Source organism: Cornus florida, unplaced genomic scaffold (genome assembly GCF_030987335.1).
Source record: "Cornus florida cultivar Cherokee Brave unplaced genomic scaffold, ASM3098733v1 CherokeeBrave_3.0.0_Hap2_Chr08, whole genome shotgun sequence".
Classification (NCBI taxonomy): Eukaryota; Viridiplantae; Streptophyta; class Magnoliopsida; order Cornales; family Cornaceae; genus Cornus; species Cornus florida.
The window spans coordinates 28016166-28088254 of NW_026775578.1; the positions used below are offsets into that span (position 1 = coordinate 28016166).

Consider the following 72089-nt stretch of genomic DNA (forward strand, 5'->3'; position numbering starts at 1 on the left):
CGACGTGAATCTGGGAAGGGAGTGAAAGAGAGAAAAAAAATAAATAGGGTTTGAATACAACCACCCAATTGAAGCGGGTCAATTCAGCTTTATTCTCTTTTTTATTACATTTTTTATTTTGTCATTAAAGCTGATGTGTTCACTTATTAGTGGAACACATAATCGGTCAGTAGAATAAACATACTCACCAGTGAGTAGGCAAGTATTATCCATATATATACACACACATATAAATATACATACAAACTTTAACATCACCACCACCACAACACTGACACTAACACCACCAAACCAAAGCTTATGATCGAACCGTGATTTCCCAACGATGGTGACAACTAGTGGAAGCTCCAACGAAGGCTACCACCAAACCAGACAATGGTGATAGCTAGAGAAATTCTCGATGGCTACGCGATGTTGAGGCTTCGACGAGAAGAAGAACAGATTTCACGATCCAAGGCTATATTTTTCCAATTACCCTACTAAAAACTGCCCGGCCTCTTGAACTATTGTTTTGTTGCAATTCAGAACAAATCCATCGCAAAAGACTATTTTACCCTTTCTCATTAATTTTTTATTTTTTTATTAAATTACTTTTATTATCTTTTATCTTATCTAAATGTTAATTATACTATTTATCTTAATTTTATTATTAATATCAATTTATCTTAAAAATAAAAAAATAAATAAATAGATTTTGTAAATACCATTTTCTAAAATGATTAACTTATTGTTAAAATGTTATTATTTATAATAAAACTTATTATACCCAATTTAAACTTTTTTACCTTGGAAAATACCTTCTTTTATATAATATATTGATGAAAAATTAATAAATTACTTAAATAAAAAATACCTCATTTTTCATATAATATATTCATGACAAATTAAGAAATTTATTAAATTGTTTTAAAATTTTCTACTTAATTTTTTTTAAAACAATTAATTTAAAAAATTAAAGGTAAATTTATGCAAATTTAATATGGAATATGTTATCAAATTAGTATGATTTTTTTTAATAATTTATTTCAATATGAAAAATAGATTAAGTATAATTCAATCAGAAACAGAGCATTGTGGTCATTTAATGAAATATAATTTAGGCATTGGGGCATTTTGCAATAAAATGTGATAGTTCAGAAGGTATTATGCACAAAATATAGTTCAGAGGGGGTTATTTGCAAATTCAAACATAATTCAGGGGTTACAAAATGTGATAGTTCAGAGGGAGTTATTTGCAAATTCAAACATAGTTTAAGAGTTACAAAATGTGATAGTTCAGAGGGTATTATGCACAAAATATAATTCAGAGGGAGTTATTTGCAAATTCAAACATAGTTTAGGGGTTTTTTTTTTTTTTTTTGCACTTTACCCTAAATGTTAATATTGTAATTTAATGATTTAAATTGGTCAATTCAGAAGTTAAATGACAATTACGTACTTTTATCATGGTTGGGGGTGGTGTTGTTCATATTTGCAAACTTGGGGAGGGCATTATCTCATTATGTTCTCTTCCATCGAACCAAACAAAAAGTGGGAATGACGCAATATTGTCCCTAGTGATGTTTCCCTCTTCTCTTTTTCTTTCTCCCATTTTCATTCAATTTTCTTATTTTCTTCTAAATGTAGCAAATTGTGTTAACACATTTGAAAATTATGAGTGTGCAAATATGGTGTAAGAGTCAAAATGTAATACCCCCTAATTTCGGAACACGGGTTGATCAAGTCTGCGCACAAAATTAGGGAATATCAAAACAATTAAAGTATTTAAACAAGCACAGATTACAAAATGAAATAAAGAATAAAATAAAACGCTGAAGAAATCTAATTAATAGTAAATCCATTAATAACTTCCAAATGGTTACAGTTCGGGAATCCCGTAACTCAAGGACCCCTTAACCAAAAGTTACTATGTAGAATTCCAACCAAATAAATACTAATCTAAACTGTAACAATAATAATATCCTACTTGTAAATAAATAGAAAGAATGGATAAGTCCTCCAGCTGCGGATCCTCAACCTTGAGACTTGACCTTCTAACAACCTGAAAAATAAATCGCGGGTTAAACCCTACGAACAAGTTCCCTCTACCAAACCTCTGAAAGCCAATAAACAAATCATCTATATCAAAACAAACCCTGATAAAGTTTAAACTTTAATAAACCATGCTATAAATATATATAAATACTTTTATACAATACAATAATCCTATCTATTAATAGGTGCAATTAAATTGTTAAATCCATTTACCAACGATTAATTAATAATCAGACCTAGACCAAAACCATCATTTATAAGTTTCCTATAAAATAAACTCCACTCACCTTAATTCCAACCTAACCAGTAATTTAACATTTTAGCTATAAATTACATTTAAATGAATAATCCACTAAAATCCAAAACCTAGTAATACTTTTGATTGTTTAAATTACATGTTCAGAAATTTAAACTTTCACAAATCATTCATGTCTCCACCCACAATATTTTATTAATATATACCAAGTAATACACTAATATGTAACCACTAGATTATTCTAATTTAAGAATATCTAACTTAAATCCAACTCATACCTACCGTACACATAGATGAATTTAATCATCTAACATACATAGCAATTTAATTTTGCTATAGCAATTCAACCATGCTATTATGAATATATTTATCTATATATTGGCAACTCAACCATGCCTCCTCAAGTATATATATTTATACTTTTAATTAGCAATTCATCCATGCTTTCCACGTATGTATTTTATCTATACGAATAATAAGGCAATATATTTAAGCCTTTGGCAACTCATCCATGCCTACAATTCAACCATGTACCAACCTTAAACTTAACTAATAAGCTAAATCACACATACACATCTCATGCATATAATAAGCATGTCAATAATTAATAACCCACATATTCAGATACACCAAATAAGACTTATAATAATAATTATCTTAAATGATATCCATATACAAATATATTATGTAATATATACGTATATAATATCTTCCATACTATATATACATATACAGATGTATATATATATAACTACTTCCTTCCATCCTAATCGCAAGTTAAATAAACCATATACTCATGTACGATTATAGATAAATAACTAAATAAATAAATATATATATATATATATTCATTTCCTTCTATAATAATCATTAATTTATTCTGTTACACACGCTAAAGGCTACCACATATCTTAGCAACACTCTACAGCCTTTAGAAAAACTAGAACACATCGAGACTTATTCTAGAACCTCTCCGGACTTTACCGGACCTTTTTGAGACACCAAATACCTTACCACGCGCCTCTACACTCTCCGAAGCACCTTGTACGCGCTTCCACACATCTTTCCACGCACGCACGCGCTCACACGCGCCCTCACACGCGCTAGAGAGTGAGCGCACGCTCACACGCGCTGCCACGAGCGCGCACGCGCGGCCACGCGCTGCCACGCACGCTGGCTATTCCTCTTGCTGACGCGGCACGCTCCTATTGGTTAGTTGTACCGCGTCCCTGCTGGTGCGCTGCAGCGAATCAATCCACCATCATCCACCTCATCCAACGGTCTAGATCAGTGTAGCCATCAACATATTATACACCCTAATGCACTGAATCAATCTATTATGTATTTCAAAATTCAATGCCCCAGATTCACATGCACATACTTTTAGCATAGGCCGCACCACACTGGAATATCGCCTTTCTAAACTACCATCAGTGCATAAACATATACAGTATATATATATATATAATTAATTTGCACATATATAATTATATATATATAATTCTAAATATCCGAATTTTTCTAAAAAAATATCAAATCAGTCCAGAAAATTCTAGGAAAAATCCACAAGCTTAATTTATTAATTTTGGCCATAACTAAATATATGTAATTATATTTTGGTCCATTTAATTTAATTAATCACGCTACATAAAGTTAAAACAAACTATAAGAAAATTTCAGAAATAATATTTAATTAACCTTCCCTCACATACAATATTTAAACTATCCGAACAATTCAAACATATATTCACATGTTTAAATCTATAAAAAAAAATTTCAAAAAAATAAACATGCTCATCTAATTCGATTAATAATTTAATTCAATACAATACAATTATTATTTCAATAATCAAGGTGATAAGTTTATGAGTTCTAAGAGGAGAAGTAGAGAAGAACTCGCCTTTTCTTTTCCAGATCCGGTCTCCTCTTACGTTCTTTGATCCGGCCTCCTCCTCGTTAGCCCTTCTTCTTCTCTCTCTAATTCTCGTATTTTTCTAACGTATAAAAACTCCTAACCCTAAAGTCTTATATGTCTATTTATACACATCCAAAAACCTAAATCCTTTTCCCATTAGGATTATCATATAAAATAAATAATATTTATCTTTTAAATAATATATATACATACATATATTTTAATATAAATATATATATATTACCTTCCACATATAACCATTAGTTAAATAAATTATATATACCTATATATATCACTATATAATTATATTGACATATATGCCCCTACACATGATTTAATAATGAATTAATATACATATGTAATTATATAGGTATAATTATGCAAAGATAATTGTTAAATATCCTCCCAACCACGGGCCTTTACCAATTAACCCAACAAGGCTTCCTTCAAGCCCAATACCACATCCGTTGATCCAACTTCCTTTAATCCCAATCCAAATAACTTAAATACCTAAAATAATGAAATTAAATTTAATAGCTACCAATAATTAACAATAAAGTTACACCAACATAAAATCACGCAAATCAAATAAACACTTCACTAACTAGCATTCCACAAATCAAACACCATATAAATTTAACAATTAAAATTACAAAATATATAATCTAATTAAAACAATACAATTTACCTACGCACTTAATTAAATAAAACAAATCACAACTATCAAGCACCTAATTAAATAAAACAAATCACTTAAAAATAATAATAATAATATAATATAAATTAATTACACAAAACTCCCGAAAATGAAAGGAACGTGAACCTGCAAGAATGCTAAATTCTAAGAAGGGATGATTGTGACGTCCCACATCGCGTATCCTAACCATGTGAAAACATGTTTTAAAAACTGTAAATATGAAATAGGGTGGACGGTGCAGGGTCGGCACTCATGACATAGACGTGTGATTCGGGTTGTTATAGAATAATAGAAGCCACAGTACATGCAACCAAACCAAATATCTCTCTCTTTCTCTATCACACATACACACACAGTTTCTTTGAACCTCACATACCATGCATAGCATATTAACCGGGCCAGATGGTCTTTCCCAATAATGAAACTAATTCGAACTATATATATATATATATATAAACATATATGTATGTATATAAAATCCAAGGCAGTTTCCACACAGAAAGAGATTGAGAGAGACTCTAAAGAACAATTCATCAGTTGGGAAGTCTAAAAAACAGATCCTCCAAAGTCATAATGTAATTTGCCATTATTGGAGCTATCAAGTTAATGGTCCTGTCAGTAGTTGCATAGCTCTTACACTGCTAGAAGAGTGTCTTTGACTTTAAAAGGAATAGACATTGGACCAATACTCACATAACCCCACTTGATTTGTGAAAGGCCACATTTGAACCAACTTTAACTTCCAACATATCATATTCATTTTACAAGACCTAATTGTTTGTTTTCCTTTCTAAAAAGCTTTTCAACTTTGTTTTCCTAATTAAATAAAGGCAAATGATATTTACACCGAAGTTGTACATCGAATTATTAGGCAGAATGATATGGCAGTCCAGTTGATAGATAACGTCATTTTTTTTATTAATCTGCTTATTCACTTTTACTTTTACTCTTTACCATCCCTAATTTCAGAAACCTCTCCGCCGTCCCCAATTTCTAATTTCTCATGACGAAGTTTCTCTCGTCATCCTCAATTTCTCTCTCTCTTGTACACATTAGAAACCCTTTCGTTTTTTTTTTTTTTTTCCTCTGATTCGACACAAATAAAGAGCAACCTCCTCCCCTCGCCTAACCCGCTTTCCCCTTGCCTAATTGCTATCTTAGATCGAGAAGCGTTAGACTGGTTTAGCCTTTCCATTAAGCAAATACGTATGGCTGCGTACCGTGTGTGAGTACTCCTTCTAGGACCTTTCCATCGTTTGTGAGTACTCTTTCTAGGACCTTTCTTCTCTTATGCGCCGCTTGTATATCCATGAATATCTACTAGTCTTTTCTATTTATGGTTGTTATTTTCTTGGTTGTATCCATGAATATCGTCTTGTCGTCATTTTTTTAATCACTCAAGTGCATTTTATTTATAATATTTCATTCATTATACAATACATAGCTTTATTGATAAGACTGATAAAAATAATTTAAGAGTAATATTTACTTATCCCATATTGGGATTTGAATACATATGCTTTTGCACAAAATTTTAGAGTTTGGCTTTTGCTTTAGAATTATAAAGAAAGAGTTACTGTATATTTTGTTCATTGTTTTTATATTTACTTCTAACATTTATTTTTCTCAAACATTTTCTTCTCTAACAGCATGTTCTCATGATTCATGTTGAAGTATTGTCTTATATAAAAGCAGGGAATGAAAAAAATAAAAATAGTGATAATGTAACCAATTTTGACTGGAATGAGACTTCAATAATTATTTCATAATACTTAAATTTGTTAATACCTTTACTTTGTTGTTTTACTTTATTGATCAGTACTTGCATGTTTTTAATTTGATTAGAAATGGAAGAAGATCAAGTACAAGATGTTGAAATGCATTATGATCATGAGATTGGTAGTGATGACAAAGGAACTGAGCAAGAGTCAGAAAGAATGCTAGGTGAAGATGAAGAGTTAGAAGGAATGCTAATTGAGGATGAAGTGGAAATGCCCAAGGCTGGGATGATTTTTCAGTCTAAAGAAGAAATTCGTAATTGTTATAACAGTTATGCCAAGTATCAAGGTTTTAGTGTTGCAAAAACTAGCGTAAAGAACGGAAGTAAAAGTAAGTCAATACATTTTTCACTTGCATGCTCTCGGAATGGCAAGTCAAGATCAATTGCAAAAAACTCTTTTAACCTAAGGCCTTTAACTAAGACAAATTGCAAGGCAAAAATCAATGTTACAGGTAAAGAGGATGGGAGTTTCACTATCACTGGTGTTTTTCTTGATCACAGTCATGCATTAAGTCCAAGTTAGTTACGACACTTTAGATGTAACAAGGCACTAGATTCTCATGTTAAGAGAAGATTGGAATTAAATAACTTAGCAGGAATAAAGTTGAATAAAAATTTTTATGCACTTACTGTTGAAGTTGGTAGCTGTGAAAATTTATCATTTAATGAGAGGGATTGTAGAAATTACATAGCAAAAGCAAGATAATTGATCGAGACTTGGGATTGGAGATGCAGAAGCCCTTCAGAAGTATTTTTGTCGAATGCAAAATAGGAATTCAAACTTCTTTTACACGATTGATATAGATGATGAAAAGCGGTTAAAGAATGTATTTTGGGCGGATGCACGATGTAGAGCCACATATTAGTCATTTGGAGATATTATTGCCTTTGATTCTACATATCTTACAAATAGGTATGACATGCCATTTGCTCCTTTTGTCAGGGTAAACCATCATGGGTAGTCAATATTACTTGGTTGGGGTTTATTATCCACTGATACTTATATTTGGTTATTTGTGATACCCCCGGATTTTCGAATGCGGGTTGGCCAGGCCCACGCCCGAATACCCGATGATATCAAAAATAAATCGGCAATAAACGAACACAGTGTACAAAAGAATAAAGAAGAATAAATAAAATACTGACAAGAAACTAAAATGATAATCTAATAATAAACCTCATAATATATTTCCATTAATTAATAAACTCTTCTGATACAACTGATCCTCCAAAATACAACTCGGGAATCCATACTGTGTGGACCCCTAGAAAATCCAAACTAAACAAATGACAGCAATAACTGTCTAAATCAGGAAACTGAATCATAAAGGAACTCCTATGTAGCATCGGAAGAATGAAGTAGACTGATCCCCGCTCAGCACGAACAAAACCTCTACTCCTTACGAACACCTGAAAAATAATGGTGGGTCAGACCCACAAACAAGTTCTACTCTACTATAGTCCAAGCAGAGATCCGACACACTTATACATCCTAGTCAATCCAACAGTAACTAGCAGTCCGTATATATATATATACACACACTAAAGGAACTTCACTAGACTATAGGGTTGTCTCAACCTGAATAGTAGGCAACATGCAAAACGCACATATAGTGGACATGAGTATCTAGACCTACCAGGGTACACAACTACACTATATCTAGCTACACATCCCTAGCGATATACGCGCCCTAACCACTGATCCTGAGACTCAAGATCATATCATGGCACCATACTTATATATATATAATCTATAAACCATCTTATCCAGTATAAATTAATCCTCCATAAGTTATTCAACTTGTTCAGCTGACCTAACTTAAATATAAGTAGGACTTAACATTTTAGTTAATCTATTCCCTTAAATAATAAATTAATCCTCCATAAGTCATTCAACTTGTTCAGCTAACCTCACTTGAATATAAGTAGGACTTAACATTTTAGTTAATCCATTCCCTTATATAAAATAGGTAGGACTTAACTGATAATTTAATCCGTCCCTAGAATGCCACTGTCCCATACCGGTGCATTAAACCACACAATCCAATAATTGATGTAACGATTAAGGAAATACATCAAACAATCCAGAAATAACTATAATGATATGATATCAAGTTATCACAAAATATGAATGACTTATTATTTATTTAAGCTTCCTATATCATATGTCCTACACAAACTGAATCTTATACATGATGATATTTTATTATACCGTCAAATAAGCATTCTCCATATCCAATTCATCGTACACATTTAATCTCAATTGCTAAAACATTTTAAAAGATTAAATCCATTCGTTTGTTTAAAACATTCAAATAACAAACATCATTATGGTTGAGTCTATTTAAATTTATTTAAACCCAAACCTAGTTCCTATTTAATGTTCAGGAATCCTAGGCATGTTTCTATGTTCCATCATTCCACATATATGAAAAATACATAATTTAAACATGTAAAAATTCACACCGAAAATCAAATCAAAATCATGCATTTATCAATTTATAACATAAGAACAGATATGAACCAATTTCATAAAACCTATGTTCTAATTCAATTAAACATGCATAATTATTTAATTTTATGTGTTTAATAAATCCTGAAATTTCCTATGCATGTACAGAAACACGAATCAAAGGGAAAGAGATAGAAGAAGAACTTACCTTAAACTTTCGAATCGAAAGTTAAACTTCTTCTTCCTTGATCTTCTCTCTACAGGGTTTTTCTCCTCCTTCCTTCCTTAGTTTTCCTCCTTCCCTCTCTAACTCTCTCTATCTAGAATATATCAAATGAATATTTCTAACCCCCTTTTACAACCTATAGCTATATATTTATAGGCTAAATAAACTAGCCATAACCCTTTTTCCCAATCCAAGTCAACTTAAAAAAATAAAAATAAAAATATTAAAAAGGTAAGTAAAATATGTTACATATATAATTTATGTATATCTTTATTAAATAAATAAATTATACACATCCCATTATTTATTAATGGATTATCCAATAGTACCTAAGTTACCATAATATTATAAAGTAACTTAAAACATAAAACGTAAAAAATCTATGTATATTTTTATTATTTAAATACAAAACATATACATCAGATTAAATATTACTACCCAAGTTACCAAAAAAGTAATTAATAAATTACCCATTATTTATTAATGGATTATCCAATAATACTTAAGTTACCATAATATTATAAAGTAACTTAAAACGTAACACGTATCAAATCTATGTATATTTTTATTATTTAAATATAAAACATATACATCAGATTAAATATTACTACCCAAGTTACCATAAAAGTAATTGATAAATTACTTTCCCTTTTATATATGTATATAATACATATATATATATATATATATATATATATATATATATATATATATATGTGTGTGTGTGTGTGTGTGTGTGTGTGTGTATACACAACTATCCATGGGTAATAATCCATACCAATTCAACCTCCCATCAAAGTAATCCATGAGACCTAATTGGTTAGCCCATTACTACTAATCATAACCATAAAATAATAATAATAATAATAATAATAAAAGAAAAGAAAACATTTAATTTACAATTAATCAAAACACCATTTAAGCACATAATCTAATTAAACAATTAATACATAGACAAATACAAATAACACATAAACACATAATCAAATACTCAAATAATACTCAATTCAATTCAACCCATAAGTAATTAGTTAAATAATCAATTAAATAATTAAAAATATAATTAAAATAAATAAATAAATACCGAGACTATCCTTTTAAAATTATGGGTACTACATTATTTAAGGCATGGTTGGAATGTATGTTAGGAAATGCTCCCATAGCTATTGTAACAGATTAATGCAACGCCATTCAAGCAGCAATCTTAAAGGTATTTCCAAATTCTCATCATCGTTTATGCCTTTGGCACATCACGAAAAAGATTCCTGTGAAGTTGAGGGTACTTGCTCAATACAAATCAATTAAAAAGATATTAAAAAATATTATGTATGAATCACTTAAGCCTGATGAGTTTGAAAAAAGTTGGGTAAAAATGATTAATAAGTACAATCTTGAGAATAATGAATGGTTGAAGTCATTGTATGCGGATCGTGATCATTGGGTTCTAGTGCTTTTGAAATTCACTTTTTGGGTTGGAATGTCAACGACCCAACGAAGTGAAAGCATGAATGTATTTTTTGATGGGTATGTTCACTCAAAAACTACATTGAGACAATTTTTTGAACAATATGACAATGCCTTAAAAAGTAAGGTTAAGAAATAAAGTATGGTAGATTTTGTATCTTTTAGTACTACCATTTCGACAATAACTATTTTTGTTATTGAAAGTCAGTTACAGAACGTGTACACCCATAACATTTTTAAACAATTTCAAGATGACTTGAAGGGTTTGATGTGCTGTAATGTCTCTTTTGTTAAGAAAGAAGGATTAATTTTTACATTTGAAGTGACAGAAAGTGTTACAAGAAAACATGGCATATGTTGGAAAGAGGTGGATTATCAAGTTTTTTACAACAAGACTAAGTATAAAGTACAATGCACATGCCATGTATTTGAATTTAAGGGCATTTTGTGTAGGCATGCAGTATCGGTGATGATCAAAGAAAAGGTGAATGAGGTTCCATCTCATTATATTCTTAAATGTTGGCGGAAGGATATTAAGCGTGTGTACACTTTTGTCAAAAATACTTATGATGATTTTACCAATAATGAACAGAAACACCGCAATAATAAGTCGAATCCACTATTTCATGAACTTCAAGAGCTTGGAACATAGTCCAATGATAGATGTGAGCTTTTAGTTGAATTATTGAATGAGGTGAAGGAGACGCTCCTTATAACTGGCTCAAATTCTGAAAGTAAAAAAGCACAAGAAGTTGAATGTAACAATAATCTCCTTGAAATTCCTAGTACTAGCAGCAAGTTGCTTACTCCACTAAAAGTGCACACCAAAGGTTGCCCACCTTCAAAAAGAAAAGAATTATTAGTTGACAAAATAACAAGGAAAGAAGGTATTTTTACAATATATGCCATATTATATTATATTATATTATATATATATATATATATATATATATATATATATATTCATATGTTAAATTACCTTTTGTTTCTATACTTTGTTGGTAGGTCTCTCAGGCAAAACAAAAGAACAAACTTGGTGAAAACAGCATACAACTACAGAAAAGGAAAAAGGTAACATAGTAAAAAATTTCAACCTACATTGTTGTTTTCCTTTTAGTTTTATAACCTGAAAGTTTCATGTTTATAGGTTCAAAAATTTTCACCTATAATGAATGAAGTTGCAACACAAGAAAGTCATATGGTAATTTAAGTGTCCATGTCAAAGTTATATATTTCATATATTTATTTTAAGATAATGCATACTGCATAATCTTTTTTATTTTATTTCATTTTATTTTTTATTTTTGTTAACAAACTACTTCAACTCATCTATGTAATGACATGCATGATGGGATGACTTCAACTTACATACCCATGAACAATCCATCTTGATTATATTTTTTGCGCATTTCTTTAGTCATGTTAATTATATTTTTGTATATTTATGTCATATTTTTTAAAAGACTGTTCATTGTGCATTGTGTATATGTTATAGCAGAATTATGGAAGGTCAGAGTCCAACATTTCAATGAATGGTTCGTCTTTTACCAATGAATACAACCTTGATCCTAAGATTAATTTTAAAGGTAAATTTTAGTACTAATTAAGAAAAAGTAAGTGTTAATGAAAGCTTGAGATGTATCTAATGTTGGATTATTTTTCATGATTTTGCAGGTTCTCCTTGGGATGCATCCCATCACACAAACTTTAATTTTCAAGACTAGAGATTGAATTCCTCTATCATCGTTTTTTTTCAATGAAAGAGTATAATTTTTGGAGTGCATATATGACTTGGAGATCAATTCATGGAGCAATGACTTGTTCAATGATGTTTTGCTAATTGTATTGGTGATATCTTTCATAATTTTTTCATTGCATCATCAAATATATCCGATGAATGTTTACAACTTAATTAACAAGTTCTAGATTTGTTTCATTCAACAATGTCCATCATTTGTTTCAATATGTGTTATGATGACTTGTTCGCATTTCCTTTTTGAACTTCAATTCTCCTTTTTGAACTTCCAAACACAAACCCAGCCTTTCAACAAAAAAACTAGTTCATGAAATTATAAACGTACCTATTTTCTAAGTATCAAAACATAATTGCCCAACCCCCCACCCCACCCCCCCCCCCCCCCCAAAAAAAAAAAAAAGAAGCACTATGAAAATGATTGAGAATAAAAAAAAATGAAATAGAAGGCTTCATGAAAGTAAACAGCTTTCGATTGAATCCAAATACAATCCAAAACCACTAGCCAAATAATCCAGATACTAGAACAAAACACAGAGGTCGCCAAAATATACAAAGCAAAATTTAAGAACCAAAACAAAATAATAAATAAATAAATAGAATTGACCTGAACAACTCTCAATCGGAAGTTTTTAAGCCTTTCTACGGCCGTACAATTCATTCGGAATGGAGTAAGCGATTTGGACTACCCAAACATTAAAAAATGATGAAAGCACCTATTCGACAGCTTTCACAAGGGGCCATGGAGCGAATGGAGACTTTTACAGTATCTATTATTGCAATGAGACTTTTACAGTATCTATTATTGCAAGGGGATGAGCAATCAGACTCTTCCAATTTAGCTGGGCCTCCCATCACAACATATCCAACCACGGAACTTAATGGAAAGGCTAAACCAGTCCAATGCTTCCCGATCTGAGATAGCAATTAGGCAAGGGGAAAGCGGGTTAGGCGAGGGGAGGAGGTTGATCTTCATTTGCGTCGAATCAGAGGAAAAAAAAAAAGGCCGTTGTTTGCTTAATGGAAATGCTAAACACCAGTCCAACGCTTCCCAATCTAAGATAGCAATTAGGCAAGGGGAAAGCGAGTTAGGCGATGGGAGGAGGTTGATCTTCATTCGCGTCGAATCAGAGGAAAAAAAAAAAAAAAAAACGCCATTGAAAAATTGGGTTCTAGTCAGCTTTTCCCGCTGATGATTAAGAAAAAGTAGCTCGCACTGACCATAGAAATCGAATTGCTTGCCATCAAATTCACCACAGAGGCCGGTAGGATTGATTCTCTTTTTAATATGCTTAACGACGTTAGATTATAAAGGGAGGAAAAAGGTAAGATCCAAACCCCCCGCCCCCCCCGCGCTAGGGCTTTTCTTTGCTGTACGCTATAGAACCCTTCCTAAAGCCTCCTTTTGAATTGCTCGGCAAATTCATAATATGAGGGAAGGCGATTTCGTTGTGTTGACTACGATATCCCCTATATAGGGAGAGATCACTCCGTCCCTTCAAAACTCGTCAACGAGTAGGCAAAGAATGAATAGCTTCTATTAAGGGACATGGAACACTGACTTTAGATTGTCTAGCCTTTTGTGCAAGAGAGAGAAATGACGTTATCTGCCAACTGGCCAACTGGACTGCCACATCCTTCTGCCTAATAATTCGGTGTAAGTATCATTTCCCTTAAACAAATATCCTGGTTCAAGTTTTAAGTTTGGTTGAGGCCACATTTCAAACTACTTGGTCCCACATGAAGACATTTTTGTCATCATGCTGTGAATACTTCTGGGTGTTCCTTTTATTTCATTTCCCAAAGTGCAGTGTACTTGATTAAAAAAAATTATATTTATCATGACAAATATATAAATTGTTCAAATAAATAAGCTAATAAGAAAAAAGAAAAATTTACTACAAAATATATGCTAATTAAGGAAGAGTTTTAGAAAAATAAATACTTGACAAATATAAAAGATAACATATCAATTTAGCAATGCATGATAGTCTCAATAAAAACAGTGATGAAGCCAAAAATCTATTTCAGGAGATGCATATTGAACATGATAAAAAATATATATATATAAATTGTTCAAATAAATAAGCTAATAAGAAAAAAGGAAAAATTTACTACAAAATATTAATATGCTAATTAAGGAAGAGTATAAGAAAAATAAATACTTTACAAATATAAAAATTAACATATGGATGAATACATTGAATAGTATTTTCGTTGAATACAATTATTATTGTCCTGCGTCGGTCTTTATAATTTAAAAGTAATGCATGATAGCTTTATTTTTTATGTCACATTTGACAGTTGCCCTATGTTTTTCACTTATTTAATTAGCTTTAACCAATTTAGGAATGTATGATAGTCTCAATAATTCTATTTCAAGAGAGGCATATTGAACATGATAATATTATCTCACATCAAATACTTGCAGTGAATTATTTAACGGAATAATTTTTAATTGGCTTTTTATATAAAATATAACTAAGTGGAGTGTTCTTTTTCCTTATTTGTTGCACAATTGACCAATTAAAAAAGTAGGTCTAACAATTCACCGCAGATATTCGATGCAAGAATTATTTTTCTATTTTTTTTTCCCCTATTAGTGTAGCAAGACACCCTATTAGTGTAGCAAGACAGTAATCCAAAAAAATAGAACCGCAATAACAACGCATTAATCAAGACTCAGATGTATGTCATTATTTTGTAGAAAAAAATACAGTAAAGAAAAATTCAAAAAAATATAATACACATGTTGAGTTCATAAAGTTATAGTAAAAATTTTAAATAAGAAGAGGAGAAAAAAAGATTACAACATTATACATAAGTGCAAAAAAAAGAATTTTTAAGAGGGGAAAAAAACACAAAACAAGAAGAAAAATCAGAGAACTATGAAGAAAAATAAATTAGGATTTGATTGAAGAAAAAGAAAGTAAACTTTTTATTTTTTAGAGGAGAATTAAAGAAATTTGAAGATAAAAGAGGAAAAAAGAAAAAAATTAAGTTAAAAAATTAAAAATTTTAAGGAGGCATTTATAAAGTTTCTCATGTATATTTTATATATATATATATATGGAGGAGCCGGGCCACGTGGGGTAACTGCTCCCCTCGAGAGTTAAGCCTATACTTGGCTCGTCCCTGCCTTTTATCAAATTGTAGACTTGAGGGTATTAAAAGAAAATGTTTTCTTATTATGTCTCCTAGTCAATACGTTACATCATTTCTTCTAAAAGTCCGAATTAAGCTGTCATGCATGATAGAACATGGACGTAGATATATGTAATGTATTCAGCACATTTAACCAGGAAATTTATTCTGTAAATTTGTCTGAAAATTCAAATTACTATGTAATCATACAAATAATTTTCTTATTGTCTTCCTTTCCTAAGAACCCTAACCATGCTCTGTTATTCATTCACGACTAAGACTAAAACCATGGAGAACTATCTAATTTTAGGATAAATCATAAATTACACTAACTTTCTCTGAAGTTTGAGCAAATTTTACACAAGTAGAGCGTTTCAAATTTATTGTTTTGACCTCTCTTGACGTTTGGATATATGTTCAACAACCCCCTCTCTATCAAAACTCATAAAAAAAAAAATTATAAATTGACCAAGTTGCTGTTACACTTATTTTTTATTTATTTGCAATATTTTTTTATGAGGGGGTAACGGTGGTGGACAGGAGAGAGAAAGTAATAAGAGATATGAGATAGAAAATTAATTTTTTTTAGATTTTATAATATATTTTGTATTATAAAAATATATTACGTATAAGAGTATAATTTATTTTTTATAATCTTGACTCTTAAGGGAAATCAGAGTAATAAACCTCAAACGCTCTACCTATGTGAGATTTGTCCAAACTTCAAGGAAGGTAAGTGCAATTTACCTTTAATTTTATGTCATTACCCTGGAATCTTTTTTTAATTTTTAAATTTTGAGAGAGAGAGAGAGAGAGAGAGAGAGAGGCTTTTATTCAATGTTTATGAGCCCAAGTTGACAAAATAAAAAAGCAGCCCACAGGCAATCTGTGTAAAGAAAGAGTCGATATGAAAGATCGCTTTGAAGTATTCATAGAAGGTTCTCTAATCATTAAGATGTCAAATTGATTGCCGCAACCTCCAAGTTGTTTTGAACTTAAAATCCAACAATAGGTTTTGAAAAATTCAATATAATTTTCACAAGTTCAATTGTCTCTCAATCAAATATTAATTGAAAAATTAATTGTCATACTGTCGTGCTAATTAGAATTCTTTCAATCAATGTAAGATACTGGCTAATGCAAAATATTACTTGGATATCAGCTTTATTTACTTATACAATATATAGGCCCAACTATGGGTGGGCTCAGTATCAGATACTGAAGTGCTCAAATCAACTGGAATTTATCTCTTGAAGTCATTTCTATAGTTCTTTTGTTCTAGTTTAAAAATTAATTATTGTGATGATTCATGCTACTTATAATTTTTCTAGCTCTAATCAATGTGAAGTAAGCAGAGATTTATATGAATGGTCTAAATCATCTTGTTCACACATAGCTTGTGGAGAAGTTGACACTTATAAGGGGTATGCCCCTTGCACGTGGATATGCATTGTGAAAATCGTGAGCACAAAGAATATGCAAAGCGAACAACATCTGAATAAATAGCGTGGGATAAATGGCGCCAAAGCCAACAACTATGTCAGCACTATGCACACTTATCTTAGGAACTACCAATGGAGAACCTCAAGACAGGCTTCATCATGCCTAGCGCACGCACAGCAAAATGCCAGTAGCTAAAACACATAATATTCTTACAGCAAGTGTGGATCACTTCTGTATACAAACGCGTGCACACAATTCAAACAAATTGCTAAGAACAAGCTAGGATCACTAAATAGGATGTAGGTTTATTTATTTATTTATTGTTTACCATTATTTTCATACCAACCATACAGAGCATTAGGAATTCATGTACAAAGAAACTAAGAACATGAAAAATTAGAATGTCACAAAAAAATGGAAGATACCAAAGTGAATTATATGTGCAAAATCAACACGATATACAGGAAGAAATCAACTAATTTACATAAAGATGAATTTGACTTATATCTTCACCAAGTACAGATTAAACCTAACTAATGCCCTCATCGACATCATTCCAAGAATACCCAATGACATTGTATGTAATGCATTAACCAAAGAAAATATATATGCCTAGAATAGGATTTTGAGGTAATGTACCAGTAATTTCAATATTTCATGGAGCAGTCATCCCATCATCAACCCATGGACTGGGGTTGTGATGGCAATAAAGTGAGGGTCCCTATTTGCTCAACCTTCTTTACCTTGTTCTTCCTTCTCTTTAACCCTCTTAACCCAAAATTTGAAACCTCTTCTATGTAGTGACGGTCGAGTACACTGTGCACATGGGAGAGTGAAGATCATCAAGAGAGTGGACTCGACACAGAGTGGAGCACATTGCCTCTTGGATGATCTCTCACGCACAGAGTGGTCTTTTGCTACAGAAAAAAATAATAATAAATAAATAAATAGAAAAATGATTTACAAGCAAACTGAATAATAGTTATAATATCATAGACAACAAGAGAAGGAGCTAATAATTGCCTGCACTTGAGCAAAATTGAAGAACAAATCTTTCAATAGAAGGCAAGAATCCAATGGCTTGTGGGGGATCAGAATACAAGCTTTTTTCATAAAAACATTTTGAATAGGCTTAACAAGAAGAAGATAACTAAGGTGTGCACTGAAGATGGAACCACTAACAGTGATTCTGACATCATCAAACACACATTCACATCCTATTTTGAAAATCTGTTAGGTAGCGATCCTCAATGCTACCCATGTAAAGACTTTCTTGCTCAATTTACTTCAAAAACAGTGCATGAGGATTATTTTGAAAACTTAAGCTCAATTCCCTCTGCTCAAGATATCAAGTGTTGCTTACTCTCCATTAAATCCAATAAATCTCCAGGGCCAGATGGATATAACTCATGTGTTTTTTTTTAAGAAATCATGGAGTATAATTGGAGAAAAAGTGACACGTGCAATCAAATAGGTTTTCAATCAGGGAAAATCCTCAAGCAAGTTAATGCAACTGATCTTGCTTTGAAACCTAAGATCCTTAATCCTGCTTCTCAATCTGTTTACAGACCTATATCATGTTGCAGTGTGTTGTGTAAATGTTTTTATAAATTACCGGCCAAGTTAAAGCCCATATTATCTACCCTTATTGACAAGGCTCAAAATACCTTTGTTAAAGGTAGGAAATCAGGGGACAATATCATATTGGCTCAAGAACTTTTGAGAGGGTACCATAGGGACTAGTTCTCTCCTAGGTGCACTATAAAGATTGATCTTAACAAAGCTTATGATAACATCCATTGGCTACTTGACCTCATGAACTGTCCTCTTTGTTTATATTTGGATCAAAACATGCATCTCTACAGCTTTCCTTTCAGTGTCAGTGAATGGAGAACTTTAGAATTAAGGGATTGAGGCAAGGGGATCCTATATCCCCCTACCTAATTGTAGTTGCAATGGATGCTCTGTGTTCAATTACTAACCATATGACTTCATCTAATCCGAGTTTCATATACCATTGGAGATGCAAGGCTTTACAAATCTCCCACATCTCCTTGCTGATGATGTTCTTATATTTTGCAATGGGGGCATCAATTCAGCAAGAATCCTCAAAACTGCCCTGGATACTTTCTCCCACCTCTTTGGTCTTGTTCCTAACCGCTCAAGTCTCACTTATACTTTTGTACTGTCACAGAACCTACTAGGCATACCATATGCAATCTGTTTCACTTTCCTTGTGGTACTCTTCTCTTCAAGTATTTAGGAATGCCCCACATTACTAGCAGGTTGCATGCAACTAATTGCCAAGTTCTTGCTGACAATTTGCTCTTAAGGATTACTAGTTGGATAGCAAGAGATTTATCCTTTGCTGGGAGGTTGCAACTCATCAAAGCAACTCTTCTAAGCATGCATATCTACTCGACAAATCTCCTAATTCTTCCCGCTGAAATATGTACTAGAATTAATCAGATTCTCTTGAGATTTCTTTGGACAGGGCCTGCAATGAACAAGTTTAGAGCTAAAGTGGCATGGGATGAAGTTTGTAGGCCAAAAGAAAGCGGTGGTCTTGGAATTCCTGATTTACAAGAATGGAACAAAGCCTCCATTTTGAAACACATTTGGACTCTATGCTCTCAAGACTCAAAACAGTTTACGGAAAATGTGGACCTTCAAGCATTTGATCAAGCACAATAGTTTGTGGGAGCTGGGTATACCAAGCAACTGTACCTGGTCTTGGAGGAAGCTGCTGCAACATAAGTATCTTGGCTCAACCACTCATTCTACACAAGATTAACAATGTTGCATCTACTATGGTCATAGAAGACAACTGTCTTTCCTGTCGTCCACTTTACAAGGTAGTGAATTCTAACTCTAGACAGGGCTGGAACATCAACAAATACATCAGAATGTCTTCACTTATGTACAATGAGCAGTGGTTATCACCTAGACACGTCTCCAACATGGTTTCTCCCCTAAATGACATTACAAACCTACCACAAATGACCTCATCCAATGGAACCCATCACGATCCAAAACATACTCATTGAAACACACCCTTAGAGCCATTACCCAACCTCCTCCAAATGCTCACTGGTTTAAAATTGTTTGGTTTAGTCACTCTGTACCTAAACACTCATTTTGCCTGTGGCTGGCTATTCAAGACAAACTGTTAATACAAGACAAGCCATCACTCCACTTCACTATGCAACAGAATGTATGCTTTTGATGTCTAAGTGCAGCTGAATGTCATGAACATCTATTTCACCAGTGGCCTTATTCTAAAGTCATACGGAACAGATTGCAAGATAAATGTGGGTTTTATACAAACCCTAATTCATGGAATGAGTCTTAATTTGGGTGTCTTCGAATTGGAAACAAAAGTAAAAATATAGCAGGGTGTTGATATGGAAACTTACACTTGAAAGCTTTGTTTATCACATTTGGAAGGAGATAAATAACAGGATATTCAGGAACAAGCCTGCTCCTCCAATGGTGACTCTGAATTTGATCATTGTTGCTGTTCGTCCCCGGTTGTTTTCTGTCAAGTGCTGCAAATGTTCATATGCTGAAACTGTTGCTGCCGAATGGAATTTACCATCGTCCTTCTATGAAACCTCACCGAACAACCCTTTCTTCTCCTTTGTATGATCTACGAATTTCTCTGTTTGGAGAATGTGTGTGTGGATGTTCCCACCATTGTTGACTGTTGAGAGTTTACTTTCCCATTAATTAAATAAGGATGGACCTCGCAAGTCTCCTTTGGACTTGTGGCTTTGGGCCGTGGATGTAATTATTTTTCTATTTATTCATTTAAAACTAAAAAACAAAATCATTCTTGTATCTATTTTAATAATAATAATAATAAGTCTCTTTTTTAATATTTTTTTAGTTTGAACAATGGAGTATAACACGCATAAACTGAATCTGTCACAAGAAGATAGAGAAATTTGTCACCCATAGACTCGACCTACCCATTGATTTGATATGTTGGAGTATTGTGCTGCAAATGAAACCCTATTTGAAGTTGAAGTATTTCAAATTGTATTATTAAATGAGTTGAAATAAAACCTTATTTGAAATCCAAGTATTTCAATTAGTCTAGATAATAGATTGTTATTGTAATTCTTACCTTTTAACTTAAGTGATAAGATAATTTGTAATTGTGTGTGCATATGCGTTAATTAGTAAATAAATAGGACTGTAAGATATAAAAATATTTAAACATCACTTGTATATATATTTCAAATCGGAAGTAAAACAGAAACTGGAAGGATTTGTTTTTCTAATCTCTGTGATTTCCAATTAAATATCACTTCTGAAAACAAAAATTAAATATCACTTCATTTATATTCCTCATTTCATTCACCATTACTCAAAATTTTTGTTCATTTGTTAATAAAACAAATAGATACCAAATAATTTTGAATGGATGAAAGCAATTTGCAGTGTTTGATCTCATCCAACTCTTCTCTCACTCTTAAAATTGGTTTAGAAATGAGACTCGTAGTCTTTATATAGCATGCACCTCCTAAAACTATTCTCTATTTTTGTAGATTTTTTTTAGTAGTTTTTTTTTTTTGTTTTTTTTTTTTTTTTTTTTAATATACAAACTTCTACAAGTCTTAATCTCATTCACCTATCAACATTCCACAATTCACTATACTAATGTGAAAAACTCTAAATTCAACTCTCCATAATAGATGTTTTTTCATTATTTTTCAAAATTTTGTATAGTTTCTTTCTCTTATTATACATAAAAAATTTAATATTTTATAACACTAATAAACTATTGAAAAATAAAAGAAAGACACTATACAAATTTATTATGTATTAGAATGGGAGCTTAATGCACTGCTCTAAAAAAAAAAAAAAAAAAAAAAAAAAAAAAAAAAAAATGGGAGCTTAATGTTTGGTCCTGTCCATAATATTCTTCTGCATGGGTTTGGTTCTTGGGTTTGGTGGTTCTCGGGCTGGGTCAGTTTACAACTGGTCTCATTATCCTAGTTCTGAGAACTGATTTATGTTTAAGATTACTGTTTCCCATTATCTGGGCTATCTCATTCCCAACCCAATAAAACTTTGGATCATCCGGCCCAATTATAGACTAATTTGTTGTTGACAATTGGACCCTGATAGTCCAGAAGATCTAAAGTCTCCCTATAGTATTGGCCCATCATTACTTTTCTCCAACCCTCTATGTAAACTTCAGGAATATAATGGTGCTAAAAAAAATAAAATAAATAAAAATCTTTATCAGTATTATTTATTTTATGCCTTTCTTCGAAATTTAACACAAGCCATGCTTGTAGTTTGGAATTCCATATTGGAAAAAAATTTCTTGAGTATGTGAAAATTTGTATCTTTTTAGAGTTGATAGAGTCATTAGAACAAAATTTCTTAGTTTGTGAAAATTTGTATTTTTTAGCGTAAGCCTATCAAAAGAGTTATTAGGACAATAATCGTGAACAGGTATCATTTTATCATTATGCTACACAATGGTGTGAAGGTAAGTGTTCATCTATTTAGTAGATCAAAACATTTTTGTCAAATATTATAATATCAACTTTATTAATTTTATAATTTGATATCACACGTTTCTTTGCGAACCTACCTCGATTGTATCATTAACCAACGAGAGTGAACCGTCATTAAATGAGTCCCACTATTTCTTGAGAGGGAGTAAATATTAGGTGCGTCAGGCATGTTACGTCATAAGTGTACCTACCCAGTCAAACACAATGTGAAATACAATTTTTAAAGTGAACAAATATTATGTGATGGAGTGAGTATATTTGATTGGGTATGTACACTTATAATGTGACCATTGAGTCACAATTTTCAAAATGAACCAATATCATGAAAAGAGGGAATAAAATATTATATGGTTATTAGTAATTTTATAAATAGATAGACTAATTTTTTTTTAAAAAAAGATACATTATCATGGGTCGAAATATCTAGTGCACTCAATATCCGACATCCAAGTCCATAGTCTTCCTTCATGATCCCCCAGTCCTAACCCTTGATTGACTCACAATCATTGACCGGAACCGAACCACAACTGATCAACTTCATCAACGCTTGGGAAGCCTTCATTCTCCCACTCGGATGCATATTCTCAGCCGTCCGATCGCAAACACGGCCCGATAGATCAGCGCCTCTTGATCCACTCACACCCTCCATGCCTTCTACACTAGAAATCGAAACTGGTGGAGATATATCTCCTCTGCTCAGCTCTGTAATGCTCTCCCCACACTCTTTATTCATACCCTTTTCACATTCTTCCCTCACCTCTCTAACACTTCTTCTTCGTTGCCGGCTATCCTCCGTCTGCGTCGACACGTCCGCGGCTTTTCCAGTAAGTTCTCTGCCGGATTTCACCTTGTAGACTCTGTATTCCTGAGGGTCGAATGAGCTCCATGACTGATTTCTTCTCCTCATAGTCGCCGGAAAATCGCAATCTTCGCTGGAAAGTTTTATCTCCGGCAGGTTTTTCAATGATGCTGTTGTTTCATGGTACCTTAAGCTCACAGAGCTCTGAAGAAGTTCAGATCCTTTGAGGACGTATTCACGGCCCTGTGTTGGACATATCAAGTCATTCTCAGATAAATCTTGCCACACAAATCCATTCCGGTAGACCCTGAATTCACAATCAAATCATATGAATTATATATATACACATGTATATATCATATGAATGTATTGTGAAATTGAAATTTTTAACTCAAGCTCTGTTTAGTTAGTGAGAAACAGTAAGAAAAATACAACACAATATAATATTAGATATTCAATTTTCATGTAGTATGAATGTATTGTCAATAAAAAGTTGAGATTCCTAACTCAAACTCTGTTTGGTTGGTGAGAAACCGTGAGAAAATACAACCAAAGTCTTAAAATTTTGGATATTTAATTGTTTCGGAGTTCATGAATTTTGCAATTTTTATAATCAATAAAAGAGAAGCAACAAAAATCATTAGATTAAAAAATAAAAATCCATGCTTTTCCTCAGTTTTCTCAGCAGCCAAACACAATGCAAAAAGTTTTACCGTTTAGAAGACCAAGAGTACATGCTTGCCATGCCTTTTCCTCTGAGAGAGTTCAATCTATTGATCACATCTGCAGAACAGAGACATTAAGACACATATTGCCTGATAGTGAAAATTCAAAGTCTACAAAGCCATTATATATATATATATATATATATACACCTTATATGTATATGTTTATATATTACCTCTGAGATAAAGTCCTTTGGAGGAAGAGAGAGGAACCTCTGTAAAATGAGGATGGTCGAGTTGGCCATTCCTTGAGAGATAGTATATAAGAGGGACTTTGTTGTCTGTCTTCAATTTGGGTTCGATCCAAATCTTGGTTCTTTCAGGACTAGTTTCTCTGTCTTGCCATTTCTTTTTTTGGACTGAAAGCTCCGTTTTCGATCTTGAATTGACCGCCATCAATCACCACAGAAAAGAGAAGCTAACTAACCTAAGTTACAATCTCATTTACTTAAGATGTATAACATTTGCCCAAGAAGAATTTTTGTAGAAATTTGGAGCTAAAAAGGAGAGATCTGGGATGTTTTGTTTGATGAAATGAAACAGCAAATTAAAGACAAAAATGGGTGTGTGTGTGTGCTGGACCTCTCCTGCGCTGGAGAGGATCCTTGTCCGTGTGTGTATATATATATTTATATGTGTGCTTATATATATACTATATATATATATAGGGAGACGAGAGCTTGGGAAGTAGTAGAGGTGTGGACCGTGGCGGGTAGATTCAGTTATTTGAGGTAGGACAAACAGGTACACCTGCTAACCAAACAAACTTAGGGAGAGTAAAAGTGACACCCTGTTCCGAACCACATCTTAATTACCATGTAAATGCATGCTAACTTCAATTTTACTGTTGGAAGATTTAATTGATTCATAGTCATCATCGTTTTTGCTCTTAGTGCCACATGGAGATTCTTTAAATGTAGACAGAGAGCTCTTAAAATTGTGGTCAAGTTTGTTTGCTTTAACTTTCAAAAAAAAAAAAAAATTACTTAAAATAGAAAATCAATCATTCCATTCCCTGCTGAATGGGTTGGCTTACTTAAAATAAAAAGTAAGAAACCACCTTAATTATTTAATTATATTTTAAGATATGATATATAGGGCTATAAAGAAAATACAGAAACATTATACACATGCATTTATGAGAGAGAGGATCCGGTCCGGTGTGCAGCACGTTGGTGGTGTGCAAAAGTGAAGGATGTGGATCACCCCATGGGTGTGGACTCCACCCTTGGGATGATCTCCAACCTTTCTTGCACACTGAAGATGATTTAGGTTCATGCATTTACAAAGCTAAATAGACTCCAATATACGATATATATATATATATATATATATATATATATATATATATATATACTCCAAAGCAGAATACATCTGGTATTCTTGTGAGATGCAGCCTACAGAATGCGGATTTTATTCATGTCACTTGCTCCTGTGTTGGGGAAAGTACCAGCAATTTCCTGAAATAAATTGGATGTGATATATAGGCAACTAAAAGCTCACGGACCAAAGCAAGTATAGTACGAAATTCCAATTTCCAACTTCAAAAGTCCCGTGAAAACATGACACAAAAAACCGGATTTAGAAAATGACTACTTATTTAGCATCCAATTCAGTAAATCTAGTTTTCCACGTACAAGTCACATGTGCCGTGACTTTTAAGGCATTCTCTTTACCCTGCCTTCTGTTTCTATCTTTTGGGGTTGGTGACAACAAAATTATGCACAAATTTTCGGCTTCTCATGTAAACAAAATGCATTCTAGCACCTACTGAAGAACCAACACAAAAAATTTATACAAATTGCAGCTCATGGTGCAAAAGCAACAAAAAAATTCAGCATCTTTTTAAACTTCAAATGGACACTGGTAATGCATTCATACCATAGCAAGCAAACCATGAACAACACCATCTACTCAATACAGAAAATACAGGAAATAAGATATAAATTGTGAATTACTGAGGAAAAAAAAAAAAAGTTGTTGCATTAACTGGGGTAATTTGAAGGTGTAAAAGCTACCATATATGGCATTGCATCTGTTCAAATGACAGGTAACAATCCCGAGGCTCCTGAAACAATGATAAAGAAAAATTTCAAGTATTCAACTCTGATATATTAGAACAACAAATGAAATAACAAATTTCCTACTTCATTAGCTGGAATACGTTAGATCAGTGGTTTGCTTCTTTGGGCAAGATGATGAAAGATGGCCCTTTTCACCACACTCATAGCATGTCCGCCTTCTTATCTTCCCAGTAAGAGTGCTAGCCTCACCACTATCAGCTACATTACTTGTTGGCGCAGATTTTGAATTGCTTTCTGGTACTTTCCTCGGAACTGCACAACTTATTCTCACAGGTCTCCCAAAGACAATCTTTTGATCCAATTTTAATGCCATATTTAGAGAGAGACTATCAGCAAAGTCCACGTGGGCGTAACCCCGGAATTCCCCTGTTTCCTTGTCTTCACCAAATTTAATGGAAGATATACTGCAACCTGAGAAGAATTTCCTCAGTTCATCCTCAGTAATATCCCATGATAAATTACCAATGTAGATCCTATTGTAACCCTCCACAATTGCAGGGGCAAAATCAGATACTTTGCTAACTCTAGTTGACTTAATTCTAGTTGACTCATAAGGCTGGATTTTAAGGAAAAGTCCACCCCTGCAACAAATAAAGAAGCCTTCATGAGCATGAGAAAGGGGGGAAAACGATAAATTGCAACTGGAGAAATGTTATTTATAGGAAACTTACATGTCAGCTCCATCAAGGGCCAAAGCTCTCTTAGCTGCAGCTTCTGTCTGCAGAAGAAATAAAATAATAAAATCAATATGACAGCAGTGACTCCTTTCTTCACCAAAATATATATACTTTGCCATGCGCATTCCACATTTCAACAGATCCTTTTTGGACTTTTGAATGCTTTTGGTCTTTTGTGAAACAAAGATCCATTTTCCCCCCAAAAAAATTCTATTCAATTTCAACCAATTCTTATAACAATTTTGAGGCAATTTGATGTAGAAATCATCTTTGAAACAATAAACACATTTAGAAGAAATTGAGACTTTCAATCCAATCTATATCAGGACAACAGTTGATGAAGAACCAAAATCTAGAATCTTGCTTGCTTCAGCCATCGTCGTTGCCAATCAAATAAGATGGTGTCCCATAACTTCATGCGATAGCTAGGATGAACAATAAGTTTGTCCATAAAATGTGCCAATTTCTTCACCTGTCTTTCAAGTTTTAGCAATATTTGTTTTTTTTTTTTTTTTTTTTTTTTGCTAGATTAGTCAATTTACCCACATCAAATTTTTTTTTTTCCTAGTTGGTACTCACACACACTTGTCTCTTCTGAGACTTGAACCTCTGATCTCCCTTTAGGAGGTAAGAGGCTGATACCGCTAGACCACATCAATTTAGAAAATTATGCGAACCTTATATTATCTCTAGAAGTTTCACATATGTGGGCCAAGAGTAAATTTTAGATAACATCAAAATTAAAGAATGTTATGGGTTGGAGCTTAGAGAGGATAAGTTGCAAAAACTTAAGGACACTAGCATGCCAAGGGACGTGTACCATGAGAGGACCAAGACCATCATCTTCTTGCTGTGTGCTTGGAGAAGTTCTAAATTCCAAGAGGCACTAATACTTGGCAGTGCCACACATCTTAAGCTTTGCAGAAGCCATGAGAAGCATGAATCCTTAAGACCTGCGTCTTGAGGCAAGGCAATTAAGTTTATAAAGGGAGGATAGGACTACATAGTATTATTAGAGTTGCAGACCCTTCAAACATGGTGTTCTAGAGAGATAGAGACTAGCGGTTCATTAGGTGGTGGGGGGGGGTGATGGAATATAAATTTTATTTTAGGTTATAAACTAAACAAATATAAAATTAATATTTTGAAAAAATATTTATTTTATTTATGTGTTAATCTTCTATTGGGATCACTACAATTATTATTGTATTTTCTTTGTAATAATATTTCGAAAAAATATTAAATTTATTTTTGTGTTAATCTTTGATTGAGGTCACTACTATTATTATGCATTTTCTTTGTAGGTGGGTCTGATTGTTTTTGCAGCTTCTTTCACAGCAATAATTATTTCCATTGAATCATACATATAGGTGAATTTAGGATTGCAAATAACTTGATTTATTAATCAACAATTTGTGTTTGGTGTAAGTCAAAGCTTGAAGTCCAGTTTGTGGAACTCGATTATTACACAAATTCGACTCACAACCTTTGGCTCGAAAATTTGAATGGCCTCTAGTCCAACGGTATGATCTTTTCCTACTCAAAGAAGGAGCTTGAGAGTTTTGAGTTCCACTAGGGACATTGTGGATAATTGGTCTGTGTTTAGTTTAACTTCCAAAAAAAAAAAACACTTCGGTTTGAAACTTCTAATAAATAAGCAAAATTTAGTATGATGGGGTTTTCTCCTTAGATAGAGAGGAACCATTGAACTATTTAAGTTCCTTCACCAAAAAGAGGTAGAACAATACCAAATCAACTTCATAAGATATATATATATATATAAGTAACTTCATAAGAGATATAGGACCGAGATTATCTAAGTTCAAATAATTTTTCCTATGAAGTATTTTTTTCTTACTACAGAGGAAAAGAGATTCATACATATTTGCTCCCTTTGGAACCCTCAACCCATGAAAATATGCATCCACGAAAAACGAAACGCCTTTAGGCTTTGTTTGGTTAGGTGGAAACAACTAGAAAAGAAAGGAAACTGAAAGTTTTTAAATTTTTTTAGAGTTTGGATAGATAGATAGATAGCGAAAACTAATGGAAAATTTAGTTTCCCTTATTTAGTATTTTCCCTCAAAAAATTTCCCGCAAAAAACACGCGAAAATTTTATTTTCACGTGAAAAATAGCACTTATTTATTTGCAGTTCCTATTTTATCCAGTAACTTAATCGTGCAAAGTTCTCTCCAAAACAACTTCCATTCTGAGGTAAACTTCCATTCTGATGTAAGTTCGCAAGACAAATTATACAATTATATATATAGAATGTCAATGATAATTTGGGTACGCAAGGCAAATTATACAATTATATATACAGAATATCAATGATAATTTGGGTAAAATTGCTCAAAATAGATCCTGCTTCTAAATAGAATTTTTTTATTTTTTTAATCGTCTGTTCTATGTTGCAATTCTAGCCACTCATAATCCGGTATGGATATATATATATATATATATATATATATATATATATATATATTATATGGTGAAATATTTGATTTTTCTCCCAAACAGTATTATTGCCTCTTCATCTCTATTTTTTTTTTTAATTTGTTTATCTTAAACTAATAATTAGTTTTACCTAAGAAAATATTATGAAGCCTTATTCTAAATATAAATAATAAAAATGAATATAAACAATTATATATTTGAATTGAATAATCCATCATTTTACTTCATAAGGGTAGTTTTGGTATGCATAATCACTTTCTTTCCACTTTCATGCTATCCAAACTAACAAACTAATATTTTTCTACAATTTTCTTGGATAAATTTTTATGCTAACCAAATACATGCTAGAAAATCTCTTTTCTTTTCATTCACTTCATTTTTCTTTCACTTTCTATTTCTTTTCTTTTCTAGCTTATTTCCATATAATCAAATGGAGCCTTAAGGGCTAAAACAAAAGAATCCGCTGACCAAACAAGTCCATTCATCAAGAAGTGGCAGAAGAAAACCAGGTTACTTTAAAAAATGAAACATGATCAAGGTACTTACCTTTTTCTGAAGAAGAAAATTTACACTAACGAGAGAATTACAGCATAGAAGTATAACTTGGTTGGGTGCAAATAGTGTGAAAATTTAAGAATGATCAGTTGGAAATCCTCCTTCACAAGAATTTTGCTATTGTTGATTTTATTTTATTTTATTTTGTTAGTTTCGGGGAGGGGGTTTACAAGTATATGAGGCATCAAACCTTCATAACTAGATAGGTTATGTAACTACTAATCGTCACTTTGCTTTTACACTCCTAAGCAACAAAAACAATGATATTGGAGGATATTGTGGAGTAATTGACCTAAAGCTTGAAAGAGTATGAAACTCTTGTACTGCTTATTTATAGTTTCCCTATGGGCTTAAGAGTGATAGGTATCATTTTCCCAAGAAACTGTGTTTGCAAAACTTAAAATTTAAGGTTTCTGTCATATCAAGCCTTTTCAAGATCCACATAGAAGTATAACGAAAGAGTGATTTCCTTAATTTCATGCCAAATCTATGACAGTCATCCAGACTTTCCTGAATTGCAGCACACTAACGGATGGTCGACATGAAAAATAAACTTTTCCTCACCAACCCAAGTCCACACACCATACTCTCACACGCGCACACATGCAACAAATCCTTAGCTTAAATTTATTAGGCTGATAATGAAATCAAAATCCTACTAAAAAGAATTGTGAATAGATTAAGCAATATAAATTTAATGTTACATCCATCATGAATTGAAATGGACAGAAAAAAGGGGAAAAACCAATTTTTTTTCTTAGTAAGTTGAGACAAACTAACAGATATAAATACAGAAACTGATATGTGTAAGTTTACCTTGAAATTGATTATGGCAATCCCTCTGAACTTCCCACTATCGGGAAACCTCATACAATCAACTTCAGTAATGGTGCCACAACCATCAAAGAAGCTCCGAATATCATCCTCAGTTGAGTAGTATGGAATACCTCCAACATAAACTTTTGTAACAGCATCCTCATTTTCTTGACTAAGAACATAATGCAACACATGGAATCAGTGAAAAGCTCCAAACCCTAATAATACCATAAGGAAATAAGGCATCTTCATTTTTATCTAAAATCATCCATAGATTAATTGTAACACATTTTTACCCCCATTTAGTTCTTGAGAAAGTTGAGGGAAAAATAAGTCTTATATATATTGCCTTTTTAATTTCTTAACCATGAAAAACTTTTAGTCAGCTAAGCCAATTATCTGTATAAGTCTCAGTTTACTAGAGCCTTTATTTTCTTAGGTTCTCATAAAAACAGGAACTCTAAATCCAATGTTCTAGTTTCTTCTCTGGTCCTGCATACTTTCAACAACCCAAAAAGACCCTGATGAGAAACTAAAAGAATAATAAATCCCATTTACTGCAATGTCACAATAAATAGTAATATGACTTTTTAACGAAACAGGTAAAGTGGTAAACTAACCACATATAGACAACTCAACTAAACAAAGCTTTGTCCCAACAGTTTCGATCAACTACATGATTCCTGGTCCACCCACTACATTTTGTAAAGCCATAACTTCAGTTCATCTACAAACGATCACATTTTCTCTCTATTTCAGCCCAAACCAATTCTAGTCTTTCTATTTTCCAATCTTATCTTCAATGTGGATTGTGTCACTCTCTCACTGGCTCAGTTATTGATTCAGTTCTTGCTGCACATGTCTAAACCATCTTAATTTGTTCTCATTTATTTACCTCCAGTGAGTGACACTTCTACTGTCTCACCACTGTACTGTTTATAATTTTTGTTCTCTATTGTCTTATATCACATCCACATCAACATCCTCTTTTAGGTTATGCTCATTTTATAAGCATATCACTCTTCCTCACTATTTGCATTTATTTATTTTGCTAAACGTGTCTAAACCCTCTTTATCAGTTCTATCTCAGTTTATCTACAATGGGTACCACTTCGACCATCTCGCAAATATACTCATTTATAGTTTTCTCCTTTCAATAAACATTTTCATTAGCCACCTAATATTATATTCCATAATGCTCTGGTCTAGTAGCTATTTCATATAATTTACTTGTTCAACACGATATGTCAGAGGGACTACTCTACTTAACCCATCCTGCTTTAATTCTCTGAGATATCATATCCTCTCTCTCTCCCTCCTCCTTAATAATCCAGCTTAAGTAACAACAACATTAGATCTTCAATAGACCAAATAATAATATTATACAAAGCATAAAAAACAATTTGGGAAACTGTATTTAAAAAACAAATTACACATTAATCAGCATGTCTATATTTATAGTTGAATATAATCCATAAGCCACAACATGTCCAAAAACAGAAAAATCACATCCAATTTGGCTCAAAATTCTCATAAACACAACTAATCAACCGAATTAACACAAGAAAAAACCTACCTTCACCAAAAATAAACTGAAATATTGAAAACAGAGGTAGAAAAACGAATTTGACAAAATGAGTAATTCTAATTTTCAAAATTATACCTGTGGTTGTTCTGAATTCTCTCATCCCCACCTTGTTCTTCAATCCCTCCACTTGCACCCTCATCACCCTTCTTGGCCTCCTCCATTGCAACCTTCTTCGCCTCCTCCTTTGCAAGCTTCTTCTCCTTTCTCTTCTTTTTCTTCTGTTTCTTCCTCTTCTTCGATTTCATTGCCTTTTTCGCTGCAGCTACACTCTGTTCAGATTTGGCCGCTAATCCACTCTCCAAACCCTCCTTTCTGCTCCTCTTCTTCCTTTTACTCATACTATCCAAACCACTTTTCTCATTCTCTTTCTCCTCCGTATCACCACTCTCACTCACACCCACAACCTCTGTAGCCTCTTCTCTCTTCCTCTTCTTCCTTTTACTCGCACCATACGAACCACTTTTCTCATTCCCTTTCTCCTCCGTATCACCGCTCTCACTCACACCCACAACCTCTGTACCCTGTAAAGGGAGGGGTTTTCTTCGTTTCTCTCTCTTGGACAATCTGGGTTTCTGGGTTGCTGAATCCAGGAGAGATTTGAGCGAATTCGGAGTCTGTGATTTGGGATCGTCTGTGTCCGTTGAGACAACGTTGGTGCGATGGGTTTGAGCCTCTGATGCTGCTAACGAGTCGACCATCACATCTCTCAGCTTCTGCTTTAACTTTTTGTTCGATAGAACCATTTTTCGATTCTTTCAGTATCAACTCTACTATGTAGAGAGAGAGGAGCAAAAACTGCGTCTGGGGTTTATTGGGGGCTGAAGAGAGTGAAGCCACCGTTCTTTGCAATGGAGGAAAATAATACGGAGTTTTAAACAATTAAACCTATGGTATTTAAAGACTCAAACGACATCGTTTGTTTTTCGAGGAACATTTTTGGCTTTATTTATTTATTTATTTAATATTTCACATTACACATTGGCCTCTCATGATCTCATCCCGTTAGTTTGTTAATAGATTGTTTAAATTAAACCTTGATACAATGGAGTTAAGAATATATTTAAGACTAGGAAAGGCAACTCATTCCCAAAAACAAATTTTAACTTGGGACTTAATATTATTATAAATTTTTTAAAACAATACAGTTTTTAGAAATTTTCAAATAACAGTTTATGGGTTATCAATCCTAATCTCTAATTTCGCTACAAAATTTAAGCAAACTCATAATTGTTCTAAATGAGCAGATCAGAATGGTATCCCATACTACAGGGTATTTTGTCATTCCCAAGTAAGATAATAATTTGAAAAAATAAAAGTGCAAGAATAGTGCATTAATGAAAATTCAAATAGTATGTAGCAAAATAACAATTAAAAAAAATTTAAAAATATAAAATACGCATATTATAAAATCACAAATCAATTTAGATAAGAAGGAAAAAGGTTACAATATATATAATAATTTTTAAAGGGAAAAAAATTAGGATATGATTGAAGAAAGATAGTGTAATTTAAAAACAGGAAAAAAAAAAAAAAAAAGGGGGGGGAAAGAATCAAAGGAATTTGGAGACTAAAAGAAAAAATATAAAAATATATTTTGGAATTATTTTTAACCTTGCCTAGAAACACACAAAGGCTATATTTGGTATAGTAGAAAAGAAAAGAAAAGAAATGATAACATTAGTTAGGAGAGAAAAGAAAATAAAAGGAATGAGATAATATTGTTTATCATTTATTATGTTTGGTTGATTAAGAAAGAAAAAAAAAATGAAATGAAATTATTTTAATAAATTTACTATTATATTTATTTTTATAAATTTTGTTTTTTACAAAAGTAAGGACTAAATTGGTTTTAAAAAAAATTCATTAAAAATGATTATCTTTTCTTCCCTCTCACTTTTGAGAGGATAACAAAACCAACGGGGGCTGCAATTCGGACGAGTTTGAGGTAAAACTTGAGCTTAACCCACTATATGAAATGCTAAGCCTAAACCCAACTCTAACTAACCTTATCCTCAACCTTAACTTCGGGCTTACAATTCGGGGTTAGATTCCGGATTAAAACTTCGGGTTAATTTAGGTTACTTATATAGCTAATCTTTATATCAAAATTTTAATATGATCTTCAATTAGTTTTAGATTAAATTACTTTTAAACAAGAAAAAGTTTAAAGATTTTTTGTAGATTTTTAATAAATTACAAACAAATTTTTAAAAAATTAATTCTCTTAAATGTTAACATACAATAACAGAAGAAAAAAAAAAAGTTGAAAAGATAAAAAGTAATCAAAGTTTAAATATTATATATAATGTATTTAAAAGTAAAAATATATATGAAAATAATATTAGAATTCGAATTCGGATTGGTTCGGGTTGTTAGCACTTCAATCCAAGTCCAACCCTAATTAAAATTGGGTTGAATTTTTTTAACCCAAACCCAATACCAAGGATGGAGCCAATTAAGGACCAGGAGGGGCACGTGCCCCCCCTTGATTTTCTCCCTCTCTTATATTCTATATATTTTTTTATAATAATATATATATATTTTAATGAAAATATGGAAAGTGCCCCTCCTGAATTTTCTCATTCTTCATAGAATTCTATATTTGTTTCATATTTTTTTATCCTAACTTGTTTCCTTAATCCTTATACATTATATCTATAAATTAATTTCATTCCAAAAATATCATTATATCTTTCTATATATATATATATACTCATAAATATTGACTTATATACATGTACATTATATTATAAATTTATGGTATGATATACAATACTATAATGTGCCCCACCTGAAAAAAAAATTCTGACTCCGTCCTTACCCAATACTAATTATAAAAATGATTGCCCAAGTCCATAATAAATCAGGTTGGACTCGGGTTGAATTCAGTTACCCAATTCAAATTGTACCCCCTAAAACCAACACATGTTCCAAATCACTCTATTTCCTTTCCTTTAATGATGTATATCAAACGTGATATTTTATTTCCCTCTATTACCTTTCCTTTCTTTTCCTTTCATGCCTTCCAACCAATGGGCCTCAAAGGACTTGATCCCTCCTAAATCTTCTTCTTTAGATTTTTTTTATTTTTTTTACAAGGTAAGAAGTGTTAGTCCACCCACTGTTCATTATAAAAATCTTATACTCCAACAAGGATATATATTCTGAAAATAAAATATATATAAAAAAAAAAAAAAAAAAAAAAACCATACATCATCATGTATTAATATGTTCCTACATAATAAACCACAACATATATTAATAATTATATATATGTATATATAATTTGGATCCATGAAGATGATTTTTATAAAGTTATGATCTCTAGTAATGAATCAAACCATGCTATGGTACCACTGTTGGGAAACGTGCAAGTTTTAAAACTTTTTGAGGAATTTTGATTCATAGATCTTGATTCATCACATAGAGACAAGTTTTATGTAAAAATAAAATATGATGTATCATTCAATTAACATATTGAATACTTACATCAAAGGTCTGAGTAAACCTTTAAAACTTTCCTCTAAAGTGAAAGTTCTCACTTATTGTAAATCCCTTTGCAAGATGCTTTCTCATTGGATCTCCATCTTCTTGGTAATTGTTTTGCTTTTAGGAATCACTCATAAGCCTCCATGAATGACCTTAGAAAAACTAGGCTTGTGGAAGCCTACATTAGATGAGAACATAAATCCTAATATTCTAGAGAGAGAAAATAGATTCATTTTTCCTTCTACCAAAAATCACCTGTAATACCCCATAATTAATTAAAGAGTTTAGTTTATTTAAATTCAATTATGTGTGGATTCCTTTACCTATTATTGTGCATGCTACATTGTTATATTAAGTTCATTTAATGGTACATGTAAATTAAGTGTGTATGTTAAAATAGTAAATTTATTCATTTAATTGTGCATGTATTATTATAATTAATTTTATTTGTTGATTATGTTTAATTAAGCAATATTAGTTAATTAAAGTATTATATTTGTGTTATAAAGTATTATGATGATATAATGTATTATTTTGTAATAACAATAATAATAATTATATTAGTTTAATAATAATAATAATAATAATAATATAATAATAATAATAATAATAAAAGTTTTATTAAAAATAATATTAGTAATAATAATAATAGTATTAAATCAATGTAATGATGGAAAATTAAATATTAGGATAGAATTTCATTTACTATGGTAGAATGGTGGATCAAATATCTTGATTAAGATTTCATTGTCTTAAAGCCATATAGGTGGGAATGTTGAAAGTTAATGTTTAAGTTAGATATTTGTATTATATATATTATATAAATTAGTATATATTAGTTAGTTAGTTACAATTTGAAAGAAACTCACGTAAGTAGAAGAGCAAAATTCTAGTGAGCCATTGTAAAAGTGTGGAAAGGAAGAGAGAGAAAGAAAGGAGCTTGGACCGGTGTAGGGAATTTACCCGACTACGCGCAACCGGCGGATTTATTTTAAATCCAAAAAGGCAAGTTATTATCTATTTTTCCCCTTTGAATTAATAAATTAATTGTTTAGTTTATTGATATTATTTTAGAGCATAGAGACCATGCAAGGAGTTTAATAAATTAGGACTTTTAGTTTATTAAATTTGTGAAATTTTAATTATTTAGGATAGTATATAATTAGTTATTATCCTAGGATGTTCAATATAGCTAAAAATAATTATTATGGCCTTTGGGATTTTTTTTAGAATTTTTAGGAATTTTCCGGGGCTTTTCTGCATTTTCCGGCGACCTTCCGGCGAGTTTTCCGGTCGCCGGCAGTGGGGGAGATGACCGGAGTAATCCGATGTGATACGGCGCACTATAGTTACTGTGCGCATGGATATCCGGCCGTTAGATGAGTAACTAATCAGCAGATTGATTCGGTGTAGTCCAATACACCATAAGATGGTGCACGCGCGAACCAGGACCCTTGGATTAGAAGAACTAAGATAGAATTATCCAGTGTAGCGCACCTACACCAAGTCCATGCAACCACCGAATCAGGAGCCGCCGCGTCAGCAAGGTACCATTAGTGCGCGCGTGGCAGCGCGTGGAACGCTCCAGACGCGCGTGGGAGCGCGTGTGCGCGCGTGGCTGATGCCAGACGCGCGTGGGAGAGTGGGGAAGGTTGGGCTGCGCGTAGGGAGGCTCTGGGAGGCGCGTGAGGGCGCGTGTGGGGTCCCTACAGCTGCTGGAAATTACCAGAATACCCCTAGGGCCTGTTTTGTAAATTCCAGAACCTTAAACTTGGATTTTTAGGTACTGTGTTGGTATTTACGGGTTTAACGGGCCACGAAATTATTATTTTAACACCCGTTACTTATTCTTATGACCGATTAATCTTTTCTAAGCATTTATTGGCTCGTTCACAGTACGGATACTAATGTGATTTATTTAACGACATTGTTAAATATAAATAGTGTTATTATCGTATTAAATGGTATCAAACATTACTGTTAAATTAAATAAGACCATGGTTTTAGTCAGATAAATTATCCATGATATCTTATGGGATGTTTATACTGTTAATGATATACAAACCATGATTATTATGCTGTGTGCATTTCAGGAAATAAATGGACTGTTTAATTATGTCACATTTATATGGATGAGTTGCCATATAGAACCATGTGAGCTGGCTAATAAGTTTAGACTTATTTATACCTTATGCATTCGTTGCGATAGACAGATGTGTGGCTGTCGGGGTATGTGGTTTAATATTATTGGCATGTGTTGCCTAATTGACATACTCGGTATATTTATTAATATTGCTGGCATGTGTTGCCTAATTTGTATGCTCAGTATATTCATCAGTACTTTGAGAGGTGTTATCACTGTGTAGTTCGTTATAGTCTGTGTTGTCAGTACCGTGCACCATGTATAATAGCTGATTTCCCGGGTAGGGAAAGGCGACACTTAACCACCTAGTGTGAGTCTAAGTGATCACCGTCTATTCTGGTTGAGGTCATGTTATACATTGGATAGTTCCCTTAGGATGTATACAGATATAGTACTCAACCGATTCATAATGATTAATTTATTTGATTCTCTGATTTGGGTCATAGTAGAGAGGACTTGCTCGTGGGGTTGACCCACCATTATTGTTATTTCAGGATACGGTCAGTATCCGTTTCAAGGTTGAGGTTAGCAGTGTGGGACCACCATCCGAACTCATCTACTCTTACGATCCAGTTCAGGGTAGAAGTTTTATGTATTACTTCAGTTTCAGTTTTTATTTACTTTTGATGTTAAACTCTCAGGGTTATATTTAGGGATCCTTGACATAGGATTTCCAAGTTGTAATGAAGTACGGTATTAAATAAAGGATGGATGGATGTTGTATTATTTAGTGTTCATTTCCTGTCTAAATTCTTTTATTATCATCATTTTTGTATTCCATGCTTGTATATTGCCAATTGTTTTTGATATCCTTCGTTTTTCGTGTATAAGCCTGATCAACTTATGCGTGGAAAATGTGGGGGTGTTACAGTTGGTATCAGAGCATTCCAGGTTCGAGTGTCTTAGGGATCTGTGATTACTATACTTCCGCGTTGTGTATTCTGATAATTAGAGCCTAAGTATAAGGGTTCTTTGTATTCTTTTAGTCGGTCCATTATAATGTACTAACGTTAGATTTTTCTGAATTTAAAAGAAAGATGTCTCGGCGTGGGACAAAGAATGCGAACCGTCATCGCAGTATTTCCCCAACTCAAAATGAGAATCAGGAATTTTCCCCTCAAGTTGCTGATATCATTGCACGAGCTGTGGCAGCAGGAGTAGCATCTGCTCTACGAAACCAGCAACCTCCTCCGATAGTACCTGTTCCTGAACCAGTGGCACAGCCAATGTCATGGGACAAAGTTCGTCACTCGTTCATCCGAGGAAATCCACCGACATTTGCGGGGTCCACAGATGTCTTGTTAGCATATCAGTGGAAACAGGAGAGCGAGCGTCATCTTCGGATGGTAATCTGTACCGAAGTGCAGAAACAAATGCTGGCTACGTTTATGCTGATAGGCAATGCATTGCAGTGGTGGGAGTCTATTACTACTGTCGAAGACAGGACCAGATTGACTTATACTGAATTTCAGACTTGCTTTGACGACAAGTATTTTCCTATGTCAGTAAGATCAGCGATGAAGACTGAATTTCTGGATCTGCAACAGGAGGATATGACTGTGGCTGAGTATGAACAGAAGTTCATTAATTTGTCATTATTTGCACCAGAGGAGGTCAATACGGAAGAAAAGAAGCGAGACCGCTTTGTGAAGGGGTTGATATGGCCGATTAAAGTGGTGATCATAGGTAGTCCTGCATATACTACTTATATCCAGGTGGTTAATGCCGCCTTACAGCACTGCCAGATGAGGAGTGATTACCGGAAGTCCAAGGGAGATAAGCGGACTAGCCGAGACTACCAGACAGTGGAGAAAGGAAGCAGCAGTGGTGCCAAGTCCAATGATCGGGGCAGATTTCAAGGACATCAACCTTGGAAGAAAAACAAAGGAAACCCAGATGTGCAGAGGGATGGAGTCCCTAATCAGGGTAGACAAGGTGGGATACCTCAGACCGGACAGGAACAGTGGTCGGGAAGTCAACAGAGGAGACAGGCAGGTCCTTTTACGGGACGTTGTTATCACTGTAGAGAGATTGGGCATCCGGCCAAGATGTGTCCCAAAGCTAAGTAGGGACAGTATGGGCAGCCGAGACCTAATCAGCCGTTACCTCTACCGGCCCCACCGATGCCACGTGGGCAAGTTCAGAATTTTCCGGCACTTCCAGCACCACCATTTCCTCCGGGACAACCTCCACAGCAATTGCATCATGGCAGAGTTTATAACTTCATGCCACATAATGCGCAGGCTCCTCAGGCTATTGAGGGTATGTTTTCTATACATGGTAGAACTGCTCGTATACTGTTTGACACTGGTGCATCACATTCTTTTGTGTCTAGATCTTTTATTATCTTATCTGGTATGACGACTCAGTTATGTGACCAACCTCTTAATATTTATACACCATTGGGAGTTGGCGCAACTTTACGAGAGTATAGCGGTGATATCCTTATAGATATGGGCCGGCTTCGATTTCTAGCAAATTTGTTAGTGTTAGATATGCATTCGTATGATGTTATCCTTGGGATGGACTGGTTATCTCAGTACCATGCTCAGGTTAACTGTTACGAAAAGTCTATTGTATTTTCTATACCAGGACAGGAGATGTATCTTCTTGTTGTACCACAACCTGATAGAGGGCCTAGCACTTATTTATTCGTTCTTGAGCAGGACTCACAGGAAGCGACTGCGGTATCTCTTGACAGTATTCCGGTAGTACAGGAATTCCAGGATGTATTCCAGGAAATTCCAGGCTTGCCACCGAGTCGAGAGATAGACTTCGTCATTGATTTAGCTCCAGGCACTACGCCTATTGCTAAGGCGCCATACCGGATGGCACCAGTGGAGATGCGAGAGTTGAAAGATCAAATTCAGCAGTTGCTCAGCCAGGGATTTATTTGCAGGAGTACTTCACCATGGGGAGCACCAGTACTGTTTGTAAAGAAGAAGGATGGATCTCTTCGTCTTTGTATTGATTACAGAGAACTGAACAAGGTCACTATTCGCAACAAGTACCCGTTGCCCAGAATTGATGACCTGTTTGATCAGTTGAAGGGAGCTACTTACTTCTCAAAGATCGATTTGAGGTCTGGTTATCATCAGCTACGAGTCAGAGAACAAGATGTTCCAAAGACAGCATTTCTCACAAGGTACGGATCTTATGAGTTTCGTGTTATGCCCTTCGGTTTAACGAACGCTCCAGCTGTCTTTATGGACTTGATGAATAGAGTATTCAGAGAATACTTAGATCAGTTTGTCATTGTTTTCATTGATGATATTCTGGTTTACTCTAAGTCGGAGAAGGACCATGCCAGACATTTACGCACAGTATTGCAGACACTTCGAGAACATCAGTTGTTTGCAAAGTTTGAGAAGTGTGAATTTTGGCAGAAAGAGGTCAAATTTCTGGGACATGTAGTGTCAGAAGAAGGGTTAGCAGTAGATCCAGCCAAGGTTGCGGCCGTTATGGAGTGGGGACAGCCTACCTCACCGACAGAGATTCGCAGTTTTCTGGGATTGGCGGGGTATTATCGCAGGTTCATCCAGGGATTTTCCAAAATTGCGGGTCCACTTACTCAGCTAACTAAGAAGAATGTACCATTTGTATGGGATGATTCTTGTCAGACTGCTTTTGCTGAATTGAAGAGTAAGTTAACTTCTGCACCTGTCTTAGCCACACCTCAGAGTGGAATCGAGTATTTAGTATTTACCGACACTTCTCTGAAGGGTTTGGGTTGTGTGTTGATGCAAGATGAGCGACCAGTTTCTTATGGGTCTAGGAAGCTTAAGCCTCATGAGCTTAATTACCCGACTCACGACCTAGAGCTCGCAGCAGTGGTTTTTGCCTTGCGTATTTGGAGACATTATCTTTTGGGGGAGACTTTTCGATTGTTTAGCAATCATAAGAGTCTACAGTATTTGTTCACACAGAGGGAACTGAATATGAGACAGCGCAGATGGTTGGAATTCGTGAAAGACTATCACTTCTCTATTCAGTATCATCCAGGGAAAGCGAATGTTGTAGCAGACGCACTCAGCCGTCGACCCTATGTCAGCCTTTCAGCTTTGTTTGCAATAGAGTGGGATGCTGTGAAGACTGTTGATGAGTTAGCAGACGCTTTTATGGCATGTGTGGTAGTAACTCCTTCTATCATTCATCAGGTTATTCAAGCGCAACTCTCAGATCAACAGTGTATTGATCGGGTTTCGGAGTTAGCCTCCGGAGATATTCCTTTTTATTCTATAGGGACTGATGGAGGATTGAGGTACAAGGGACGTTTAATTGTGCCTTCAGCTGACAATTTGAGAAATGTGGTGATGAGAGAGACACACACTTCTCAGTTCTCTGTACATCCAGGGGGAGACAAGATGTATCAGGACATGAAACGCCAGTTTTGGTGGGCCGGCATGAAAAGAGATATAGCTATCTTTGTCTCTAAATGTAGCACCTGTCAGATGATTAAGATTGATCATCAGAGACCGCCAGGATCGTTACAGCCACTTCCCATACCAGAGTAGAAATGGGAGAGTATTTCCATGGACTTTATAGAGGGATTACCTACTTCACAGCATAATCACAACTCTATTTGGGTCATTGTTGATAGATTGACCAAGTCCGCGCACTTTCTGCCTGTTCGGTCAAACTTTACGTCAGAACAGTATGCTAAGCTGTATATTGCAGAAATGGTGAAACTTCATGGTGTACCATTGTCCATCGTATCAGATAGAGATCCGAAGTTTGTATCAGGATTTTGGAGGAGCTTTCAATAGGCTTTGGGTACAGAACTATATCTTAGCACTGCTTATCATCCTCAAACAGATGGACAGACTGAGCGAGTTAATCAGATTTTAGAAGACATGTTGCGGGCATGTGTTCTTGATTTTAAGGGCAATTGGGAGGAATATTTGCCGCTTTCAGAGTTTGCTTATAACAATAGTTATCAGAAAACTATTGGTATGGCACCATTTGAGGCTTTGTACGGTAGACCGTGTAGGTCTCCTGTCTGTTGGCTTAGAGTTGGTGAGATCAGCTTTTTGGGTCCTGAATTTATTAAGGACACGTCAGAAAAGATCGCTATCATTAGGGATCGGATGCGTACAGCTTAAAGCAGACAGAAAAGTTATGTTGACCGTCGAACTCGTGCTTTGGAGTTTAAGGTTGGAGATCAGGTTTTGCTTAAGGTTTCTCCCCTGAAGGGAGTAATGCGGTTTGGATCAAAGGGTAAGTTATCGCCTCGGTTTGTGGGTCCTTTTATGATTACAGATCGGATTGGGGCAGTAGCTTATCGTCTGGCTCTACCAGATAATCTTCATAGGGTACATAATGTTTTTCATGTATCTATGCTGCGAAAATTTCTACGGGAAGAAAATCGATATCAACACATTGATGTGGGTGAGATTGAGTTGCAACCCGATGCAACCTATTTGGAACAACCTTACTGTATTCTCGATCGTAGGAATCAAATACTGCGCACGAAGACTATTCCATTAGTACGTGTACAGTGGAGTCATCATAATGCTACAGAGTCTACTTGGGAACGGGAAGATATTATCCGTGCCAAGTATCCAGAGCTTTTTAATACAGGTATGTAGTGAATTTCGGGGACGAAATTCCGTTATTAGGGGGGGAGAATGTAATACCCCGTAATTAATTAAAGAGTTTAGTTTATTTAAATTCAATTATGTGTGGATTCCTTTACCTATTATTGTGCATGCTACATTGTTATATTAAGTTCATTTAATGGTGCATGTAAATTAAGTGTGTATGTTAAAATAGTAAATTTATTCATTTAATTGTGCATGTATTATTATAATTAATTTATTTGTTGATTATGTTTAATTAAGCAATATTAGTTAATTAAAGTATTATATTTGTGTTATAAAGTATTATGATGATATAATGTATTATTTTGTAATAACAATAATAATAATTATATTAGTTTAATAATAATAATAATAATAATAATATAATAATAATAATAATAAAAGTTTTATTAAAAATAATATTAGTAATAATAATAATAGTATTAAATCAATGTAATGATGGAAAATTAAATATTAGGATAGAATTTCATTTACTATGGTAGAATGGTGGATCAAATATCTTGATTAAGATTTCATTGTCTTAAAGCCATATAGGTGGGAATGTTGAAAGTTAATGTTTAAGTTAGATATTTGTATTATATATATTATATAAATTAGTATATATTAGTTAGTTAGTTACAATTTGAAAGAAACTCACGTTCACGTAAGTAGAAGAGCAAAATTCTAGTGAGCCATTGTAAAAGTGTGGAAAGGAAGAGAGAGAAAGAAAGGAGCTTGGACCGGTGTAGGGAATTTACCCGACTACGCGCAACCGGCGGATTTATTTTAAATCCAAAAAGGCAAGTTATTATCTATTTTTCCCCTTTGAATTAATAAATTAATTGTTTAGTTTATTGATATTATTTTAGAGCATAGAGACCATGCAAGGAGTTTAATAAATTAGGACTTTTAGTTTATTAAATTTGTGAAATTTTAATTATTTAGGATAGTATATAATTAGTTATTATCCTAGGATGTTCAATATAGCTAAAAATAATTATTATGGCCTTTGGGATTTTTTTTAGAATTTTTAGGAATTTTCCGGGGCTTTTCTGCATTTTCCGGCGACCTTCCGGCGAGTTTTCCGGTCGCCGGCAGTGGGGGAGATGACCGGAGTAATCCGATGTGATACGGCGCACTATAGTTACTGTGCGCATGGATATCCGGCCGTTAGATGAGTAACTAATCAGCAGATTGATTCGGTGTAGTCCAATACACCATAAGATGGTGCACGCGCGAACCAGGACCCTTGGATTAGAAGAACTAAGATAGAATTATCCAGTGTAGCGCACCTACACCAAGTCCATGCAACCACCGAATCAGGAGCCGCCGCGTCAGCAAGGTACCATTAGTGCGCGCGTGGCAGCGCGTGGAACGCTCCAGACGCGCGTGGGAGCGCGTGTGCGCGCGTGGCTGATGCCAGACGCGCGTGGGAGAGTGAGGAAGGTTGGGCTGCGCGTAGGGAGGCTCTGGGAGGCGCGTGAGGGCGCGTGTGGGGTCCCTACAGCTGCTGGAAATTACCAGAATACCCCTAGGGCCTGTTTTGTAAATTCCAGAACCTTAAACTTGGATTTTTAGGTACTGTGTTGGTATTTACGGGTTTAACGGGCCACGAAATTATTATTTTAACACCCGTTACTTATTCTTATGACCGATTAATCTTTTCTAAGCATTTATTGGCTCGTTCACAGTACGGATACTAATGTGATTTATTTAACGACATTGTTAAATATAAATAGTGTTATTATCGTATTAAATGGTATCAAACATTACTGTTAAATTAAATAAGACCATGGTTTTAGTCAGATAAATTATCCATGATATCTTATGGGATGTTTATACTGTTAATGATATACAAACCATGATTATTATGCTGTGTGCATTTCAGGAAATAAATGGACTGTTTAATTATGTCACATTTATATGGATGAGTTGCCATATAGAACCATGTGAGCTGGCTAATAAGTTTAGACTTATTTATACCTTATGCATTCGTTGCGATAGACAGATGTGTGGCTGTCGGGGTATGTGGTTTAATATTATTGGCATGTGTTGCCTAATTGACATACTCGGTATATTTATTAATATTGCTGGCATGTGTTGCCTAATTTGTATGCTCAGTATATTCTTCAGTACTTTGAGAGGTGTTATCACTGTGTAGTTCGTTATAGTCTGTGTTGTCAGTACCGTGCACCATGTATAATAGCTGATTTCCCGGGTAGGGAAAGGCGACACTTAACCACCTAGTGTGAGTCTAAGTGATCACCGTTTATTCTGGTTGAGGTCATGTTATACATTGGATAGTTCCCTTAGGATGTATACAGATATAGTACTCAACCGATTCATAATGATTAATTTATTTGATTCTCTGATTTGGGTCATAGTAGAGAAGACTTGCTCGTGGGGTTGGCCCACCATTGTTGTTATTTCAGGATACGGTCAGTATCCGTTTCAAGGTTGAGGTTAGCAGTGTGGGACCACCATCCGAACTCATCTACTCTTACGATCCAGTTCAGGGTAGAAGTTTTATGTATTACTTCAATTTCAGTTTTTATTTACTTTTGATGTTAAACTCTCAGGGTTATATTTAGGGATCCTTGACATAGGATTTCCAAGTTGTAATGAAGTACGGTATTAAATAAAGGATGGATGGATGTTGTATTATTTAGTGTTCATTTCCTGTCTAAATTCTTTTATTATCATCATTTTTGTATTCCATGCTTGTATATTGCCAATTGTTTTTGATATCCCTCGTTTTTCGTGTATAAGCCTGATCAACTTATGCGTGGAAAATGTGGGGGTGTTACATCACCCCTAAAATATACATAAACCATGTATATTTATAGGCAACATAAAGATAAAGAAAAAGAAACAACAAATCATTCTCAATCTCTAATTCAAATGTCTCAAATTTAATAGGATTCTAATATCAAGTTGGGTTATGAGTGAGAATCATTTGGGCTTATTATTTTATTGGCTACAATGAATTAATAATTGGACCGGTCCATGGACCCAATTCAATTAATTCATAAATTAATTTATACTCTACTAAAAGAAATTAATTGAACTCCAATTAAATAATAAATAACTTCTAAGTCAATATTGCACTTTGACCCTCTATGCATAATTAGTTATCGGATAAATAAAGCCATCAATCCGACTACTTAATTAATATATTTATTTTGGTACCATTGATTATTTCTGGCTCGATCACAATAAAATATTTGTTTGACAAAAATAATAATTTAAATAAATAAATATATAATAAATCATTTTGTCTAAAAACACACGACGGCTTTCAAATTTACTTTGTGATCAATCATAATCAATACAAAATTAATACAAGTACCAATAATGCAAATATTGAAAATATAACCCTCTAACTATTAATTACAGAACTACCCAAAGTGTCGGTCTAAGAATCTCGAAGAATCCGCCGAACAAATCAAAGTAATTATTAATTAATAAAAGAGTCTATACTTTTCTCATGCTTAAGAGTCAAATGCCATGACGGTGAAAGGGAGCAATTGCATACGACTGCTCTCGCAATCTATCTCAACCTAAAACGGATCCAGTTCAAATCTTAATTAATTATGAGTCCATCCATAATTACCGACTATGAATCATTTATGATTACTATTTATATTCATGTATTGATCGCCATCACATACATATATAAATATCTCTTGTAATCAAGTGGACACTATTAATTCTATGATGAACATAATACATTGAATTCACCAATTGTATAAAGCATAAATATTTCAGAAATGTCAGGAACTTATGTCACATTAATCCAGATAAGTATTTGCTATGCTAGGGCATATAAATCCAACAGCTCCCACTTGCCCTCATAGCCAATTCAAATTGCATCTAACTCCAATGTTATCCAGATGACGATCAAAATTATTGATCAATGACACCCTTGTTAATGGATCAACAAAATTGTGTTCCAATGCAATGTTCCAACCACGAGTACATTTTCTTGCCGGATAATATCATGTAGAACATGATACTTCCTCTCAGTGTATCTTGTTCCTCTATGGAACCTTGGATCATTGGTTTGGACTACTTCTGCACTATTGTCACAATATACCTTAATAGGTAGGCTAGTATGTTCCACAACCTCTAAATCAGTGAGATCAAACCAAAAGACTTTCTTTACTGCCTTCAAGGTTGCAATGTACTCCACCTTCAGGTTTGAGTCAGCAGTTGAAATCTGATTAACAATCTACTAACTGATTTCCCCTCCATTGAGTGAACATACACTAAGTCATGAACCTCATAGTATCTACTTCTGATTGGAAAACAGAACTATCATACCTTATGGGAACCACATCATCACATCCATAAATGAGTGTGAGATCATTGGTTCTCCTTAGGTACTTAATGATATTTTTCACAACAGACCAGTTATCAAGTCCAGGATTGGACTGATATTATCTGACTATCCCTACTCTGTAGCGGATGTCCTATTTGGTATAGACCATGGCATATATAAGACTCCCATATGCCAAAGCATATAGTTCCAGTCTCATTTGCTCAATCTCCTCTGCTAGTCTTGGAAAACTACTTACTAGAGAGAGCAATTCATATCAATAAAGTAAGAACTCATTCTTTGAGTTATGCATACCAAACCTGGTCAAAACTTTATCAATGTAGGATTATTAAGATAAGCCTATTTTCCTTTTAACCTGATATTGCAAAAGTTTGATCCTAGGAATATAGCTTATACCTTGAAAATCCACCATTTCAAAATAATTGAACAACTACCTCTTTACTGATAACAAAACTTCCACGTCATTATAAATGAGTAAGATGTCATCAATATATAGAATTAGGAAAAATAATGACATTACCCTGTACACACATGGTTTATTAACTAAGAAATCTTCTGGTATCATTTTGTAGATTAACTTGCCTTCCATAAGTATCACCCTATTAGAAAATTCTACAAGATCCCAGATTTTATTAGAATACATAGATTCCAACTCTGATTTCATAGCAACTTACCAAAACGATCTGTATCCATATCGGTTCACGCTTCCGTGTAGCTTACTGGGTCTAACTTATGTTTAACAGGGAAGTCCGTAAAGGTCTCACCTAAAAACATGATTCTGTCAGATTGGATGATAATCCTCCCACTACAATAATGTACCGATGTAGGAATCTGTGTACTAGATAATGCTGATGCATCAATAGGGAATTCATATATTATTCTCAATCTCTATAATAAGTGTATTCACTTGTGGTACATCTGGTACTCATACCATATTCTCTAACATTACGCTACTAGGTATATGATTCATAATATGATCATCCTATGGATAAACAGTGAGTGTAAACAATCAACTTTTATCATTGAGATCATAAAATAATTCATCCTAGTACATTTAGAGTAGCCATCAAATCAAGCATGCCTATGATCTGCTTTCAACTTATTTGTCCATATCAAGCGCACATGTGCAAGACTACCCCATATGTGTATCCTTGAGAGAGACTAAGATGGAATGCAGTTCATAATGCCCATCGATATCATTAACGCTAAACTCTTAAATGAAAGAGATAATGTAGCATAACTGTTCATAGATCTAACCATGTTAAGCAGAATTCTGTTATTCTTATTTGACACCTAAATCCATTGAGCGTCAATTGCGGAAAACTGGTACACAATACCCTCATTGACTATATAGTCTTTGCACTATCCCAAGAAATACTCATATCCACGATCAGATGGAAGTGTTTTGATAAGTTTACCTAATCTGTGCTCCACATCAGTCTTGACACTTTCAGAATGACACTTTCAGAATATACCAAAAGTTTAAGACTCTTGTCGTATTAGATAAATTTATCCAAAACTTGAGTAATCTTGCTTGGATGTTCATAAGACCACACGTGTCTATGTGTACCGACTCCAATTGTTCTTTATGTCTATTTCATTTGGCTGATTAAGCCCTTAGGGTTTTCTATCCTTCAATACAAGATTCACAAGTTGGTTTAGGCTCCTCTGCCTCACTAGGTAATAAACCTTCTTTGACCAATCTTTGAATCTCATTTTGATTGATTACAACCCAATAATAGACACTAAAAATACAATGAGTCAGGAATAACAATTTTTCTCTTAACATTCAATCTAGAAGATGCAACATTAGTTTCTACATCCTGCAAATCTTAAGAGTTTGTGATTATAGTATATTAACCATCTTTCAATGCACCAAAAGTAATCGCATATCTATTCAATTTTATAAAACCAGTTTTACAAAATAACAATCCAGTTTTTATAAATCACAAGTGAAACAAGAATTAGATAGCGTCTAACTTCTGTGCATAAAGATAGTTCTCTAATACTAATATCCTCATACTCTCTAATTTCAGATGTAATACTTCCACTGACTTAACTACAACCTTGACATCAAGTCAAGTACAAATATATTCCATATCATCGAGGCTTCTGGATTCCTGAAATCCTTGCAACGAATTGCAAAAATGTTTAGTGGCTCCAGAATCTATCCATCAGGAATTAATAGATACAACCACATAACATGGCTCAATGATTAAATATATATTTTCCTATGCCACGTCATTGCTTAGACAGTTCGTCTTTTAGTGTCTTCGTTAGCAGCAAAAGAAATAATTTAATTTGCCCTCAACATACACTGCCTTATTCCCTTTAACCTTTTGGATACCCATATTTTGTGCTAGCCTAGTCCTATTATCATCCTTCTTCTTTGCTTTGCCCGTCCACCTGGGCCTAGAAGAAGATGGTATAGACTAGGTTAGATTGATAGGAACGCCCATACAATTGATTATCTCTTCATCTGTTACCAATTCTATAAGAATATTAACGAGTGTGAACTCAAACTGATTCCCTATTTAGTTCACTCTAAAAGAATCGAACGAGTTTGGTAACAAGGCAATAATCATGTCAACTTGAAACTTACCACCCAAGTCAGCCCTATTGATCTCCAGTTAATTTTTAAATTATAAACAAAAATATTACGTTGGCATAGTACGTAGGCATACGCCCTATCTAATCTCACTAAAATATTTCATTAAGTATCTTAAAGTAAATAAATTAGGTATAGGAGTAGTCAATACATTTTGTACCCTTACGTTGTAAATAAAATATCTAAGCTCCTTTTCCAGTCATTATAAATGAGGTCCACATACATTGAATATGTTAGCAGACAGATAACATGGATTAGACATAATAAATCTGAATATAAATGCATTCAAACAATATGCAAGGTGAATTATTAATACTATCATACATATTTAAAATTAAAATGAGTTTGTTAACCACATAATATAAAAAATCTCAAATAGAATAAGAGATCATTATCATTATTAGTAAACAATCCCTTTTAATTAATGCGGGTCCTTCAACTCTGTAGCATAATAAATCAATCAATCAATATGTCAATAACTTATCTTGTTGGAGGAGTTCATTATTACTATTGTTGAGATTCATTTGTTATTAGGCGAGCACTTCCATTAAAATACTATGTGGGTCCCTTAACCATTGTATGAAAAATCGGATAACCACTACGCCAATAACTTATTCGGTTGGCGAAGTTCATTATTGCTATTGGCGGGTAAATCCCATCATCTCCATATCTCTTAAGACAATGCCTTGTCTATCTATATGAAATGATTCCCGATTTATGTTTAACCTTTCTAAAATCACCTAGTATAGACCACTCCGTTGGGGAGCTAACACTATTGATTTTAGATTGAGTGTATAACGTTATTAAAGCTCTAATGAAAAATAAAGCATTAAATATTTTGTCATTATAATCTAGACTCTTTAAATCATGCGTATGGCCTTATTTTTAAAGATCTAATTACAATGAACATTTAATATTTTTATTTTCATGAGACAACCATTCTTGTAATATTAAGACTCTTCAAATCATGTGTGGGGCCTTATTTTTGAAGATCTTATTACAATGGTTTTAATAACGAAGGCCATAGGGCAATGTATAAAAATCTCCGCTCCCACTCAATTTTTAATCATTTATAATTAGGATTTTCATTTTATTCATTTACATGATATAATACATGCAAAATGTCTTGATTTTAATCCAATTAAATTTATAAAATATTTGGACTTTAAACGATTCACTAATATTTAATTTGAGGCACACTTTAAAAATAATTTATAAAAATGATTTTTCGTTTCCCAATAAGTGCCCTCAAATTAATTAGTATTTAAATCCAATTAATTTTCATAATTTAATTAATATAAATCAAGTCATTTAATTAAATATCATGGATCCAATGTATGAACAATTATAATTAGTATTAAATTATTCTATGCATCACATAAATAATTAAATAACAGACAGAAGCAATTTAAATGGTCAATGGATTCCGCTTTTAACATTTAAATACTATTCTTGTTGTACGGGCGTCCTTCAACAGTCTGTAAACACCCTTAGGAAGTTAGTATGCGTTAGGAGAAGCAAAATGCTGCTTGGAACAAGCCCGGAGGACTCCACACGTTGTAATACCCTTAATTTTAAAAGGATAGTCTCGGCATTTATTTATTATTTTTATTGTATTTTTTGCGTGATTATTTGGTTTAATTATTTTTATTTGATTTAATTGTTTACCTATGTGTCATGTGTTTTAAATTGAATTAGTTATCTTTTATTATTTAATTGGTATTTTATTGTTTAAGTGTTTTTAATTATTTAATTGGGTTATTTAATTGGAATTAATTAGTTAAGTGGATTTAATTATTTAATTGTTTTTTTTTCATTTAATTATGGTTTAAGTTACAGTTAGCTTTGGGTTACAAATCACGTATAGGTAAGCCGCACTATGATAACCTAGATTTCTATATGGGCCGATTGACTAGAGTTTTACATTAGGGCTCTGGCTTTAATTAAACAAGGATTAGGGTTTAGTTTTTTTATGCCTATATATACATAGTTGTAATCTGTATTAAGGGTTGGAAAAACCCTACTCACGTAACATAGATACAGAAAGTTACACAGTGGGGCTTTGAGAGAGCAGAGTAAGTTTGTGAGGTTTCCAACCGAGGCTTCAAGTTTTGACTTAGGAGAAGGGAGGAACAGAAATCATAGGAGGCTAGACGATATTGTAGTGGTCGTCGGAAAGCTTAGAACAACGGCGACAAGGTTTTGTTTACAAAACTATACAGGCAATTTCTTATCTTCCTCCTTCCCTCTGGCTTGTGTTCTGTGCACCTAGATAACCTCTAGGGGATTAATTGGCCATTAACTGAACCATGCATGTTTTGTATATGTTTACTTGAGGATCTTTTAACCGTGAAAATTTATCTGTAAAACCATTCTGCCGGGTATGTGTTCTATTCTTTGTTTTGGCATAACGTCTCACTGTTCTAACTTTTATTTTGAATCTTACTGAAATCAACTAAGGTTTGAGTGGATACTAGATGTAATGTAAGACCTTCAAATTTAAATTGGAGGAAGAACAGAGGGGTTGGGATAGAACTGATGTTGCAAATTAGTTTCAGTGCCGTTCTTCAACAATGCTAGTTTAAATGGCTTGATTAAACTCTGTAATTGTTTTCAAGATTATTGTAAACAACCTTGGGGATGCTTCTAGAATAAATTAAGACTCCTAAGATTAGTTTTAGAAACCAACAGAGGTGTAAGAATTGATCAGAGAGGGAGCAGATGGACTGAAACGAAGCAAAACGGGGACAGAGGCTCTCAAAGGAGGTGAGAGCCGGCTCCATGGATGTGGGAGCCGGCTCCCACAACAAGTAGAGCCGGCTCTAAGGACTCCTAGAGCCGGCTCTAGGGCAAAAGAGCCTGCTCCCAAAATTTGGAGCAGGCTCCCTTTTGCAATATGCATTTAATTCTTATTTTTTTTAGTTTTAAGGCACTGTTTGGGCAATCTGGGTTATTAATCAGTTTTAAAATTTTAGTTGGGTGTTAAATAATAATTTTAACTTGTAACTAAGGTCTTGAATTGCATAAATTTACCCCTTAGTTTAAATGGAATTAACAGTACGCTATTTGACAACTTTGCGTACAGTTAACGGCTGGAAGGAAATTTGTTGATTAATTTTAATCTGATGGTTTAGGGTGCTATAAAATGATTTTAAATTTATTTTAGATGCACGATGAAGTCTTTTAAAGTAATATATTGGACTTGTGGCATAGTGGGGGCTCTGTGCTAAAGGATACAACAAAATATAAGTATATGACTTAGTACTCTGTTATCGGATGGAGGGAACTAGATCGCTTAGCTTAATTTAGCGATTTATTGGACTATAATATTATTATAGAACTAATTTTAAATACATGATAGGGTCATTGTTTTATTAAATTTAAACTATGCATGTGTTGGATGTTAATTGTTAGAATAGTTTATTCTCCGATGCAATTACATGGATTATTACTGGATTTTATTTGCTAGATTGTTAAGATTCCTTCTGCAATTATTGGATGGTGGTTTTTGGTCTGTAAATTATTGAACTGTTATATATGTTGTAATTTACATGGATATGGAGGATTGTATGTACCGGTATGGGATGGTGATATACTAGGGACGGTTTAGCTCAAAACGCATAAACCTAACCTAATGGATTAATGGAATGGATTGAAAGATATCGAATCCTAATTGTGACTAAGTCAGATCAGCTGTAACCAAGTTGGATGACTTCCTGGATTAACGGATGGTAGTTAAGTCATATCAACTGAATAAGTTGAGTGACTAACTAGTTGGTTTATTGTATGTCAGTTTAATAAATAGTTGAACTGCTTACCCTGGATTTGGACGGACTTTATTTATATGTTTATGGTACCACGAGTTGAGTTTGAGTCTTAGACTCGTTGGTTAGGGTGCGTATATGTAGTGGATGCGTAGCTGGTTATAATAGGTTGAGGTGTACCCTATTAGGTCTAGGTACTCATGCCCACCTTTGGGTGCGTATTCACATGTTACCTTCTATTCAGGTTGAGACCCCTATTATAGACTAGTGAATGTCCCTTAGTGTGGATATATTTATACGTATGGACTAGATAGATATTGTGAGGTGTCTACGGTGTATCTGCGTATCGGGTCACTGTATGGATTGCAGTTAGATTAGAACTTGCTCGTGGGTTTGACCCACTCCTTCATTATTTTTTCAGGTACAGGACGGTTCCAGCTTTAGGGCTTGATCGTGCTTGTCGAGGACAGTCTCACCTTTATCTGATTACGTAGGACTTCTTTCGATATTTCTAGCATTATCTATTTTCAGTTTTCAGTTTCAATTGAACTTTTGGTTAGGGGTCCATCAGTGGATTCCCAAGTTGTAACCTTGAAGTTTTGGAGGATTGGAGTTTCAATTTTCAGTTATACATGGAGGATTTTATAATTAATGTTTCTTCAGTTTTTTTCCATCTTTATTATTTCATTTTGTCATCTGTGTTCGCTTTAAAATACTTTAATTGTTTGATATTCCTTCGAGTTTGGGCCTGGGCCTGATCAACCTGTGTCTCGGATCCAAGGGATATCACAGTTGGTATCAGAGCACTCCAGGTTCAAGTGTCTCTAGGATGTTTTGTATTAAGACTTCCGCGTAGCGTTTTTTTTTTATAGAGCTTATGTTTAGGATTCGTTGAATTCTTTTACGGTTCGTTTAAACTCGTACTGATGTCTGTCTTTATATGTTAACAGCATGGTTAACACTGGAAGAGGACAGAACATGAACAGTCGACAGAGGAGAGCGGCACGTAGACAACAGGAACGTCTACAACGTTGGCAAATGGAAGAAGAGTAGCAAATGCCAGGGTTTCAGAAGGAGCAGGAGGAAGTTCAACAGACTCAGGGTCGGGACAGAGATCCAGAGATTCCTCCACACCTCAATGACCTTGTTGCTCGGGCTATAGAGGCTGGGGTAACAGCTGCACTCCGGAACCAACCACAGGTTCAGCAGGCACCTGTACCAGCACCAGTGGTTTAGACGGATTCTTGGGGAAAGGCTAAAAGCTCTTTCACAAAGGGGAGTCCACCTGTGTTCTCAGGCTCAACCGATGCGAGAGCAACTCACCAGTGGAAACAGGACACTGAGCGTCATCTTCGTTTGGTTCAGTGCACGGAGGTTCAGAAGCAGATGCTTGCTACTTTCAAGCTAGTTGGGGATGCACTACAGTGGTGGGAGTCAGTTACCACCCCAGAGGAGAGGATGACATTGTCTTATGATGAGTTCAGTGCTCGCTTTGACGAGAAATATTTTCCCTATGCAGTTAGGGCAGCTATGAAGACTGAGTTTTTAAATCTGCAGTAGGGGAACATGACAGTGGCGGAGTATGAGCAACAGTTCACACGCTTGTCTCTCTTTGCACCGGAGGAGGTGGATACAGAGGAGAAGAAGCGTAACAGTTTCGTCAAGGGACTGATGTGGTCTATCAAGAGAGCTATTACAGGTAGTCCAGCCTATACTACCTATGCTCAGGTAGTAGACGCCGCTCTACAACAATATTAGTTGACTGTGGACATCAGACAGGCTCGTGGTGAGAAGCGGGGTGATAAAGACTCTACTAATCAGTCAGCTGAAAAGGGGAACGGCAATGGTCACCGGCAGAATGACAAAGGCAAGTTCCAGGGGCAACAGCCTTGGAAGAAGCACAAGGGTGGTTCAGATGCTCATCGGAATGGGGCACCTATTCAGAGGCAACAGAATGGGGGACCACAGGCAGGACAGGATCAGCCACAGGCTAACCGACAGAGGAGGCCATTTGGTACTTTCCAGGGTAGTTGTTACACTTGTGGAGAGTATGGTCATACCACTAGGCAGTGTCCTAAAGCAGGACAGGGACAGGGACAGAGACAGTATGTGCAGCAGGGACAGAGGGCGCCAGTGCCTTTACTAGCTCCACAGGTTCCACGGATTCAGGGACAGACACATCTAGCTTTACCGGCACCGCCGCAGACTCAGGGACAGGCACCACAGCAGTTACACTATGGCAGGGTGTATAACCCCATGCCATAGGATGTTCAGGCACCTCAGACTATTGAGGGTAAGTTTCATATTCATGGTTTACATGGACGTGTTTTATTTAATATAGGTGCTACACACTCATTTGTAGATAGGACTTTTGTTGCTTTATCTGGGATGAGGACGAGGGTATGCACTAGACCTCAGGGTATTTCTACACCATTGGGTGATACAGTTATTTTACATGAGAGTGATGGGCCTGTGACACTAGATATTGGCAGACTCAGATTTCTAGCCAATCTATTGGTCCTGGACATGCACACTTATGATGTGATACTTAGGATGGATTGGTTGTCTCACTACCATGCCCAAGTTGATTGTTTTGATAGATCTATTATTTTTACCATACCTGGTCAGGATATGTATGTAGTAGCTATGCCACGTTCTAAAGGGGGCGGTAGCACCTATTTGTTCCATGTGGAGGAGGAAAATAGGGAGGGGATTATTGTGTCATTGGATAACATACCGATTGTACAGGATTTCCCGGATGTATTTCAGGAGATTCCAGGGTTGCCACCTAGTCGCGAGATCGATTTTGTGATAGACTTAGCTCCAGGCACTGCGCCTATTGCTAGGGCACCCTATAGGATGACACCGGTAGAGATGAGAGAACTGAGGGATTAGATTCAGCAGTTACTCAGCCAGGGTTTTATTCGTAGGAGTACATCACCTGGGGGAGCACCGGTTCTATTTATGAAGAAGAAGGATGGTTCGCTTCGTCTGTGTATAGATTACAGGGAGTTGAACAAGGTTACGATTCGTAACAAGTATCCTTTGCCCAGGATTGATGACTTGTTTGATCAATTAAGGGGAGCCGCATACTTCTCCAAGATTGATCTGCGTTCTGGGTATCATCAGCTGAGGGTTAGGGAGCAAGATGTTCCTAAGACAGCATTTCTCACGAGATATGGTTCTTATGAGTTTCGTGTTATGCCGTTTGGGACGACTAACGCACCTGCAGTATTCATGGACTTAATGAATAGAGTCTTTCGGGCTTATTTGGATCAGTTTGTTATTGTCTTTATTGATGACATCTTGATCTATTCTCGGTCAGAGGACGATCATGCTAGACATCTTCGAATAGTCTTGCAGACGTTTCGTGAGCACCAGTTATATGCCAAGTTCGAGAAGTGTGAATTTTGGCAGCGGGAGGTGAAGTTTCTGGGTCACGTGGTGTCAGAAAAGGGGATAGCAGTGGATCCGGCCAAGGTTTCAGCTGTGGTTAAGTGGGGACAGCCTACATCACCTACCGAGATTCGAAGTTTTCTCGGTCTGGCAGGATATTACAGGAGATTCATCTAGGGGTTCTCCAAGATAGCAGGACCACTCACTCATCTGACTAAGAAGGGTGTACAGTTCATGTGGGATGAACACTGTCGGCGAGCTTTTGATGAGCTGAAAAGGAAGCTGACTTCTGCACCGGTTCTGGCTACTCCGCAGAGCGGGATAGAGTATCTTGTTTACATGGATGCTTCGTTGCAGGGTCTTGGATGTGTATTGATGCAGGAGGAGCGACCGATTTCTTATGGATCTCGGAAACTTAAGCCTCATGAGCTTAATTATCCAACACATGATTTGGAGTTGGCAGCAGTGGTCTTTGCCTTGCGTATTTGGAGGCATTATCTATTGGGTGAGTCCTTTAGATTATTCAGTGATCACAAGAGTCTGCAGTACTTGTTCACTCAGCGGGAGCTGAATATGAGACAGCGCAGGTGGTTGGAGTTTGTAAAAGACTACCATTTTTCTATACAGTACCATCCAGGGAAAGCGAATGTGGTGGCGGATGCACTCAGTCGCCGACCTATTGGTAGTCTTTTTGCTCTATTCACTACTGGAAAGCGAACAACTAAAAAGAAGTCCACTGCTAAACCATGAAGAACCCCCTACATCGTCGGTAGAATGAGTAGTCGTCTCTGCTCAGCACGAACAAGCTCTAAGACCTGGAACCGTCCGTTACCTGAAAAATAATAGTGGGTTAGGCCCACGAACAAGTTCTATCCTAACTACAATCCAAACAGAGACCCGATACGCAGATACATCCTAGACGTCTCAAACATATCTATATAGTCCGTAATAGATAAATATATATCCACACTACAGGACTCTCACTAACTATGCTGAGGGTCTCAACCTGAATAGAAGGTAACATGCAATACGCACCTGAGTGGGCATGACTACCTAAGCCTAACAGGGTATACCTCAACCAACATAGCTAGCTACGCATCCTACTACATATACGCACCCTAACCGTCGACTATGAGACTCAAGCTCAAATCGCGGTACCATAATTTATATATATAAATTCCCATCCAAACCAATGTAGTGCCGCTCAACTGATTCGTTGCCATGACACGACATAAAATTAGGATTTAAATGTTTTAATTAAATCCCTACTCCAATTATATATATAAGTTCCTTCCAAATACAATGTGTGTGCCGGTCAATAGTTCATTGGTCAAGACACAACATATAATCAGGATTTAAACGTTTTAATTAAAACCCTATCCATCCTAACGCAGAAATATAAACAACCATCCAGTATGTCGTTCAACTGTTTTAGTTGACAGGACATGAAACCATGTAGGATTTAACGGTTTTAGTTAATCCATTCCGTATGTATGAATGGGTTGGAATTAGTGTTTTGATCTAATCCGTCCCTCCGTATGTCACCGTCCCATACCGGTACATACCATGCATATGATCCGTAAATGATGCATCATTATAAGCAGTACATCAAATAAAGTCCACATTATCCATATAGTTGACAAACACAGAATTTAAGCAAGTCATCAACTAAATATCCAGAATCCATCCATGTAATTAATCCAGACAAAGTTTACTAATTCGTCATGTTATAATCCAGAAGCCGTCCATGTAATTAACGAGACAAAGTTTAATGTTTCATCTAGTTAAAATCTTAAATCCATTCATGTAATTAACGAGATAACGTTTAATGTTTCATCAAGTTAAAATCCAAAATCCATCCATGTAATTAATACTTTAATTTATCTAACTTAAAGTTCAACTAACCCCTAATACAGTCCAGTAGTTGACAACATTATCAATAGTAAAGTGTCAATTTATAAATTCGAGAATAATATAATTTAAACTAGAAAACCAACCACGCATAATACATTCAGTTATATTTGCGTACAATCTTACCAATCCTTTAACTTGCTATACTCACAACAAGCAGTTAAATATTCCCTATCCGGTTACAGTATGCGATTAAATAACTAACAATCCAGGGACTGATATATTACAAATCCGATACCTAACAGAGCATATTATACTAAATTACATTTAGAGTATAATCATACCAACCCGTAATACTTGCTAGAACAGCAACCTACAGTTAAATCCTTCACTTCCATGGACAACATACAATTAAGCGATTTAAATTTCATGATGTCAATTTAGCTTAATTGAATAAACTAACCATCCTGGGACTTAAACATGTTATTTAAAATTATATAGAAGCCCAATTACAATTCCAGATTTGCCCCACAGCCCCTGAAAATTAAAAAACCCTCAGAACTGTACCTACAGGTGTAATTTTTGCATTGAGCCGGCTCCCCACAAGAGGGAGCCGGCTCTCCCTATCCTAGAGCCGGCTCTCCCACAAGGGGAGCCGGCTCTCCTTGCCCTAGATCCGGCTCTCTCCTTTGGAGAGCCGGCTCTCACTCCTTTGAGAGCCGTCTGCACTTCTGCAACTTCTACGCCCTTCTGCCTCGTCTCCGACTGCTTCCACCTCTTCTGTTCTTCTTCTATACTGAACTTAGGAGTCCTATCTAATCCCAGTATCATCCCCATGGTTTGTTTACAGTGATTAGAAGCAATTACAGTAACCAATAACAATAACAATTTAGCATGCTTAAAGAAATGAACTGAACTAAACATGCACTAACTGTAATAGAATTTAATTCAACACTTACAGATCATCAATATAGCATATTGTAAACATGTAAATCCCAGTTACTGATTAATTAAACCCTAGAGACTGTCTAGGGATGCACAGAACACAGGCAACGGGAGAGAGAAAGGAAAGAACTTGCCTTAACCGTCTCTGAATTTTCTGATGAAATCTCCGACGACCGTTCCACCTCTGTTGCTCTTGGTTTTATCCATGAGCCAACCATTGCTCCTTCTCCTCCTTGGTTCAACCCTAGCCTAAGGCAAAACCCTAGACTTCCTCCCTTTATCTCTCTCTATAATTCTCCCCGTAACTCTCTGTTACTCTCTCTGTTTTTCTCTCTATCAACATTGTACGTATATAGGGTTCTCAACCCTTTTTGAAGACATACTACAACATATATATAGGCACTAATCCAAACCCTAAGCCTAATCTTAATCTACCATAGAAAACCTAATTGAGGCCCAGTTTAGTCGGCGTGAGATAGTAAGAGACTAAACCCTATTTTTTCATTACAACTAGGAATATTCCATTAATCCAATTAATTCCATTCAAAAACCAAAAAAACATTTACACAATTAAAAAAAAACTATTTAATTTAATTAAAGAAAACAAAAATACAAAGAAATAATCAAACAAGTCAATTAAATAACAATTTATCAATTAAATCAATTAAAAATACAAGTAAAGAAAACAATCTATTTAAATCCACAAAATAAAACAAACACTTAATTTAAAATAAAATCAAACACATAAATAATTTGACACATAAACACCTAGCCACAAAATCAAAATAAAATTGCACATAGAACAAAATTTAAATTCCAATCTTATCCTTTTGAAAACTAGGGTTATTACACCCTACCATTGCGCCCAGGTACCAAAAACCCTGGCATCGCGCCTAGGTACCCAAACCCTAACATCGCGCCCAGGTACCAAAAACCCTGGCATCCTGTTTAGGTACCTTAACCCTAGCATCGCGTCTAGGTACTCAAACCCTGGCACCGCACCCAGGTACTCAAACCTTGGCATGGCGCCCAGGTACCAAAAACCCTGGAATTGCTTCCAGGTACTCAAACCCTGACATTGCACCCAGGTACCCCAACCTTGGCATCGCGTCCAGGTAACCAAAACCCTGGCATCGCACCCAGGTACTCAAACTCTAGCATCGCATCCAGGTACTAAAAACCCTGGCATCGCACCCAGGTACCAAAAACCCTAGCATCGCACCCAGGTACCAAAAACCCTGGCATCGCACCCAGGTACCAAAAACCCTGGCATCATGTCCAGGTACCCAAACCCTGGCATCGCGTCCAAGTACTCAAACCCTGGTATCGTGCCCAGGTACTCAAACCTTGGCATCGCGCCCCGATACCAAAAACCCTGGCATCGCGCCTAGGTACCCAAACCCTAGCATCGCGCCCAGGTACCAAAAACCCTGGCTTTTCACCTAGGTACTCAAACCCTGGCATCATTTCCTTGTACCAAAAACCCTGGCATCATGTCCAGGTACTCAAACCCTGGCATCGCGCCCAGTTACCAAAAACCCTGGTATCGTGTCTAGGTACCCAAACCCTGGCATCGCGTCCAGGTACCAAAAACCCTGGTATCATATCCAGGTACTCAAACCCTGGCATCGCGCCCAGGTACCAAAAACCCTGGCATCGTGTCCAGGTACCCAAACCCTAGCATCGTGTCCAGGTACTCAAACCCTGGCATCGCGCCCAGGTACTCAAACCCTAGCATCGCGTCCAGGTACTCAAACCCTGGCATCGCGTCCAGGTACTTAAACCCTAGTATTGGGCCCAGGTACTCAAACCCTGGCATCGCGTCCAGGTACCAAAAACCTTGGCATCGTGTCCAGGTACTCAAACTCTGGCACCGCGCCCAGGTACCAAAAACCCTGGCATCGTGTCCAGGTACCCAAACCCTGGCATCGTATCTAAGTACTCAAACCTTGGCATCGCGCCCAGGTACCCAAAACCCTGACATTGTGTCCAGGTACCCAAACCTTGGCATCGCATCTAGGTACTAAAAACCCTGACATCGCATCCAGGTACCAAGAACCCTGACATCGCGTCTAAGTACTTAAACCCTGGCATCGCGCCCAGGTACCCAAATCCTGGCATAGCGATTAGGTCATCAAATCCTGGCATCACGCCCAGGTTATCGAACTTGAAAGCCTTGCTCTTAGGTCACCAAGCCCTAGTATTTCACTAGGTCGCCAAACCTCGCATATAACACCACTTTCGGGTCATTTATGCATGACTATTCTTTTATGAATTCTACAAAGAGCACCCATGTAGGGGGACAAAATGTAGGTGTCCAAAATATGTTAGCCCACATGGCCCACATAGCTTGGTAAAATAGTCAAAGAATTACGCCACATCATCAACAATGACCACATAGCTTGGTCAAATAGTTAACAGACTGCACCACATCAGCAACGATGGCCTACAAATCAAGCGGTTAACGATCAAAGATATGTGCCATTTACCACGTTATCACTATACCTTGAACAGAAGAGTGAAGACTTAAAGACCTGAGTTTGGGAGCAGGACTCAGGATTACCTGGGATCCAAGAGGTACTTGGTTTGGTGGCTGAAGTCCAGGGCTCGTCAAGATGACCCTCGACCTGACTTGCAGAAAGAGAAATACCATTTTGACTCCTAAAATTATCAATTTCATTTTTAATATAGCTTTATAATTATTTGAAATATTTCTCTCTTTTAATTATTATATTAATTAATGTGTGACGTCATCCAATGACATTATCCAAGCTCTCACCTGGCCTATATAAGGAAGTGTTCCAAGGCTAAGAGGGGTAGAGTAAACAAGGGAGGAAAACATCTCCTAAACATTAAGAGCTTTAAGCCTCTCTCTCATTAGTTGTCTTCACAACCCTTAAACATTTACCAAGGGAGTTAATGGTGTTTAGTACACTGCCATCTTCTCTCTCTCTCTCTCTCTCTCAAGTTTGCTTGGGCTTCCACCTCTCTTAGTCCACCTCGGATTCTATTATGTTGTCTGGATCACTCAGATTTGTGTATGATATCGCCATTTATATGTATTTTTATTGTGTTACGAAAACGAACCCCCACACCTTTCAAAAAAAAAAAATATATATATATATATATTTACAGTTCTTATCTGACATGGATTGCCCTCATCTCGATTTCATTCAAATCCTATATAATATTTTTACCACAACAAAGCATTAAATATAACAATGCATAAAACTTAACTATATAAATAAATCATGAGTCTTATTTTGACTTGAACAAACAATGATATGCTAGAAGTGCTAGAAAGAAAAAAAGAAAAAACAAAAAAAGGCTACTTTACCCTACCAAATTATAGGTCCTGAAATACCCATGTTTTTTCATTGCAGAATGCACATAATAATAATAATAATAATAAAAGACTCATCATTAAATAATAGAAAGAAAAAGAACAAAGACAATAAATACCAAAGAAAGCCATAGCTTTGTGTTAAAGTAATGTGTTGACTTTAAGAGATAATTAAATCAAGAGTAAGTATAAGAAGAAGAAGAAGAAAAAGAGAGGAGAGAGGATGAGAGAAAAGGAGAGAGAGATGGGGAAAGAAAGAAAGAATGAAAAAATACTTTCTTCCGTTCACCATATTATATTTATAATAATAGGTTTAAAATATTATACATAAGTCCAAACATTATATAAGTAATAACAAATAAGCCCCTAGCAACAAAATGCACCTTTGAAATGTCTTGGCTGATTTTCATTAAAAAAAAAAAAAATGAATCATTTATAAGTTTTAGTTCACTGTTGCAATATAGAAATAAATCTCTAGCTCCTAATCCACCTTGATAACAGACTAAACACCGAAACTATATTTCTTTCTTCATTTCTAATCAACCATTATTGCTTTGAAGAACAAAAATGCAAGTCTTTTCCATATGAGAATTTTCAAGAACACTTGTGCTTCTCCTCTAAGGGATATAGGAAATAAGCTTCGAATTCTCACCACTTCAGGTATAACACTTTCTTTGGACTCGAACGTTTTCTAAGTTAATGTGTACAGCTATTATCTATTAGCTGTTAATGTATTAGCTGTCAAATTAATTGTATAGTTGACTTACCTTGAATAGGTCTGTGTATTCTGTATAAATATCCTTGAGATCTATGAAAGAATACTTTCTTTTAAGCCATTTATCAATTTGGTATCAGAGCAAAAAGAAAGGAATTTTTGCTGCTTTATTTTCTTTTCTATTTTAACCTTACTTCTAAAGACCTGCAACAGCCGTCAGCTATCTTCTTTGTGCTGTTGCTACTTGTCTTCAATACCTCTTAGCCACGATCCATGGCAGCCAAAACAACCACTGATTCTTCCTTTCTAACCGAGAATTCATCTGACAACAAGAAGTCTTCCACGATGACTATTCATGAAACTTCTTCTCCCATTCCTATTAAATTGGATGGTGCTAATTATTGTGTTTGGTCTCAGATTTTGGAGATGCATATTGCTAGTAGATAGAAAAAGGGGTATATCACAAGGAGAAAGGTTGCACTTGTAGAGGATGATATAAGCTATGATGAATGGGAGGCTGAAGATGCCCTAGTCAAGTCTTGGCTTATCAATTCCATGACGGTTAATCTGATGTCCCACTTTGTGCAGTGTGGAACAGCCAGAGAGGTTTGGGATGCGGTAAAAAGAAGCTATCTTGATGTCTCTGATTCTTCTCAGGTTTATGAATTAGCTGATGAAGAAGTCCTTTCAATTGTGTCAGGATGGTCGGCCTCTTGTAGAGTACTACAATGAGCTAAACTCAATCTTCAAGGAACTTGATTATCGAAGACCAAATGATATGACGTGTGTAACTGATATTGAGAAATAGAGGAAACGTATTTCTGAGGATCTGGTCTATATGTTTCTTGCAGGTTTAGATCACAGTTTGGATCAAGTTAGTAGTTGTGTTCTAGCTACCTCTCCTTTACCAAGCCTAGAAGAAACATATTCTCTAGTTTGTCGTGAAGTAAGAGACAGGTCACCATGGCAATAAATGATCACTCAGAGGCCTCAGCTCTTGCTGTCCAAAAGAGTTCCCGACTAGCTCCTCCTTCTACCGACTCTACTTCTCGTCTCTGCACTCATTGTAATAGTACGAGACAAACGGTTGATGTTTGCTGGAAGAAATATGGTTATCTGGAGTGGTTCAAGCTTAAGCAAGCTGAGAAGAAGAGCAAGAAATTTGCTCAGGTTGCTATCACCGACACTTCTCCATCTTCTGCTTCTCATGTATCTCGAGTGTCTTCTAAAGGAGGTAATTCTAGTTTGGCCTTTATTTCTACTGCTTATAACACTTGGGTTATTGATTCAGGGGCCACTGATCATATGACTAGTAACTCTTCTATACTTGACCCTCTAATACCTTCACCTGTTAAGTCTGTTTAGGTTGCTAACAGGACTCTTATGCCAATTACAGGGGTTGGGAATGTCTCACTTTCTCCTACATTCTCCATGTCTTCAGTTTTACTTACACCTAATCTCTCTAACAGCCTTCTTTCCATTAGCAAAATTACCAAAAAGCGTAGTTGTTCTGTAACTTTTCATTCTACCCACTGTGTGTTTCAAGACAATCTTATGAAGATGGCGATTGGCATTGGTAAGGAGAGATGATGTCTTTACTACTTGGAGAAGGGGGGTAAGGGAGTTAAAATCTGAACCTAGCCATGGTTTTCAAGTAAAGAGAGAGTTTGACAGAGAGAAGATATTTTTATGGCATTGTCGTTTGGGACATCCATCTTTCTCTTATTTAGAACGTTTATTTCCTAAGTTATTTTGCAATATTTCTGCTTCTAGTTTAGGGTGTGAACAATGCATTTATGCTAAAAACCATCGTGTTCCTTTTAAAGTGATTTTCAATAAAATTCCTATTCCTTTTTCATGTGTTTACACAGATGTGTGTGGTCCTTTTTCTACTCCTTCTGCTTCGGGCATAAATACTTTGTATCTTTTATTAATGACTGTACTAGAGTGAGTTGGGTTTATTTGCTAAAATCTAAGAGTGATGTTATACATGTTATTCCTCAGTTTTACGAAATCATTGTCACATGCAATTTCATGCTCAGGTTCAGGTTTTCCATTCTGACAATGGTGGTGAGTATGTGAATCAGTCTCTTACTAATTTCTTCAAACAACATGGCATCCTCCCTCAGACAATATGCGCCTACACGCCACAACAAAATGGCATAGCAGAGCGTAAGAATCATCATCTCTTAGAGGTGGCTCGTACCTTATGCTTTATTATGAATGCTGTTTTTCTTATCAACCGAATACCTTCTCATATAATTAAATATCAAACTCCATTGAGAATGCTATCCTGATTTATATGCAAGGTGCATACAACAATGGGGCATGTGTTTCACTCTTATGCTGCCACTAAAATTTTCTCTAACTTTTTTTCATCAAGACTCTACCCCAAAATTAAATTATCACTTAAGTATCCCCTAATTCCATAGTGGAATCAAATAACAGCCCATATTTCCAAAAACGTATAAACTCTCCCAATAAATTTAGATAAGGTTTCCAAAATAATTAATTAGGTCGAGATTATAAACCTAAATAACAATTCGGGGTATTACATTGAGGGCTTGTACAGTTTTGCTCTTAGGTTTTATTCCAAAAGGCCGGCTTATACAATTTGGAGATGAAACTGTTACATATAAGCACTATACCTTCAACTAACTCAATCAATGTGTGATCGTGCACCCGTAACCTGTCAGTTTTCGTATACACCTGCACACACCCGCTCACAAAGTCGCCACACGAAAAAAGAGAATCGAAGAGAAAGAAATTGTGCCAAAGGTTTTAGCTTCAAAGAGAGCACCAGATTTGAAGAGAGAAGATGAAGGACTAAGGAACAATGGTAGAAACACCGCAGTTGGGGGGGGGGGGGGGGGAGAATCGAAAAGAGAGAGAAAGAGCTTTGCGTATACTCAAATGGTATTAAGCAACGGCTGGATTCGGCCCATAAATCATTATTATTTTTATTTTATTATTATTATTTTTTTATTGACAAAAAATTCACATACCTTATCCTTATGGAGACTCTTAACACTTGCTATCCTTTTGGGAGAGATACCACTACGTTTCCTAGTTCGTTTGGTTATTCTTTTATTTATTTGAGAAAAATTATACTGCCAACTTTATTATTGTTGATTGATTGAGTTCTAAAATTGGTTGTTAATTAACTTGAATTTTAAAATTTGCGCAAGTTCTAACATGACCAAATGAACCCTCCTTGCTCAATAGATAAAGAGTATATCATGGATAATTCTCGATGGAACAAATTTTAACAATTGGAAAGCTCAAACGTCTAAGATACCTTTTAAATCGTTGGATGAAATGGATGGAAGGGTAGACTACAGTACTTACCCAAAAAAAAAAAAAAAAAAAAAGGGGTAGACTACAGATTTACTACCATTGGAACCAAGTCACAAAAATGACAACATATCCAATTATGAAAGGAAATCATCAGATAAATATAAATAATAATATTATGAAAACTCAAATAAAAAAATTACATATAATTTAAAATTTAAGTTTAAAGGTGTGTAGTCTGAAGATAATTGAAGTAGATTCATTATACAATATTCCTTATGCTATCCACTCGCCGCTTATCTGGCTCTTCGTCACAACCGTGCCCACATCATCTCACGTACTAGTAGACATCCACCATTTAATGTCTAGAGCACATGCATCATCTTGTTTTTTTACTAGTGAGCTCATTTATACCAAGACTTTAAACATTAATTTCATATTAGTGTCATGTCACTCCATTGAGTTAAATTAGTTAAACCATTATTTAAGTTCAAACTTTAAAATTGCCTTATTAAAGAACTGGCATTACATCAGTCTCCCTCCCCTTATTCCTTACAATAAGTGTGTTATCAAAGGCTCAAAACGCATGCAAGTGTTAGAGGTCCTTTGAAATCTACGCGGAAGGTGGCGCATGCACATAATGAAAAAAAAAAAACTAAATTACTATTAAAGTGTATTCATATTTCATATAAAAGGCGCAAATAGTATCAAAGGCGCGCCTTTAACAACACAAGTAGAACTCATGACCACGGAAATGATGAAATTGCATTGCATCACTGAAACAATTCCAAAAGTAAGGATGTATACCGAAGATGGGTCCGCAAACGAGCAATTGCTGATCCAAATGGTAAGCATATAAGCCACAAGCATAAATCAACATCAAACTATATTCCAGAGCTTCAGAATCTGATTGTTTCCGACTGTCCCCAACTGCAATGTTTTCACATTAAAGCTTGCAAACTTCAATCTCTTCAGATTAGAGGGAGACTTCCCGGTTTAATCTGGAAGACTATTTTTCATTGGAAGATGCCATGTTTGATTTCAGAGAATGCTCAGGCTACAATCATTTTAATTCCCAAGATTTTGACTCACTCATTAAAGGATAAAAAATGTTGAAAGTGTTAGAGTTGCACTACACAATCAACCGAATTTAATTCCAGTTGTTGTGGTAGAAACACAAAATAACAACGCACGTTGTTCGAGGAATAATCAAGCAATCACAAAGAAAAAAATCACACACAAGAATACAAGATATACATGGTTCACCCAAATCTTAGGGCTACGTCCATGGAGCACACCAAACAAATTCACTATGAAAAAGATGAAGAATTACAAGGAGAATTCTCTCTCAATCTCCCTCAATTGCTCTCTTTTGTATTGGCACACATTTTTCTCTAACTTTCTCACCCTATTTATAGAGTCTCCAAACTTGTACTACAAGAATTTGCCTTTTGTAGAATTCAAAACCAATAAGGAAGTTAAATCAGATTAGGAAACTGAATTTTCTTTAAACCAATAAGGAAGTCAAATCAGATTAGAAAACTGAATTTTTCTTAATAGATTAGGAAACTGAATTTTCCCTAAAATTCAGTACTCTTGAAGTTTCCATATAATTAAATCTTCCTAAAAATCTTCCACTAATCAGACTCCACAAAACCACAATAATCTCCCACTTGGAGTCTAGAGCACTTGTAAACTCATTCCATCTTCTTCTCATGTATGTCCCATACATGTCGGTGCACTTCTTTCTGTCTTCAAGTTAGAAGACCAACTGAAGTTGCGCACAACTTCAGTTTCTCTATGGTCACTGTCTTGGTCAAAATGTCAGCCGGATTCTTGGTGCCAAGTATTTTCTCAAGTGTCAACACCCCATCTTCTAACAAAGATCTGATAAAGTGATACCGAAGTCCTATATGCTTGGTCCTTGAATGAAATGCTGAATTCTTTGCCAGATGTATCGCATTTTGACTATCACTGTGCACAAACATTCTTCTTCTGTTCGAATCCCAACTCTGTCAACAAACCTTGTAACCAAATCATCTCTTTACTAGCTAGCTTTTGTCATCGCTACATAGTCTGCCTCTGTAGTAGATAACGCTACAATCCTCTATATTTGCGAAACCCAACTAACTGTAGTTGTACCCACCATGAACACATACCCGGTAGTACTTCTTCTGTGGTCCACCTCGCCAGCAAAGTTTGAATCTACAGAGCCATGTAGCTTTACTTCGCCCCTTTTGAAACATAGGCATCTGTCTGTGGTACCCCGTAGATATATCAATATCCACTTTACTGCTTCCCATTGTAGCTTGCCCGAATCCTTCATGAACCTGCTTACTGCTCCCACTGCATATGCAATGTCTGGTCTTGTGCACACCATGGTATACATCAAACTTCCAATGCCTGAGGCATATGGAATTTTAGCCATAAAGTTTTTCTCAGAGATGTGATTTTCAACGAGAAGGTTATATACAAGGATAGAGATGCAGCAAAATTAACTAGTCCTATACAGAGTAAGCCTGAGTTTATTGAGTTGGATGATGATCCAGAGAGCATTGATGCGGAGCAGACAAATGAGGGTTCTTAGCTAAAACTCAGAGAGCATAGTTCACTGCAGATTCCAACTCCTATGCCTGTACTTAAAAGGTCTACGCGACCTCATGTACCGAATAGGAAATATTTGGATTATATGTTGCTCACAGATGATGGTGAGCCTGAATGCTATGATGAAGTATGTCAGGTTGAAGATGCTAGCAAGTGGGAGCTTATAATGGAAGATGAAATGAAGTCCCTTATCTCCAACAAAACATGGGAACTAGCCAAGTTTCCCATAGGGAAGAAGAACACGATGGTTCCAAGAGATACAAGGCGAGATTAGTGGTCAAAGGCTTTCAGCAAAAGCAAAGCATTGACTACACAGACATTTTTTCCCCGGTTGTGAAACTGAGTACCATTCACTCAGTTCTTAGCATTGTTGCAGCAGAGGGGTTGCACCTTGAGCAGTTAGATGTCAAAACTATTTTCCTCCATGGTGATTTTAAGGGGGAGATTTACATGCAACAACCAGAGGGTTTCTAGTCAAAGGGATAAAGAAACTAGTGTGTAAGTTGAAGAAAAGTTTATATGGTTTGAAGCAAGCCCCGAGGCAGTGGTACAAGAAGTTTGATGGTTTTATGAAGCGACATGGCTACAACAAGTGCAACGCTGACCATTGCTGCTACTTCAAGAGGTTTAAGTCAAGTTTCATTATCCTTCTACTTTATGTTGATGACATGTTAGTGACAGGTTCTGATTTTGAAGAAATCAACAAATTAAAGAAGCAGTTGTCTCGTGAATTCGAGATGAAGGATCTTGGTGTAGCGAAGTAGATTCTTAGGATGAGGATTAACAGAGACAAACAGAAAGGTACTTCGCAGTTGTCTCAGGCTGAGTACGTTGAACGGGTTCTGAAGAGGTTCAACATGAATAATGCTAAAGCGGTGAGTACTCCCTTAGCTAATCACTTTCGATTATCTCATGATGATTTTCTTGTTCTGATTATCTCAGAGTCAATAACCAAACTCATCTCCGCCATACCCAATGAAGATGCATTTTAGTGACTTAGGGTCGAGCTTTCCCCTAGCATGGTCACTAATATGCGCATATGCAATACAACCAAAAACTTTCAACCATGAAAGATTTACCTCTTTGCCACTCCATACCTCTTCTGGTATTTGATGCTCCAAAGGCACTGATGGTTCATGATTAATCTGGTAGGATGCTGTATTGACTGCTTCTGCCCAAAACTGTTTGGGTAGACCCAAATGTATGCGCATGCTTCTAGCTCTTTCTGTCAATGTTCGGTTCATCCGTTCTGCCACCCTATTTTGCTGTGGGGTTCCTTACATAGTCCTTTCTAGTATAATCCCATTATCAAAACAGAACTTCTTGAACCCAGTGTCTTCATACTCACCACTATTGTATGATCTCAACCTCTTGATCTTCAAACCTGTCTCATTCTCCACTATGGCCTTCCACTTCTTGAACACATTAAATACCTCAGATTTGTGTTTTAAAAAATAAACCTATACCTTCCTCGTATGATCATCAATGAAAGTCATGAAGTAGGATTTTCTGCCAATGGATGAGACAGTGGCTGTCCCCCAAACATCTATGTGAACTAGTACAAGTTCTTCCTTTCTGAGATCTCTGCCACTCTTCTTGAAACTGACCCTCTTCTGCC

The 72089-nt window shown here is 35.2% G+C and overlaps 2 protein-coding genes and 1 long non-coding RNA gene across 4 annotated transcripts; all 3 read right to left on the reverse strand.

Moving 5' to 3' along the window:
- Positions 1 to 17560: 17560 nt before the first annotated feature.
- LOC132270981 (uncharacterized) lies at positions 17561 to 20916 on the reverse strand. Its single transcript, XR_009469621.1, has 2 exons — positions 20581 to 20916; positions 17561 to 18081 (listed from the first exon to the last, which is right to left on the reverse strand). It is a non-coding gene; the product is annotated as an uncharacterized LOC132270981 (long non-coding RNA).
- A 2136-nt stretch (positions 20917 to 23052) lies between these two features.
- On the reverse strand, positions 23053 to 25560 carry LOC132270984 (protein SOSEKI 5-like). The gene is made up of 3 exons (XM_059772201.1): positions 24399 to 25560; positions 24211 to 24280; positions 23053 to 23804 (listed from the first exon to the last, which is right to left on the reverse strand). Exons 1-3 carry the CDS (start codon positions 24616 to 24618, stop codon positions 23180 to 23182), a joined length of 915 nt encoding a protein of 304 aa, XP_059628184.1. The 5' UTR covers positions 24619 to 25560; the 3' UTR covers positions 23053 to 23179.
- Positions 25561 to 26180: 620 nt separating this feature from the next.
- Positions 26181 to 33241, reverse strand: LOC132270983 (phragmoplastin interacting protein 1). Of its 2 annotated transcripts, XM_059772200.1 has the most exons (5): positions 32477 to 33241; positions 30814 to 30985; positions 26978 to 27024; positions 26370 to 26887; positions 26181 to 26290 (listed from the first exon to the last, which is right to left on the reverse strand). In XM_059772200.1, exons 1-4 carry the CDS (start codon positions 33142 to 33144, stop codon positions 26374 to 26376), a joined length of 1401 nt encoding a protein of 466 aa, XP_059628183.1. In that variant the 5' UTR covers positions 33145 to 33241; the 3' UTR covers positions 26181 to 26290; positions 26370 to 26373. The 2 variants fall into 2 exon arrangements, with proteins under 2 accessions (XP_059628183.1, XP_059628182.1); XM_059772199.1 differs by having other exon boundaries at positions 26181 to 26887.
- Between the last annotated feature and the right edge of the window lie 38848 nt (positions 33242 to 72089).

What these genes read in the sequence shown, in the direction of transcription:
- LOC132270984 (XM_059772201.1), bottom strand. Translation starts at nt 24,618, where the DNA reads ATGGCGGTCAATTCAAGATCGAAAACGGAGCTTTCAGTCCAAAAAAAG. An exon ending in CAAAGGACTTTATCTCAGAG is followed by an intron (nt 24,281 to 24,398) that starts GTAATATATAAA and finishes TCTGTTCTGCAG; the next exon opens with ATGTGATCAATAGATTGAAC. An exon ending in TACTCTTGGTCTTCTAAACG is followed by an intron (nt 23,805 to 24,210) that starts GTAAAACTTTTT and finishes TTGTGAATTCAG; the next exon opens with GGTCTACCGGAATGGATTTG.
- LOC132270983 (XM_059772200.1), bottom strand. Translation starts at nt 33,144, where the DNA reads ATGGTTCTATCGAACAAAAAGTTAAAGCAGAAGCTGAGAGATGTGATG. An exon ending in TTGCCATAATCAATTTCAAG is followed by an intron (nt 27,025 to 30,813) that starts GTAAACTTACAC and finishes TTTCTTCTGCAG; the next exon opens with ACAGAAGCTGCAGCTAAGAG. An exon ending in GCCCTTGATGGAGCTGACAT is followed by an intron (nt 26,888 to 26,977) that starts GTAAGTTTCCTA and finishes TATTTGTTGCAG; the next exon opens with GGGTGGACTTTTCCTTAAAA.